This window comes from Zingiber officinale, chromosome 4A, assembly GCF_018446385.1.
Source record: "Zingiber officinale cultivar Zhangliang chromosome 4A, Zo_v1.1, whole genome shotgun sequence".
In the NCBI taxonomy this organism is placed as follows: Eukaryota; Viridiplantae; Streptophyta; class Magnoliopsida; order Zingiberales; family Zingiberaceae; genus Zingiber; species Zingiber officinale.
This window is the reverse complement of record NC_055992.1, coordinates 110,320,271-110,391,493: the sequence shown is the minus strand read 5'-3', so window position 1 is coordinate 110,391,493 and position 71,223 is coordinate 110,320,271. Positions and strand designations below refer to the sequence as shown.

The 71,223-nt window shown below is 39.3% G+C and overlaps 5 protein-coding genes across 17 annotated transcripts; 1 reads left to right on the top strand and 4 right to left on the bottom strand.

The window, feature by feature from the left end:
- Positions 1-12,381: 12,381 nt before the first annotated feature.
- On the bottom strand, positions 12,382-15,327 carry LOC121970568 (probable protein phosphatase 2C 8). The gene is made up of 3 exons (XM_042521361.1): positions 14,545-15,327; positions 13,264-13,369; positions 12,382-12,889 (listed from the first exon to the last, which is right to left on the bottom strand). The coding sequence occupies exons 1-3, from the start codon at positions 15,241-15,243 to the stop codon at positions 12,576-12,578; spliced, it is 1,119 nt and encodes a 372-aa protein (XP_042377295.1). The 5' UTR covers positions 15,244-15,327; the 3' UTR covers positions 12,382-12,575.
- A 5,798-nt stretch (positions 15,328-21,125) lies between these two features.
- Positions 21,126-24,199, bottom strand: LOC121972613. Its single transcript, XM_042524268.1, has 2 exons — positions 24,081-24,199; positions 21,126-21,501 (listed from the first exon to the last, which is right to left on the bottom strand). The coding sequence occupies exons 1-2, from the start codon at positions 24,197-24,199 to the stop codon at positions 21,126-21,128; spliced, it is 495 nt and encodes a 164-aa protein (XP_042380202.1).
- Positions 24,200-25,968: 1,769 nt separating this feature from the next.
- On the top strand, positions 25,969-48,499 carry LOC121970566 (probable protein phosphatase 2C 52). 13 transcript variants are annotated; one of them, XR_006108955.1, is made up of 17 exons: positions 25,969-26,156; positions 26,415-26,672; positions 27,140-27,267; positions 27,341-27,439; positions 27,540-27,698; positions 28,255-28,341; positions 28,597-28,688; positions 29,334-29,408; positions 29,810-30,078; positions 33,355-33,881; positions 34,481-34,722; positions 34,818-34,874; positions 44,716-44,842; positions 44,954-45,362; positions 45,490-45,891; positions 45,998-46,033; positions 48,264-48,499. XR_006108955.1 is itself a non-coding variant. In XM_042521359.1 (9 exons), the coding sequence occupies exons 2-9, from the start codon at positions 26,566-26,568 to the stop codon at positions 30,011-30,013; spliced, it is 951 nt and encodes a 316-aa protein (XP_042377293.1). In that variant the 5' UTR covers positions 25,969-26,156; positions 26,415-26,565; the 3' UTR covers positions 30,014-30,201. The 13 variants fall into 13 exon arrangements, 1 of the variants encoding a protein (XP_042377293.1); XR_006108954.1 differs by having other exon boundaries at positions 44,716-45,194; positions 45,261-45,362; XR_006108956.1 differs by having other exon boundaries at positions 44,716-45,362; positions 45,490-45,870.
- LOC121970565 (RNA polymerase sigma factor sigE, chloroplastic/mitochondrial-like) lies at positions 30,393-32,891 on the bottom strand. The gene is made up of 5 exons (XM_042521357.1): positions 32,124-32,891; positions 31,679-31,825; positions 31,177-31,413; positions 30,842-31,102; positions 30,393-30,766 (listed from the first exon to the last, which is right to left on the bottom strand). Exons 1-5 carry the CDS (start codon positions 32,751-32,753, stop codon positions 30,572-30,574), a joined length of 1,470 nt encoding a protein of 489 aa, XP_042377291.1. The 5' UTR covers positions 32,754-32,891; the 3' UTR covers positions 30,393-30,571.
- A 1,624-nt stretch (positions 48,500-50,123) lies between the features above and the next one.
- Positions 50,124-56,027, bottom strand: LOC121970564 (COP1-interactive protein 1-like). The gene is made up of 3 exons (XM_042521356.1): positions 55,914-56,027; positions 53,722-53,891; positions 50,124-53,041 (listed from the first exon to the last, which is right to left on the bottom strand). The coding sequence occupies exons 2-3, from the start codon at positions 53,807-53,809 to the stop codon at positions 50,310-50,312; spliced, it is 2,820 nt and encodes a 939-aa protein (XP_042377290.1). The 5' UTR covers positions 53,810-53,891; positions 55,914-56,027; the 3' UTR covers positions 50,124-50,309.
- Between the last annotated feature and the right edge of the window lie 15,196 nt (positions 56,028-71,223).

The window sequence follows — 71,223 nt, the reverse complement described above, 5'->3', positions numbered from 1 at the left end:
ATATTCCTAAAACAAAGACTATCATGCACCTAAAGTGCAAAACTATAACTATGCAAAATAAAAACTACTAATGAAATTCAAAATTTATTTATGCAATAAAATTCTAAATGAAACTGTAACTTTACCTAAACAAATAAGAAAAACTACTAAAGTCTAAAATTTATTCATTTGCAAAGAAACAAAAGATAAAGTGAAACTCCCCTCTAACTCGGGTAGATAGCATCGACATGTTCTATTTCCTCCACCACCAAGTCCTTCACTTCTTTATGAAACTTTTTAAGCCTTTGTCCATTAACTTTAAAAATCCGGCCAGTAGACATATCCTGGATCTCAACCACTCCATAAAAGAAGACATTAGTAACACAATAAGGTCCTTCCCATCTAGATCTCAACTTACCTTTGATCAATTTGAGACGAGATCGATATAGAAGTACTTTGTCACCAATTTGGAATTCTTTCACCTCAATTTGTTTGTCATGAAATTTCTTGGCCTTTTCTTTATAAATCCGTGAGTTTTCATAGGCTTCCAATCTAATCTCTTCAAGTTCTTGAAGTTGCAACTTTCTTTCTTCTCCAACCGTGTCACTATCAAGGTTGCATGCTTTAACCGCCCAATACGCCCTATGTTCAATCTCCACAGGCAAATGACATGCTTTTCCATACACAATCCTGTGTGGGGACATTCCAATAGGGGTTTTGAAAGCTGTCCTATACGCCCAAAGTGCATCTTCAAGTCTTTTGCTCCAATCCTTTCTATCCGGTCTCACAGTCTTCTCAAGAATTGATTTCATCTCCCTGTTAGACACTTCCACTTGCCCATTCGTTTGAGGGTGATAGGATGTAGAAACCTTGTGTGTAACCCCATACTTATGTAGCAAAGTCTTCATGTGTCTGTTACAAAAATGAGACCCTTGATCACTTATGATCGCCCTGGGTACTCCAAACCTGCAAAATATATGAGACCTGACAAAACTAACAACAATAGAAGAGTCATCAGTCCAAGTGGGAATGACCTCCACCCATTTGGAAACATAATCAACTGCCAATAAAATGTATGCAAATCCAAAAGAGACAGGAAATGGACCCATAAAGTCAATACCCCAAACATAAAAAATCTCACAAAATAATATGAATTGTTGGGGCATTTCATTTCTAAGTCCTATGTTTACAGTTCGTTGACACCTATCACATGATCGATAAAAAGCATAAGCATCACGAAAAAGGGTAGGCCAGTACAAACCACATTCTAATACTTTCCTAGCAGTTCTTTGTGGTCCAAAATGTCCTCCACACTCAAAAGAATGACAAAAAGTAAGTACAGACTAAAACTCAGAATCAGGTATGCATCTCCTAATGATTTGATCACTACAAAACTTTCACAAATAAGGATCATCCCAAACATAAAATTTTGAATCACTTTTCAATTTATCTTTTTGAGCTTTTGAAAATTGTTTGGGATAAACATGTCCAACTAAGAAATTCACTAGATCCGCATACCATGGAGACTCACCTTGCAGCTGTAGAAGCTGCTCATCTCTGAAATCATAATCAATGGCTGAATAGTCCAAGTTTCCTTCAATCCTGCTCAAGTGATCAGCAACCAAGTTCTCCTTCCCGCTCCTATCACGTATCTTTACGTCGAATTCTTGAAGCAGAAGCATCCATCTGATTAATCTAGGCTTTGCATCAGGCTTCTTGAGGAGATACTTTAAAGTTGTATGATCAGAAAAAATAATCACATGAGAACAAAGAAGATATGATCTAAATTTGTCTAAAGCAAAAACAATGGAAAGAAGCTCTTTTTCTGTTGTTGTGTAGTTCGCTTGAGCTGAATCTAATGTCTTGAATGCATAGCAAATAACATGTGGTGCTCCATCCACTCTCTGTGCCAGTACAGCTCCCACTGTATAATCTGAAGCGTCACACATCAACTCAAAAGGTAAAGACCAGTCTGGGGGTCTGATGATAGGTGCTGACGTAAGAGCCTCCTTCAATCTGTCAAAAGCCTCTCTGCACCTCTGATCAAAATCAAACATAATATCCTTCTGAAGTAGCTGAGATAATGGCAGAGCAATCTTACTGAAGTCCCTAATAAATCTCCTGTAGAATTCTGCATGGCCCAGAAAAGCTCGAACCTCCCGCACGCATACGGGGTAAGATAAAGAATTTTAGCAGGATCTACTTCAATACCCTTACTAGAGACTATATGGCCTAAAACAATTCCATGCTCTACCATAAAGTGACACTTTTCAAAATTCAAAGCCAAATCCGTTTCGATACATCTACTCAAAACTCGAGATAAGTTTTCCAAACATGCATCAAATGAAGAGCCATAAACAGAAAAGTCATCCATGAATACTTCCATGCAATGCTCTAATAAATCACCAAAAATACTCACCATGCATCGTTGAAAAGTCCCTGGAGCATTGCACAGTCCAAATGGCATCCTACGATATGCGAATGTCCCAAAAGGGCAAGTGAAGGTAGTCTTCTCCTGGTCCTCTGGGTCGATGCAGATCTGAAAATAACTAGTATAACCGTCAAGAAAACAATAATGAGATTTACCTGCCAGCCTCTCCAACATCTGATCAATAAAAGGAAGTGGATAATGATCCTTCCTGCTTGCTTGATTAAGCTTCCTGTAATCCACACATATCCTCCAAGAATTCTTCACTCTCGTGGGAACTAACTCGTTCTCTTCATTCGCTACCACTGTCACCCCTGACTTCTTAGGAACCACATGGATGGGACTTACCCATTTGCGGTCAGATATTGGATAAATAATGCCTACCTGTAAGAGTCTGGTCACCTCTTTCTTTACCACATCTAAGATCAAAGGGTTCAGTCGCCTCTGTGGCTGTCTCACTGTCTTCACATCCTCCTCCAAATAGATTCTATGCATACAAATGGAAGGACTAATCCCAGGAATGTCTGCCAGAGTCCATCCAATGGCCTTTTTATGCTGTCTCAGAATCTCTAACAATTTTTTCTCCTGATCTGGTTCCAAATTCTGAGCTATAATGACAGGTAACTGCTGATTTTCTCCCAAATATGCATACTTCAAATGCTGAGGTAATGGTTTCAATTCCTCCTGTGTCTGGTCAGTAGTAGGTGATTCTAGGGGTAGTGCTGCTGAGCAATCCCCTACACTTACCTCTTCCTCTCTGAACGATCCTAGGGGTAATGCTTCTCCCAAGCAATCCCCTACGCATTCACTTGAGTTAACATCAGATTCCACATCTAAAACATCTTCCAATAATGCAACAAATTCATTCTCTATACCAAAATCAGAATCCTTTAAGTCTAAATCAATATCTGACACAAACTCCATGCCATCCAACTCTTCCGAGATATCCATGCTAAGTATAGAATGATCCTCTCTAGGATGCTTCATAGCCTCAAAAATGCTGAAACGAACCACTGTGTCTCCTATCTCCATAGAAAGAGTTCCTGCATGTACATCTATCTTGGTTCTAGCAGTCTTCAAGAATGGACGTCCAAGAATAAGCGGAGCCCTGTTTGCAAGCACATCACCCTCCGTATCTAAGATGTAAAAATCTGCAGGAAAAATTAACTCCCTCACTTTTACCAATACATCCTCAATACTCCTGCTGGGTGTGCTTGACTTCGGTTGGCCAACTGAATCACTACACCTGTAGGCTGCAAAGGTCAAATTCTTAATGACTGAAAAACTGATTTAGACATCACATTAATAGAAGCTCCAAGATCTAACATCACATCCTCAAAGATACAATCTCCTATCACACAAGGCACGGTGAAAACTCCTGGATCTTCACACTTCTGAGGAACTGGCTGAAGTAATGCTGAAACATTCTTTCCCATACTTATCAATTCATTCCCCTTTAATTTCTTTTTGTGCACACAAAGATCCTTGAGGAATTTGGCATATTTAGGAATTTGCTTGATCATTGTAAGCAATGGCACATTCACTTCAACCTTGCTAAATAATCTCACCAATTCTTGATATTCTCTAGCCTTTTCTTCCTCCATCTCTTTTCTTGGTTGTACATTTCTTTGAGGGAAAGGTAATGGAGTGGAATGCTCGGCTCCTTGCTGGTTAAAAGTTCTGTCCAGATTCTGCCCAGAATTTCCCAGGTTCTGTGCTGAATTTTGAGCTGAATTTGGAGCTACTGTTGGAGTAAAATTCACGCCAAAATCTGCTCCATCAAGTTGATCAGATCCTGAAGCTGTCGGTTGATTGAAATGTTGCTGATCAGCTCCGTTAATCCCATGCTGTGCAGAATCCGGTTGCTCTGGATTTGCTGGAAAATTCTGGAAACTTTGTGGAGTAAAATCTGAAGCTGTCCTGGATATGCCTTGCTGTGATCTAGCTGAAAAATTCGAATTTGGGTCTGAAATTGTTTTACCACTTCGAAGAGTTAATGCACTCACATTTCCTTTAGGATTTGAAGTCGGTTGTGAAGATAATTGCCCAGATCCTTGATTTTGCATCTGATTAATGTTGCTAGCAAGCTACCCAATCTGCCTTTCAATGTTTTGCAATGTTGTATCAGTCCTCTGCTGATGTTGCTGCTGTTGCATCATCTGCTGTTGTTGTTGAAGCACTTGCTGCATCAAATCCTCAATTTTTGAGCTGCTAAAGTTCTGATGAGGTTGCATTGATCTTGGGCTTGTAGAAGAAGGCAGTGCAAGCTGAGATTGGTGCTGATTTGCATTACTTGGCTGCTGGAAATTCTGCAAAGGTTGCCGAACGTGCTGGAAATGTGTGTGCTGATTCTGTGAATTCTGAAACTGTGGCTGACTTGCAATATTTGAATGTTGGAAATTCTGGAATGGTTGAAATTACTGATTTTGGCTAAAGTTTTGTTGAAATTGAGGCTGCTGTTGTTGAAATTACTGGATGATTCGGGTAATGATGCTGATAATATGGTTGATGAATCTGTCCTTGTGGTTGTTGCTGATAAAATGCATTCACATACCTCAAATTAGGATGATCTCTCCATCCCGGATTGTAAGTTGAAGAGTTAGGATCATATTTGTGTTGCTGAAATTGAGGTCTTGAAATGACTGCAACGGATTCATCTTGATGTAGATTAGGACAATGATCCGAAGAGTGATCTTGGCTTGAACAAATTCCACACAACTTCATCATTGGTAAAGGAAAATTTGAAACATGACTCGAATTTTGCAACGCCATTTGCTTCACTAGAGAGGTCAATTCTTGCAAATTGTTTCTAATTTCTTGTTGCTCAATCAAAATCAAATGAGTTTCATTAACCACTCTAGTCCCAAGAGCTCTACTCCCAAATTGCTGTGAGTTTTCTGTCATATTTGAAATTAGCTCTCTTGCTTGATTTGGAGTCTTATTCACCAAAGCTCCTCCAGCTGCTGCATCTATCATGCTTCTATCCATGGGAAGTAAACCCTCATAAAAATATTGAACAAGGAGCTGGTCACTAATTTGATGTTGTGAACAACTCGAACACGGCTTCTTGAATCTCTCCCAATAATCATAAAGAGTCTCTCCCACTACTTGTTGAATACCACAAATGCTCTTCCTAATTGTTGCAGTCCTAGAAGCGGGGAAAAATTTCTCCAAAAATGCTCTCTTCATATGAATCCAACTTGTAATGTATCCAGCTGGAAGACAATATAACCAGTCTTTAGCTGCTCCCGTCAAAGAAAATGGAAAAGCCCTCAACTTAATGTCTTCTTCTGATATCCCTTGTGGCTTCATGGTTGAACAAATCACATGGAATTCATGTAGATGGCGGTTGGGATCCTCTCCTGATAAGCCTTGAAATTTGGGAAGCAGATGAATAAGTCCTGATCTGAGTTCAAAATCTCCTGCCAAATCTGGATAAGTGATGCATGAGTACTTATAAGCCACATCTGGTGCTGCAAGCTCTTTCATAGTTCGGTCCCCTTCTGTTATCTGATTATCCATCTCTGAAAGTCTGCTCTCACAAGTTGCTGCTGACCTAGCTTGTCTCCTTAAAACCCAAAAGGTTCTCTCAATCTCCGAGTCAAGTTCAAGCAATGTTACAAAGGAAGACCTAGTCATGCAAGCAATTCTACAATCAAAATTCAGTAGATATTCAATGAAATCAGAAAAATCAGCAAACTAAAGCTGAGAGAATTATTCACAATCCAAAACAAACAAACAAATCTAGCAAAGTTTAAAGTTCCCGGCAACGGCGCCAAAATTTGATAAGCTCTCTAAATAGATGTCACAAATAAACTCCCAAATTAATGTTCAGATCGAAAACCCACAACTACACAAAGCAATGTTTTAGTATAAGGCCTGAGTCGAATTTTCCGAGGATCACGCTAGACGTGTTTGTCTTGGATTAAGAACACTCTTTTTGGGTTTTCTAAATATGAAATGGAGGTTTGGTGTTAAAATGCAACAGAGAGCAGAATTAAACTTGTTGACAAAAACCATTACCTACTGCAGACTTTACTTAAACGTACTAAAATTCAAACACTTAACACATACTTGCACTAAATGGAATTCAACCTAATTACTACAATCAAACCTTGTTTATTCTACACGTGCACAAAGCAAACTAGAACTCTAATTCTTGACTACCAGCACTAAATGTAAAACCAACTCTACTTAGCTAATTTAATTCATCTATAGAAACAAAATTCAGAATTCCAGCTTCATTCACTGCAGATTTAAAACAGAGCACTTGCTTTACACTGAACAGAACTAATCAATATAGAAATTAGCTACTCTATTATACGAACTAAATTATCAGCTAACAAGTGGTTTTAATAGAAATTTCAGTCACAACCAAAGAACTGGTTTGCAGCAGCACTGCTGCAAACAACAGAACCAAAACAGAACAGCCAAGTTTAGAAATGAAAAGAGCAGATTCGTGCATAAAAATTAAACTAAAAACGAATCTAAGCTATCTTCAAACAATTTCAGAAACAAAATTTGCAGGAACAAGAAATCTAAACTAAGAAACAACTGCAAGAAAAACTAAACATCCCTACACCCAAATCTCGGACCAAATTCGTCTTCTCCTTGTCGTCACACAAGGATCTGCAGAGAACACTCCAACAGAAGTCAGATGGTGTCCTTGAACTCAAGACAACTCAGATTAACTTGTATCAACTCACAAAAATACAGCGAGATCAGTTTCTGAAGTGTCTCTCTGCTGCACGCTGCTGGGTTCGCTGGCACTGGAGTCACGAACTGGATGAAGGCTTGAAATGGATGGAAAACTGTCAGAAAAGGCTCAGAATCACCGGAGGACCACCGCCGATAATCCTGTGATGGAATGGAAACTCATACCAGAATAACGCCGCTGATCTGGGCTGAAAATCGCAGCCCACAGCTACAGTACCATGCTCGCCAAATCCACTCGCTGATGAGAACTGATGGTCGGAATCTGATCGTCGGAGGTTGAGGAACTCCACGCTGGTGAAGACAAGCTGGTTCGAAGCTCTGGAAGAAGGGAGGGAGCAAGCTTCGCGCCGTCGAAAGAGAAACGACACGATGAATAGTAGCAAGCTCACTGTTCACCGTGCCAAAATGTCCTTTAAATACCTAGGGTTTTGGCTCATTGAACCCTAAGTTCATATCCAGCTCATGTAGGACTTGAATCCAAGTTAGTTGAGGTCAAGTAGGGTTTTTGAGTTCATTTGGTTGAATGAACCAACCTTCCACTTCAATCATGAGTCCACGTGTACCCTGCAAGACCAATTCAAATAATGAGAAATAAACATGTATTAAAAGGAAAAATAAAATAAAGCTCATAAAAGACCTTGTTCGAAGAAAATGATTAGAATTGGAAATTAAAATGTGTAATATAAAAAGATCACCACAAATTAATCCACAAATAATGTATCAATTTGTAGCTCATCACTCACCTCGCTCGGAGGATGGGCACGAACTAGTATGGGCGGGGGTCTGCAATGCGGAAGTGGCCGACCAAGAAGAAGCTCCCCCCGGTGCCTCTTGCATCATATCAGAGGTTCACCGGAGGTGGCCGACTTCGAGGGCACCACGATCGATAACATTGAAAGTCGATTAGGAGGAAGGTCAGCCGTGGCAGTCGCGACATCGCTAGTCGCTTTCTGACATGCTCCAGCCTTGTTAGTCAGCGCGTGGATCCCTCCCAACCCGTCGGTTAGATCATTGAATTGCTCGACCGACTACAGGCCACCACTCTGTAGCTCGGCGACACCCACAGTGTTAATCTTTGCATCCACAAGCCTACTCTTGCTTCAAAGATAAGGATCAAACAGAGCATACCTAAGGTCATGGACAGTAGCATGCAGATCAGGCTCAACCCGAACACGTAAAGACACTCTCCAATAACAGCCTGTAGATGTGATGCTTTTGACCGACCAAACTGGAGGCTGCTTAGAGATAGTCGGACCCAAGCAATGAAGGCTTCATTACTTCCATTTGCCAGTCGATCGGGAAGTTTGGCCGAGCGAGAAAGCGAACGAAAAAAATAGTACTCTCTCCAGTGCTTATTGGAGGTCAGTATTTTTTTTCAAAAAAGACAGAGCCTACTCGAGCTTGGAACAGAAAAGTCACTGGCTCAGACAATTTGGGATAGTAAAAGTAGAATACTCGGGGAACTAAGGGGATGTCATGCAGATGGAATAATACGACCACCCTGCACAGTAACCTAAAGAAATTAAGCACCAATTGGTACATGGATATATGGAAGTATTTACCGAAGACTGGACAAAAATGATCCTTGAAAAAGGGTAAAAAACCATCGGGAGGCAAATGAGGCCGATTAAAGGCTGAAGGTATAACGATTTGATAATCGGAAGGGAAACAATAAGCTTCATCTGGTCAACTTCATCACCATTAAACTTGGACTCGGTCAAGGTATACCATAACCCAGGGACAGGTGGAGGAGGTTGAGGGGAGACATCCATAAGAAATCAAGAAAGAACCAAAGTGCGAATTCAACGAAGGAAAGAAAAGAGAGACTTACTGAGAAAGGTCACCGACGAAGATGAGGAGGAGGAGAAGTGTCACAGAACGTGCTCGAGATTGAAAACGCGAGGAAGTGTGAAGATGATGACGAGTAAATAAGGGCTTATAAATCCCAGCAAGCGATAACTATGAGCTATCAGATCAAGGGATATGAAAAATAAGGATAAGATCTGACCATAAAATTTGAAAAAGGCGCCTATCATATCATCAACGGATATCCACCTGTCACATCAAGCGCACGACAATACAGAGTAGGACACATGGTGGTCGGGTATAGGAACACATAAATGGGGTGTAATTAAAAGGCATGGGCAACATGCTCGGTCATAATGATCAAAGATTTACATAGTCTTCTAGAAATTGAGATGACATCAATAACTATTACGAGCCGCTCATCCAAGAAAGCGACGAGACATGAAAAAATCATTAAGTGTTGCTGTCAACCATCCCGATCGGCACAGATCTCTGACTATATGATAGCCAAGCGACGGCTCAAAACCAAACTTGTGAAGTCAAATCTGAGCAGCATCTACACACTTAGGTCGATAAAATAATGCAGAACGGCGACTATGAAGACTATATAAGCTGATCGGAGGCTCAAGAAAAGGGGAATGCCCAATCAAGAGGTCATCAGAAACACTACCTGTCCAGTCGGTCGGACTTACAGTCTCCTTCAACTGGACTTGAGGGGAAGGCTTGTGATGCGGTGATAAAGGGGGGGCCCACTGATCGCGGATCAAGTGCTGAGATAGCAACCAACATGGAGATCAAAGTCAAGACGGTCAATGCCAGAGAACCAATGAGCTCACGAAAGGTGGCCGAGCTGAGGTCTATTGCAGTTGCTGATCGGGCAAGTGGCTTGTCCGAGCAGAACGCCCAAACAGCCAAGAGCACTAAGGCAAGAACATCGTATGCTCATTTCGAAGTGAAGGAACGCTAAGGCAATTAGAGTGCTGGTATGCTCGGGCAGAAACAATCAGCTGGGCTAAAGGATGATGGAGAAGATCGGCTAAGGTCGACCGGGCGGGATCCCCGGTTAAGCGGCTCCCCCCGCTCGGCCAAACAGTGGAACCCCTTTTATATTTCTTTAGGAGATAATGCCGTCTACAACAAGGCATAGTTAACAGGCGAATCATACAACGGAAGCTTCTACTGTCGCATTAGGGATTTGCATACCCTGTTAAGGTATAGTGTCAGAGACACTTTCCTGATAGGTCCTTTCATACGATGGTTAGGGAAGTGTGTCTGTACCTTGAGGTGCATGTATGCCAACCATTGGGACGCTATATAAAGACATGATCAATAATATTTTGAGATTATCATATTTTAACGGATGTGAAAGATATTTGATTGGTTATCTGCTTTTTCCCATATAGAAGATTGCTATGCTAAAACAAGTAGTTCCATTTTTTACTTCGAACTTAAAGAAACTGCTCAGGTAAAATTAGAGAATCCATAATAAAAACTCCTTCTCTCTAACTTCAATGTGACATTAGGATGGAAGAGAGCTCCCTCAATTTAGGTATGGAGTAGCTCCTTATTTAGGAAGCTGCTTCTTCATTTATTTTTTTATTAAAATAATTTTTTTTTCAGTTTTTGTTTAAAAAAGTAGAATGTAAACATATAATTTAGTTTTTAATATTATTCCATATTATAGATTTAAATTTTATAAAAAATTAATTATATATATGGTAAAATATAAAAATGAAATAAGAAATATATTTAATCAAAAGTGTGAAATTATAAAGGAAATATTGAGAGGATTTTGTGGAGTTGACATAGAACTGGAGAGCCGAGAATTTAATGACACAGAGAAATATATGCTTTCTCAACGCCGACCATTTATGAGCCGAGCAATAATATCTGAGGTGCTATTTAATGACACTGAAAAAAAATGTGTGTGTAGATATTAATGTCACGAGCTGAATTCATCGTATGATTGATTAATACAGTTGGAAAGGGAGTGGTGTGAATTAATAATTTAAGTTTAGTCAGCTTTGACATCAATTTTGAGCCCAGTGGATCAAATGTGGGCCGAGATTCGTTATATGGGCTATAATATTGGGCCCGACAATTTGAATGAAACTTTTCGTATTTGCAATCTCATTTCTTTTAAAAAAAATTATTTTGATTTGATAACATTAAGTATAACGCCAGGTCTCTAAATGGACGTTCATGAAGCTCTTGATATTTTACTTAGTAAAAATTTATTAAGATCATTCAATATATATATATATAATTAAATAAATAAATAATTTTAAAAAATTCATTAAATTAAATGAATAAGTTTGAACATATATATATTCCGCTTGTCAATGTTCACACACAACGAATAATATACATGAATAATATTAATAAACAACTTTTGTGAATAATATTTATAGATTTGTTCATCAATAAAATTTTTATCAACATATTAAATAAATATTTTTTTAAAAAAAATAATAAGTTTGTATTATTAAATCCAATAATCAAGTAAATCAATTTAAAATATAAAAATTTCAAACAATAAAATAAATTTGTCAAGTTTCAACTAAATTTAAATAAACTCAAGTTCATTAAAAAAAAAATCTAAGTTAAATTTGAATAATTATTTAACTATTTGGTTCATTTTAAGATTGACTACCTTATTAAATAAATTTAAACATCATATAATTTGACTTCACTTGATTTTTAAATCTTATATATCGATTGCGATATGTTGATAGGAGTTGAATCGTCTATGATTGAGTACTCACTTATCGGATCAACTTCTATCAAATCAATAGTACTGGGTCAATAAGTCATCGGGACTGCTTTTGGGTCAAGCAACCTAGGACAGAGAGGGACGCCCCCGGAGCTTCATCGGGCTCCTACGAAGACCAGGGAAAGGGAGATTATCGGACAAGCAAGGAGGTTAGAAGCACCAAGTAGAGTTAGAAGAGGGCCAATGTGGACTTTGGTGAAATAGTCAAGTGACTCCGCCTTTAGGTCCGCCAGCCTGACCCTAAACCCGATATTAGGTCTAACCTATATAGGTGGTCCGCGTTGATCGAATCCTGTCTGCCATTTGTCGCCCCTGTTTTCTTCAACTAGTCATGGAAGGAGATATCTGTTTTCTACAACTAGTCATGGAAGGAGATATAATAGACAGTATTATAAACAAAACGAACAGTTGAATTGAATATTTTACGTGATTCAATGAAGATTAAAACAATGCGGCAAAATACGATTTACTAGGAATGATCCATCATCAGACTAACACAAAAAAATATAAATCACTAATATCTACTAACCATTAATACAATGATCAAAATAGGAGAAAAACATACTCGAAATCGCCGAATTTTGACTCCATAATCTCATGCTAATACTCATCTCAACCACCACATCTTACCACACCGTTCCAAGAGGACTTTGCTACGCAAGTTTATCTAAAACAGAGAGAGACGAACTGTTATCTTTTCCATAAGAGAAATATGGCTGTACATCGTAGTCCGTATAAACAAAAACATCGTACTGAATAATCACATGAGTTAGATCTCCACCTCAATCATTACATACATCATTCCGCACCCATCCGTAGTTGGCGCCAAGAGATCCAAACACAAGACACGATTAATTCGAGTTTCTCTAATCACTAATGTGGCACCTTGATGCGGAGTTGTTTGAGCTGCACGACCACCACGCTGATGTTGTCTTCGCTCCCTCGCAAGATGGCGAGCTTAGTCAGTAGAGCTGCGGCCTCAGTAGGGGTCGATCCACCGACTGCATCAGGAAACATCTTCGCCGTCCTCCCATTGAGGCATTGCCTCGCAATCCTACATGCGGACTCGTTGGAGACCACATCCCATAAACCGTCGCTGGCTAGGATGAGGAACTCATCCTTGTCGGTCCTTTCGGTCACAGTCACATCTGGTTTTGGTATCACAAATGGCTTCAGGTAATAGTCCCCTGTAAATGCAATGGACAACCATCCATAAACTTCAGAGGATTATAATTATTTCTACCCTTCGTGAACGAGGGGGAGCATCCTTGTAAAATTTCACTGGAATAATGACTATATTTTGCAGATCTTGAATTCTGATAATTATGTTGGAGCAATCAATATCTCCATTAACGTTTGATGTACAGCTGACAGCTTATACTCTATCTATAATACACTTTGATATCAATCACGAGTAGTTTTTTTTTAAAAAAAAAATACCTAGATCAAACATTTCGATTCACACGCATATTAAATACTAGTATCCTATTCCAAGTAAAATTGAGTATGAAACTAATACTTTAATATAAGACCAACACGCGATTGGTCCAAAGAAACATACCGATAGATCTGGATGTGGCAAGGACACCAGAAACACGATAGCCTTCCCAATTGATCACCCTACCTCCAGCTGCCTCAATTCTTTCGATCTCATCTGGTCTATCAGCCTGTGCATGATAAGAAATTAAAAAACATAAGACCAACTAAAGGAAACACTCGGATTCTTTGAATGACCCAAATTTTATCAGGCATTTAGGTTTTCATAAAAGACTAGAAGATACTGCCATGTTTACCATGCAAGATATTAAACATTCATCTAGCATGGTGGCACCTTAAATGAGTTCTAGATTGATGGACTACACACTGCAACCGTCCATCTTGTGAATTTACTCATACCATATGACTGCCAGTCCCTCAAGGCATCTCCAATGCAAGATTTATGAGAGGTTTGTAAAATCTAAAAAGCTGAATAAAAAGCCTTGAAGTATTGTAGATGTGAATAAAAAGCCTTGAAGTATTGTAGATGTGAAGTTTGAGGTTTGTAGTTTAAAAGCAGTAATGAAAACTCAAAGCTGTTCATGTGTCATGAAATTAATGCAATATGCATGAAACCATCCAACTCATACTATGAATTGGATAAAAAAAAAACTTATTTAGAGCTCTAACCATTGGAGATGTTTCAATAATATTATTGATGTGACATATTAAGATTATAAAAAAAAACTCATTTAAAACTCTAACGTGGGAGATGCCCTCATATTGAACTTTTTCTCTCCCCCAACAATAATTTTGAAATCATTCCTGATATGATAGAATAGAAACAGCAACCACATGAGCCATTATTTCTCTGGTAATATAGAAAGAAATTACTTCTATGCTAGAAAACAACAAAAATGCTTCATCTTTATGAGTTCGAAAGAAAGCCAGTGGCTAAGAACATGAGTCATTTGTTGAGTGGATTACAGTATTCATTTCCCAAATTACCGAATGCAATCAACATGGTTCCTCATTGCCATTGGGACCAATATCATCACAACCCAAAACCAAATTCAATTATGAGTAGATCTAAATCATGCAAGAAGAACAGTACATTTTTTACAAAAAAAAAAAAGTGTGAAGAACAGTCAGGAAACTCATCCATCAAGAGCATGCGATGCATTTAGTTAAGAAAATTGCAGTAAAAAAAATTACTTTGAACACTAATCTGATGGAGAAAAAGAAGCCATTTTTTCTTCTTCGTACATTACCATCTCCCATGAGAAACACATGCATAATTGTTAAAATATAATATGAGGACATTTTAAAAAAACAAAAAAAAGAAGACAGCGCGTAGAAGCTTTACCTTATGGTCGAAGGAGAGGGGCACCGCGGCACCGCCGCGGCAGAGCACGGCCCTTGAGTCGCCGCAGTTGGCCACCACGATCCGGTTCGTCCCCACCACGGCCACCACCGCTGTCGATCCCATCGTCCTCTCTGACGACTCGCCCCATGTCATCGCCTCCACCTCCTCATCCAACCTCGAGAAACTCGCCGACATGACTTCCCTCCACCGCCCCTCCACCCGCGGCCACCCCCCGTCCGCCGCCTCTTCTGACAGCACGACGTGGAGCCGCTCTCGGCACAGATGCGCCACCCCTGCGCCTCCATGGCCGTCGTACACCCCGAAGAAGTCGTGCCGAGAGGGCGCTGCGAACTCCGGCGCCACAGAGACTGCGTCCTCCATCTCCCGCCTCCCCCCAATTACAGAAACGGCCCCGTGAGAATGGACCGCGACCGGAGGCGGCCCCGAACCCTTCGGCCTCTCAGCAACACCGATCCCGACGAGCCCGTCGTCAGCATCGCGATCTGGAGGAGACGATGAAATCGAACCGCCTTCTGACGGATCCTTGAGGCGCTTGTTTCCTGAGAACCCGGCGCGACAGAGCTCGATCCGCCGTCGGCGAGCGGATACCGGCTTCTTGAGTACGGCCTGGGTCTCGTTTTCTAGAAGGATGCTACCTTCCTCCACGCCCTTCGAAAGGGGCTCGTCGTCGCCCACCATTGTTTAGCCACAATGGTACAATGTATTCGAACGCTTTAAAAGAAGCAAAGAAGGAGAAGGAGAAGGAGAAGGAGAAAGGAAAGAGGTAAAGGTTCGACACGAATTAGTTAAGAAGAAAAGAAAAAGGGGGCAGTCGAGAAATGTCCACCGTCAGATTCTCCATCGAGACGCCGATGAGCACCACCTTCACATCGCCGTTTGAGAGGACCACCCGCGACGTGGACCATGGCCGAAGGAGAGGTGGACGGCCGAGATGGGATTCGGGACGGCGTGTGGCGCGATCGTTGGCGGAGATAGAGATTTCGGGGTGGCGTCCAGGGCGGGCTGTTATTGCTACCCAGTTTTTTAACTAGTTTGAGTTGGATCCAGGCGTCGCAGTCCGAAGCAGCCATGAGGCGGTGGGCTCGGAATGGTGGTGCGGGTGAGAATAGGAGGAGGTTGCGTCGGCGACGTGTAGATACGACGGAAGCGGGGCGATCGGTAAAAAGGAAGGCTGACGATGTGGGAGAGACGCGTTGCGGATCAGGATTGCGTTGAATAAGTTATGGATCAAACGATTTGTTTTCCCCTGCGCTTCTATTATTTCTTTTATCAATTTTATTTTGATTTATTTCTGATTATTTTTGGGGTTTCATTATGGTACTTATTCGATTTACATGATTTTTTATTAAAAATATATGCCACAGATACTTAAATTGCGTAGCTAAGATACGGATTAATAATGATTCATGATTTGTATTTGATCATATCCGAAGGCGTGAAATTTAAAAGTCGGAAAAATAACAGTTCTACTGATACTGATAATATGAAGACATCGCTCCTTTTTATAAAACAAACCTAAAATTAAAAAATGAGTCTTTGATATTGACCTTCCAATATTCAGATAAAAAATAAAGAGAGAAAAAATATTAGAAATATATTCTTATCTTTCTTCGTACTTAGCATATCTTTTTATATCTTTCTCGATGATCTTCATCTTCCCCTATTTAATAATAATATTAATTACCGACGGAAGATATCTTTGTCTTGACTTCTTCTCATTTAAAGATAAATAAAAATATTTTCTTTTATTTTCTCTTTCCCTTATTAATTATCTATCTTTTCCTCTTTTATTATTTTACCAGTCCATTATGTACACAATGTCAACGCCCTACCTTAAGCCGGACGGGTGTCCCGCTCGACTCAAGCTCCTGGTCCGCTCGACTTGGGCTCTCGACCCGCTCAGTTTGCTCTCCTGTCAACTAGGTTGACCAGATACTGGTTTTACCCATATGGGCGACCGGACAATGATCCCTCCGATTAGCCGATGAACTGCTTCCCGCTCGAGTGCGACCGAGCCTTATTTAATCCCTGGCATTGACCACCTTGACTTTGACCTACACCGTCGCAATTGACTCGTGCCAGGTAGGCTCCTCATTATCGCTGCATCACAAGTCTTCCCTTCAAGTCTAATTAAAGGAGGCTGCAAGTCCGACTGACTGGATAAGATGTGCCTTTGGCTACTCTGAGGCTCGTTCGACCCAAATACTACAGCATCCGATCAGACTGTGCTCGATCTGTAATCACTGATCGGCCCACAAGCCAATGCCACTCAACTTCATTTTGTCGTTGCCAGGTTTAGCCCCGTGACCCGTTCTTTGCGTCGATCGGGACACTGAGCAGCAACACTTGCCACATGTTTTCCTTTTCCTTACGAGTCCTTGGGTGAGTTCGGTCTTGGCTGACGTCATTTAGATTTCTTAAAGACCGTGTAAATCCCTGATAGTTATGGTCGAGCACGCGACTATATCTTTTTAATTAAGCTCAATATATGTTATCCGATGACTGAAGGACATGTGTCCCTCACTGCCGCCACACGCTCGATGTGACAGACGAATATTCTCTTGCAACGAGGCGTGCGCCTTTTCAAAATCAATGATGGGATCTTCTTCTAGGTTTTCGTAGCTTTAGATTGGACGACTGAGGTCGATCGATCGCGAGGTTTATAAACCTCGCGTGCGTCGTCATCTTCCTCATTCTGTGTCTCCGTCTTCGAACTTTCCAGTGACACTACGCTATTCCGGCGCTCGTAGCGATCTCTCTAGGAAGCTCTCTATACCCTTCCTCTAGTAAGCTCTCTGTACCCTTCAATCGGATCTGTTTGTTTTTCTTATTGTCTTTTCTTTCAATCGAACTTCTTCATTGTTTCTCGTCGACATTCATTTCCAATGGCAAGCTTTTCTCAACCTCCTGTCTCCGTCCCTGACTCCCTAGGCTCTGGTACACATCTATTGAGTCCAGGTTCGACGGAGGTGATGCTGAGAGTTTGAGAACTACCTTTGAAATTCCCTCCGATTATCAAATCTGTCTTCCTACAGCTTTTGACTGCCCGAACGAGTCACCTTCGGGTTTTGTATGCTTCTTTAAGGACAAATTTACCGCTGGTCTGCAGTTCCCGATCCACCCTTTCTTCTCTGTCATTTGTAAATATTTTCGTATTTTCTCTCCATCAACTAGTGTCGAAATCCTTTCGGCTGCTATGTGTGGTCGTCGTTTTGTTTCGCCTGCACGGCATTCCCCTTACTCCTCGGCTATTTCACCATTTCTATTATTCTAAATTGTCCTAGTTGGGGACTTTTCTCTTCCAAGCTCGAGTGGGTCTAGTCTTTTTTGACAAGATGTCGTCTTCTAACAAGTATTGGAATGACTACTACTTCTTTATTCACTTAACAAAGCGGCAAGACTTCCCGACTAGGTGACAATTAGAGGTGCTGAACCCTCTAAAGCTCAAGAAATACAAGAGCTGCTTGGACTTCTTTCATGCAGCTTCCAACTTGGCCGGTCAGAAATACCATATACACATGTTGTTGCTAGAGGATGTTTTCTACGTGTTCAGCCTGAGCCCGATCCGCACATGACTTCCGTCCAGCCTAGGTATGCTCCTTCTTTGTCTAACTTTTGAATCTAACTGATTTCTCTTTTTCTTTTGCAGCTCAAGTCATGTTGCACGCACGTCTGGCAGGCAAAGTCAAACTCGCGGACGCAGAGATCAATGTTGCGGCCAAGGCTAAGTTGGAGAACCGCGGCTTGCAGCCGGTCAGCTCTCATGAGGATTCGCTCGAAGAGAGCACAGGAGCCCCAGCTCAAGAGAGCGACAGAGTAGCCAGTTGTACGGTTGGAGGTGAAGTGATTGTCCTGCTCGAGCGTCTCCTGGTAATTCTAGTCATCAAGGCCTCGGAATCACTTCTTCCAGGGAGTCATTGATAAGCCGAAAGAGGCGTCGCACGGAGATTGCCGCCCTATCTACTACCTCTGCTACATAAACTCCAACCAGGACCAGTCCACATCTTTCATCCGAGCGGGGCAAAACTTCCACCCCTGCGCCTTAGTAAGCGACGATCATCCCACATACTTCGCTTTCATCTGATTGGATGTCGTCTCTGTCCGAATTGCCGCAAGGAACTATCTATGCATTGCCAGTCACTTTCATACCGCCTCCATCGCCGAAGACTCAAAAGTCTAGTATCCGCCCGACGTCAACGTCTTGGTCGGTTGGCAGAGTAACCTCAACATCGTCTGCCCAGCATGGCCAGCGCCACATAACGACGGTCATCCATCTACCTACGGACGAGTGGCGTGACTCTGAAAACACTGAATCCTGAGCCCGAAGCACCAAATAATTATCCAGGGACTGCTAGCACAGATATGGACCGACGCACGAGCCCATGCGGCAGTCACGCCTCTAGGGGCGCTTGTCGATAGTCATACCCAGATGTCTACTGGGGTAAGTATTTTACAAGTTACTATTCATCACCGCTTGCCCCTAATAAAAAATTTCTTACTTCCTCACAATATTGGGTAGAGAGCCTCTCCATATGCCAAAGGTTCACATTTTTGGAGCAAGAAGTCAAGCAGTTGCCGGCACCGAGCGACCAATCATCTGCTTCCCAGGCGTAGCTGGAGCAGATGAGTGCTGAGATGACTCATTTAAGAGTCGATTTGAGTAAGAGCTCTGAGTAGCTGGAGGCGGAGAAGAGCAAAGGCGCTAAGCTGGCTGCACAATTGGCTTGGCTTGATAAACAGGTCAGATCCTTCGAGTCCAATCTCAATTTGGCCAACACCAGGAAGCTCTGGCTATCGAGAACTTGGAGATAAAAAATAAGGAGTTTCGAGTGTTGACCCAAAACCTAAAGGAGGCTAAGACCACATTGAAGGCCGAGCGGGATGGACGATCGGCCGAGTAGACCATCGCGAAGACCCAGCTTGACGCCAAAGATGAAGAGCTGGTCAAGTTGAAGGCATAGCTAAAGGCATACCTAGCAGCCTTAGAGACTTATCAGGGAGTAGAGTCGAGTAGGTTTAACCTCATGAAGCAAGCCTACATTCGCTCGAACATTTTTGATGACAAGGTCGCCGATCGGACACTCCGTCTATTCAACTTTGCTATCGACGGGACTCTCGATCAACTAAAGGAAGGCGGTTACCTCCCACCGCTCTGACAAGAAAGATTATTAGCCGGGACAAGCTGACTGAGTCGCTGCCCGATGATGTATTAGATTATCTTGAGTGAGTCTACTCGTGCGAGTTTTCCTTCTGTAATTTTTTTAAGTATCAACGAATGATCGTTCATCTGGCAAACCATTTTTCTTTGTCCTTTTCTTGCAATTCGACATTTTCAGTTTCGACTTGTATTCAGTTCACGCGCTGCCGCACAAACCAGAGTGAAACTGAGTCGTTTATGCCCCCAAGTGCGGTTTCATGATTTTTTGATTGGCAATGGGTTATTTGATGTCATAACCGATCGATCAGTTCCAAATTGAAGGTCACTGCTCGACTTCTGATGGTGACAAGGGTTTAAGGTTATCGCTCAACCTTTGATGAAGATTGGGATTTAAGGTCGTCGCTCGATCGTTGGTGCAGATTATGATTTAAGGTCACCGCTTGACCATTGATGAAGACTGGGGTTTAAGGTCGTCGCTCAACCATTGACGGAGACAAGGGTTTAAGGTCATCGTTCGACCGTTGACGGAGACAAGGTCGTTGTTCGACCGCTGACGGAGACAAGGTCGCCGCTCGACCGCTGACATAGACAAGGGTTTAAGGTCGTAGCTCGACCGCTGACGGAGATAAGGGTTTAAGGTCACCGCTCGGCCACTGACGAAGACAAGGATTTTAGGTCGCTGCTCGACCGTTGACAAAGACTGGGGTTTAAGGTTGTCGTTCAACCATTGATGGAGACAAGGGTTTAATGTCGCCGCTCGACCGTTGATGAAGACAAGGGTTTAAGGTCGCCACTTGACCGTTGACAGAGATAAGAGTTTAAGGTCGTCGCTCAACCATTGACGGAGACAAGAGTTTAAGGTTGTAGCTCGACCGTTGACAAAGATAAGGGTTTAAGGTCGCCACTCGATCATTGATGAAGACTGGGGTTTAGGGTCGCCGCTCGACCATTGATGGAGACAAGAGTTTAAGGTTGCCGCTCGATCGTTGATGAAGACTGGGTTTAAGGTCACCACTAGACCATTGACGGAGATAAGGGTTAAAGGTCGCCCCTCAACCATTGACGGAAACAAGGGTTTAAGGTCACCACTCGACCATTGACGGAAACAAAGGTTTAAGGTCGTCTCTCGATCGTTAATGGTGACAAGGGTTTATAGTCGTCGCTCGACTTTTAACTTGGCCAATCAGCTCAATAATCTGGAAAACTTATTTTTTATTCATGTCTATCCTGAATCCAGAAGTCGTATGCACAAATACATCTATATTTACTTATGCATCTCTCATTTGGCCCTATAGGGTTGGAGATGATTCACACTCCATGGCTGCTCGAGTCACCTTTCGTCTTTGTCCTCTAAGTAGTAGGGCCCTGAGCGTAGTTTCTGTACGACCTTGTAAGGTCCTTGCTATGACGTCTCGAGTTTGGTGATGTCGTTGACCGATTTGATTCTCTTCCACAACATATCTTCGACCTGGAAAGAACTCGGGATCACCCTTCGGTTGTAATTCTGCCTTATCCGCTGTCGGTATGTCATTAGCAAGATAGTGACTTTATCCCGCGATTCATCCACCAAGTCGAGCTCCATTAACCTCCGTTTGGTATTTCCCTTGTCGTAGAGTTGCATCCGGTCGGATTCTACTCCAACCTCCACAGGGACCACTGTTTCCCCACTATACACCAGCTGGAATGGTGTTACGTCGGTCGCTTCTTTTGGAGTCATGCGAAGTGCCCATAAGACACTTGGGAGCTTGTCGACCCAGGTACCTTCTGCATGGTCGAGCCTGTTGGAACCCCAAGGGAGTTTTTTGTGTGATCAACTAAGTTAGGTTAGGTCCTGTTATGATTTGATCCCTGTGTCTAAGTGTGCAGCAGCTTAGGAGCACAGGAAGTCGAGCGGAAGAAGCAGCTAATGAGAAGGACAACATGGGAGAGAGATGGGCTCGGTGCGTTCGAGGGACGAGAAGCTGTGGAAGAGTACACAGGTGGACAAGAAGGACGAGCGCGACGTTCGAGGGATGAGAAGCCGGAGCGAAAGCCTGCTCAAGGAGAAGGCCGAAAATTGGGTTCGGGTGAGCCCTATTTTGGTTGACCAAAATCACTCGGGCGATCGGAGCAGTGGAAGAACTAAAGTGGAGCTATGGAGCAGCTAAAGGCGCCTTCAATAGGAGTTGAAGGCGCCTCCGCGACCTTCAGGCAGAAGACGCCTTCAATGGCTGAAGGCGCCTTCAACTAGCCATGGAAGGTGCCTTCGACCAAGCAATTTGGTCGTTGCGGAAAATATAAAGTTTTATCCTTTGGCCTCGCTGGAGGCGCCTTCAACCTGCAGACAAGTTTTTCAAGGTCTATAAAACGACCCCTGGATCTAGGAAAGATGTAACAACTTCTGTACTCAGTTTCCTAATCATTTCTGAGTTTTCACTGTGTGTAAAAGGTTTCTCCGGTTTCAACGAATGAGACTTTTAGTGAGCTTTCATCTATCTTGGATTAACAACCATCTAGGTTGTAACCAAGTAAACAGTGGTCTTTTACTCATTTCTTTTAAGTTGTTAATTTTGTTTTAATTGCTATATTAATCTGAGTTGAAAGTCGAGAAAGGTGTTTTGTTTTAGTGTTTCAGACAACTCAACCCTCTACAGGCGGCCTACTCGGACCAACAGAGCCGAGCTCGTAAGCCTCTAAGGATCTCCTGATTTGTAACTTCTGCCTGGCTGTTGCTCTGGGGGTAGGCTACCGAGGTGAAGGCCTACTGGATGTCATAGCCTTTGCACCACTTCCTAAGCCTCTATCCCGCGAATTGCCTCCCGTTATCCAAGACGAGCCGGTGGAGGATGCCGAACCGACACAAGATGTTTTGGCAGATGAATTTAGTGACCATTTTCTCACTTATCCTTGCTAGCGGCTCAACCTCCACACACTTTGAGAAATAGTCCACCGCGACAAGCAGGAACCTTTACTGACCGATCGCTATGAGAAACAGTTCCATGATGTTCATGCCCCATTGGTCAATCGGGCAAGACACTATGGATGTCTCCATATCCTCGGCTAGTCGATGCGAGGTGTTGTGATACATTTGGCAGGATAGGTAGGTGGCTACTGTCCAAATGGCATCCTCTTGGAGAGTTGGCCAAAAGTATCCGACCAAAAGAATCTTTCGAGCCAACGAACTACCACCTAGATGGGTTCCATAGGAGGTTTGGTGCACTTCCTGCATGATGTACTTTGAGTCCTCCGATCCAACGCACTTGAGTAGGGGCCTAGAGAAGACTCTCTTATATAGTTGATCTCTGACCAACGTGAATCGTCCAACCCTCTTTCTTAATAGTCGCGCTGCCTCCTGTCGACAAGTGTGCTACCCGATCGGAGGAACTTAATCAGCGGTGTTCTCCAGTCGATCGAGAAGACCACTCTCTCCGTCCGGTCAATGTACGCAACCAATGAGACCTGTTCGATTGGCTGGCTGATCGTAACTGGTGATAATGAACTAGCTAACTTAGACAGTTCATCCGCCGCTTGATTGTCCGATCGGGGGATCTTCTGTATAGTGACCTCTTGAAAATTTGCCTTCAGTTTCTCGAAAGCTTCTGTATATAACTTGAGTCGGGAGTTGTCAATCTCGAACGTCCCTGATAGCTGTTGGGCGGCCAGCTGAGAGTCCGAGTGAATGAGGGCTTTTGTTGCTCCGACATGCCGTGCTGCCTGTAAGCCGGCTATCAAGGCTTCATACTCAGCTTCGTTATTGGTGGCTCGATAATCCAGTCGAACGGAAAGTTACATCCGGTCTTCCCATGGTGAAATGAGCAGAATGCCGATCCCGCTGGCTTGTTGAGTGGACGAACCATCGACATATATTCTCTAAGTTGCTGCTGGTTCGACATTTTGGACTTTTGTGACGAAATCGACCAAGGCTTGAGCTTTCATCACCGTTCAGGGTTAATACTGAATATCAAACTCGCTTAGTTCGCTTGCCCATTTGATTAGTCGCTCAGACGCCTCTAAGTTGAGGAGGACTCTTCCCAAGGTATTGTTGGTTATGACGATGATCGGATGAGCGACGAAGTATGAGTGGAGCCTCTGAACGATAATTTACCTGCTCGGGCGAATTATCCTCTTTGGGTAGCTTCCTTTTCCTTGTATCTCGAGCGAGTGCCTCATCCGAGGAAGATTCTCGGTCTCTGTCCTCTTGGGCCCTTTCTTTTACCGGAGTCCATAACGACGCTCGATGTAAGGGGACCGGCGCATGAGGTGCTTCCCCATAGGTGTCGATTGGCCTCTTGCTCGGCTCCCAATGGAAAGCTGCTCCGTTCGGTCCCCTCGCTCAGCCTAACGACCTGCCGCGGAAGCTGTGGGCTCCTGTGCTTACCGATCAGCCAGCGCCTGTGGTTGCTGTTGCTCCAATATCTTTGTCACTCGAGCCTGTATTAGTGCATCGAGATCCTCTTGCGGCAGCGTCACTGTTGTGAGTCGTCTAGTGTCTTCCATCTTCTCGTTCGGATGCAGGCTATGTTCCCACAGACACCGCCAAAATGATCATGTCCGAAGACGTGAAGCTAAAAAGCTGGGGAGATGGCAGTACCACTGACAGGATGAAGACCTTGCTCCTCTTTACAAAACAAAATCAAAACCAGGGAAGGGGTCCATGACGTTGACCCTCTAACGCTCAAGTCAGAAGAAGAAGAGAGTGAAAGTATTAGGGATAGAGATTCATCTTGACTTTCTTCATACCTGACATACTCTTTTATACCTTTCTCAGTGACCCTTCATCTTCCCCTGTTTAATGATGATATTAATTACCGACGGAAGACATCTTTGTCTTGACTTCTTCTCATTTAATGATAGATGGAATGTTCTTTTTTGTTTTCTCTCCCTTATTAATTATCTGTCTTTTCCTTTTTCATTATTTTATTGGTTCATTATGTGTATAATGTCAACGCCCTACCTCGAGTCAGATGGGTGGCCTGCTCGGCTCGGGCTCCTGGCCTACTTAGTTTGCTCTCCTGTCAATCGGGTTGACTAGATACTGGTTTTACTCAGATGATCGATCGGACAATGATCCCTTCGATCGGCCGATGAACCGCTTCCTGCTCAGGTGCGACTGAGCATTATTTAAGTCCTGGCGTTGACCATATTGACTTTGACTTACACCGTTACAATTGACTTATGCTAGGTAAGCTCCTCCTTATCGCCGCATCCTTATTAATTAATCAGAGAAAAAATAGAACTCTCTAAAGTATGTTTAGTACTAATAGAGTATATCTTCTTACAATTAAAATAGATTTTAGTGATAAATTGATATAAAGATGGCATGCTGACTAGATGATGTTGAGATTGACTATGAGAAAAAAAAAATAATTCTAGTTAGTATTATTGATTATTCCTTTAGTGATTGGTTCGGTCTTATAAAAGTTTTCCACAAGTCATCAGGATAAAATATCAAATAGAAGAGTTAGAAGAAGAAAATGTTAATAACCGGGTCAGGGAAGAGTTTCCGAAATATGTACTCCGACATTCAAGTTAGAAAGAAGACGGAGGAATAAATGAAGAGCTTTGATAGTGGAGCTTACTTGTACTTATAGGTAGAGACCCTTTATATATTGTTATTTTCTCTCCACATAAATATTAATGTATTTTCGAAATAAAACCAACCAATTTGCATAGTCTTTCTTAAAATATACCTATTATTTCTATATTTTGTTGGGTAAAATTTCCACCGTATAGATTGTCCTAGATATACTTTCTTGATTCGTACATAAAATGTTAAAAAAAAATATTAAAATGTTGGGCTGATGGATCATTAAGATACTTTGATGATATTCCCGATTAGATCTTATTCTCAAACGGATCAGATTGGCTAAGCAATAATGATAATTTTGAGGACTCAAACTATTCGTCTAGTATATTTAGTCTGATCGAGAGGACTCAATTCTGAAATAAACTGAGATAAATCGGGATTCTATTAAATTAGGGGAACTCGTGGTCTAATAGGATAAAATGTCTTCTTGGCTGCAGTATTTAATGGAGCTATGTAATCGTGCTAGACCTGAGTATTAATCCCTTCGCACTCCCGTATTCACCGTATCAGGACAGAAATGCATTTAAGTCTAGAATTCACGATATTTAATTATTAAGGCGTTCATCGTATAACGGGAAACCGACCGATATACCGGTACGCTACGGTGGCAACTGTCGCCGACTTGCGTTGCCACGTTCTCGGCTTGTCTCGTGCTAACCCACACGAAGCCTATTATTTCGAGCTAAAACTAGAACCGAGGCCAAAAGGAACCACCACCTTCTACCCGATCTCCCCCTTTTCCTCTCTTCCTTCGATTTCGCCGATCGCCGTCACGACGATCTGCTCCCGGCCGCCTCATTCTCCGCTTTCCGATCTACGCGCTCGGCCTCGGATCGAGGAGTTCTTAGCTCGGGAGGTTGTATACAGGTGACTGCTTTTCTGTCCTGTCGTTAGATTTGATTGGTATCTGGCATCCTTTCTATAATTTTTCTCCTATATCTGTAGTTTCGTTGTTTTAAGTTATGATTGAAAAGAACGTGCTCTTTATGATGACGCGAATTGATGTTTTAAAGGTGGAATTTTTGAAGGAAAAAAAGAGTGCTCTCTTCCTTTCCTCTCTCGCTAAACATTGCATTTGTGAATTGTCTCATCCTTGTTTTGTTGCGTGATATCCATGTACGGCAGGTGCTCAGCAAGATAGATGGTATATAATGCTGACTTAAACGGCTTTGTCAATCGCACGAAGAACCCGGAACGTTCGACTTCAAAGGAACAAGGGTGGAAAGAGGGCTTGGGTCCTCCTTGAGATAAGAATTTTGTTTTGAGACTTGCAACGATGATGGTGGATTCAGGTCTAGCTTTGGAGCGTGGAGCTGCTGACAATGTATCACCTGAAAAGGATCACGAAGTAAATAGCAATTATGCAAGTGGAAGATGGAAAAGGTTGACTGTAAATCAATGGATTTTTCTCTCCATTTGATATCTGATTACACATTTAGGAATTAGTGTGTGCAACCTTTATTTTCACAACGATGATTTTGTTTAGGGAGATGGATGTGTGAGGTTCTTCTATCTAGGGATAATTTTGTTTAGTTCAGTGATAGAATGAAAGAAAATATGTTGAAATGGTATAGCATATTTTAAGATAATTTATATTAGACACATTGAAATGATTAGAGTTGAGTTTGAGGAGTTGAGGGAAGACAAGAAAAACTCTAGATAATGTAAGTAGAAATGATTTGAGTATCTAGATATTGCTAGCAGACTTATAGTTCAATTGTGGAATAAAATGCATGTAGTGAAACCCAAATACTTGGGATTCATGGCTTGCTGTCATTACTTTTTATTCATTAGAATAAACATTTTATCTTGATATCTTATTTATATTTCATCTTGAGGATCGTTTGCAGTGTGGATGCTCGTTGGCAGTGTGGATATGCTAGCTTTAAGGGGAAAAGACCAAGCATGGAGGATAACTATGATCATAAATCAGCCGAAATTGATGGAAAATTGATCGGCCTTTTTGGGATATTTGATGGTTTTGTTCATTATATAATTTTTATTTGTAGATTGATCATGGAGTATTGTCATGTAGAGAATTTCTATTTTAGGACACGGTGGTTCACGCGCTTCTGAATATTTGAAGGAACACCTGTTCAACAACCTAACAAAGCATCCGTTATTGATGGTGGATACAAAAATCGCAATAAGTACTAACAATCTTGTCAAGTTGCTTATGCATATTGTAGCATTCTTTACGCAGTTTTCTGTGCAGTCGTTTTCAATTCGTTTTCTTCTGTAAATTTACAGGTGAGACATTTAAAAGAACTGATTCAGAGTTCTTAGCTTCTGAAAGCAATACGACTAGAGATGATGGTTCTACGGCCTCTACTGCAGTTTTGATTGACAAACAATTATATGTAGCTAATGTCGGTGATTCACGTGCCGTAATATGTAAGGCTGGAAAAGGTGACTTATAATCTTGATCCTTCTTTTTTCCTGACTTTTTGTTGGAAGTATGGTTTCAAAAAGATTTGATTTGTTTTGTCAGTCATAAAATGGGATGTCAGATGAACAGACAATCAAGGTTAACCTGTCCCTCTTCAAGTCCTAGAAGGATTGACACTGGTTTTGTTTTTTAATTATTCCTTTGGAACCTGATTAATTGGTACTTTAAAGTAACTTGTCAATTCAGTGGCTGAAACTGGTTCTTTCAGTTATCTCTCGCCCGAAATTTTAATAAGGGATATATCATTATAAGTAGTTGAATTAATTCATTTCATTCTGGGTTGAACTTGTTACTATGTTAGCGTGCTATTGGCTAAAATTATTGTGGGCATGTTCAAAATAATGATATAATGAATTCTATAGTTAACAAAGATGAACCAATTCTATAATTACTATATGCTACAGCATATAATACATTTTATTTTATCCTTCAGTTTCATGTTTCATCTCTCTCTTGACTTTACCATGTAAAATACCAACTTCATAAACTGTTAAAGAAAATAATCCTTGGTTGTAGCAATTCCTCTCTCTGATGATCACAAGCCGAATAGAAGCGACGAGCGCAAGAGAATTGAGGATGCTGGAGGAGTTGTCATGTGGGCTGGTAAGTCTACCAGCATTTGGGAAATATGCCTCTGATATTGTCATTTGTGTTCAGCAGTTCTGTGATTTGGGGGTTAATCACAATCACCTAAAACAGTTCTTTTGAGTATTACCAGAGAGCTTCCTGCTTCTTTATCCTGCAATGTGATATTTCTTCCTTAAATTAGTGAATTAATTGCACAATGGTTATTTTTCAAGGGAAATAGGTTGCACTCAGATTGAGAAATTGTCTTGGGTTGATTGTTTGAATTTGTAGGTACCTGGAGGGTTGGAGGCATATTAGCAATGTCTCGAGCATTTGGCAACCGCCTTCTAAAACAATTTGTTCTAGCAGAGCCTGAGATTCAGGTATTCCATTGTACTACAGCAACTTGGCTGAAACTCTCCCTCATGGTCTATTAGCTCTATATTGGTTCACATATTTTATGGCCCCGATATTGTCTAATATAATAATAACAGACTGATTACGCACACCGAGCATAGGCTGGCAGAGTGGCAACAAGAGTCAGCAAGGGGAGTGTAGAATTGGGCAGACATGACCTTCCATGAGAGAGAGAGAGAAGGGGCAGGGGTGGGAGGTACACGTGGGGTAGGCACAGACAAGCGTCCATGTTGGTGCAGACTAGAGAGATAGAGGGGATGATTTGTGTGCAACTTGGAGGGAAGGCTCTGCAAGGCTCTGCAAGAAGAAAAGAACAAAAAGGGTAATATATGATTGCAAAGACTGAAGCCTATCCAAGTGTGGCATGCTGGAGTTACAAAACAAGATTCACTTTAATGTTTAGTATACTAGTGACAATTTTGATGTTCACAGAATCATAAAATAACCTCCAAGCCGTTTGTATACTATATTACATTGTATGCTTCATAAATCTTTGTTACTTTTCAGAGGCACTATCTAGCTTTAGAACTCGTAGAAATCTATTAGATTCGATGCACTTGCAAAGACAATTTTATCTGACAAGTTTCACAAAGCCTCTGCCCTTCTGTCAGGAACAAGTGGTGGATGAGGACTTGGAATTTCTGGTTTTGGCCAGTGATGGGCTTTGGGATGTCGTGTCAAACGAGGTTAGATCTGCTTTCTCAATAAACATTTACAGAGTATTGTTAGCTATTTTCAGTTCTGCTGCTAAATTCAGGGAGCTTAGTGTTGGCCATGCCTCTTTTCATATTCCAATTCCACTTCTAGTCGATAATTGCTTTGTTAATACTACCTACATTACCTTCTTCTTCTTCTTCTTTTTTTTTTTTTCAAAAGGTTAGCATTAATAAAGCATTTTGTCAAAGAAAAATGCATATTGGAAGATGAATTGTATCCTCTACTGCCTTGTGTTTCATGAAGTCGTCCTCGCCATAGCAAGTTTATATTTTGTTCCAATGTATCAGTGTGGGTTGGTTTACAGTAGGCAATACTAGCGCATTGTTCGTTGCTAATTTCAAAGTTTGTGTATCCTTTTCCATCCCTATAGGATGCAGTTTCCCTTGTGAGAATGGAAGAGGAACCTGAAGTTGCTGCTAGGAAGTTAACAGAGACTGCCTTCGCACGCGGTAGTTCGGACAACATTACATGCGTTGTCGTTCGATTTCTTCACAACAGAATGGATATCGATTATCCTCCATTAGTGGCTCAAGATCAACATGTTCCATGTGGAGGCTCTCAAGCTAACCGTTGAGATGCAAATCAAAGCATGACTAGTTTTGCATATCAGATATTGTGCTGCACCAGCCAAGCATTAAGGTTTTTCTCGAGTCTATTACTCTGTTTTCCTAGCTTCATTCATTAATTAATTTTTCGAGTTAAAAGAAAACCCTGAAACATTTTGATGATTATATGATTGAATGTCTGCTTTTTTCGAGTCTATTAATCTGTTTTCTTACAGTATCAACTCCTTTTCTGAATTATTAAAAAAAATTAAAGAATGAAGGTGAGGGCAAGGAAACTATTACTCTATAAGCAAAATAAAGAGAGAGTAATCAATTTTTCCTATAAAAAGTTTCTCCCAAAAAATATTTGCACACTAATTATATATTTTACTTGAATCGAACATATTCTTAGGTTATAATCCAACTTCTTGTCTTTTTTCTGCACAAATTACAATCTATGTATCAACGATACCTTTTTTCTTTTCGTCTCTGTGAGTATAATACAAAGATTCATCACTTAATATTTAAAAAGTAAACGAGGAAATTGATGATTACAAAAGTAGCTATCTTATATACAGAATTGTTGGTCAAATGTATCGACGAAGGTAGTCGACTCGAGTTGGATGCTTCAACTTAAGGAGTGCCTTCAGTTCATGCTTCCTGACCATCTCTCTTGATATATTAAGATTCCCTGCAATCTCTCCCAAGGTCCTTTCCCCCTTGCCATCCAACCCATATCTCTGCCGCATCACCAAGCTTTCCTTAGGCTTCAGTGAATCTAGCTGAAGAATTGAACGAGTTTGTGATTACTCACCCACGAAGCTGGTGTGGTTTTGAAAGCGATTAAAAAAACTTACTAAATCGTCGAGAGCTAGTCGTAGAAGTGCAGGTTGTTTGTGTTTATCGCCTTCCCTATCTAGATCAGTAATACCATTGATGTATTCTTCTTGTGTTACAATATGCTTTCCATTGAGCGAAAACACTGGTTTTGATGCCTTGACAACATCATTGTATCTTTCCAGTGAGATTCCTGCTCGTTCGGCTATCTCTTTCTCGGTAGGTTGTCTTCCCAGCTCGAAGGACAGTTCCAGTTTGGCCTTTTGGATTTCTTGTCTGACCTGCATGATCGGAAATTAATTCCAAACCTGATTCGTTGCAAATTCAAGTCAGTGATGTAGCAGTGTGATCATACCGACTCAATCCCGAAAGGAACTTTTGTGAAGCTTGCGAGCGTCATCGATCGGATAATGGAATGTCGGATCCAAAAGAGGCCGTATGTGGACAGACGGAAGCCGCGCTTGGGTTCAAACCGATCGATGGCAGTTATGAGACCTGTGACACCCGCTTGACAAAATTCTTGGAATTTATGTCCAGTTGCAATCTCTGGATAATACTTGTTGATAACAAATAAAACCAGTCGAAGGTTGTGCTGCAAAAGTACGAATTAGATGTCGATTATCTGGTCGAAATGCTCAATAACACAGCTAAATATGTAAATTTGAGTGACAATGCTATTCAATCATGCAAAAAAAAAAACTTTAAAAGGTAATAACACAGTTATAATCATGAAGATAATAGTTGCAATGGATAATTATTAGTTTCATGTCATCTGGTTTCTGTTAAGTAAATATAAAAGATCTTACAAAGCAGTAAATTTCTTCAATCTGCAGTTATCTTGAAAATAAAATGGGTACCTTGATTAGCTTGTTCCTTGCTGCTTGGCCAACCTCTAAATGTCTTCTTAATTGTAGAATGCTCATGTTCACTGCATCTGCCAGCTCACCATCGGTTGGTTCCTTGTTCAGATCCTTAGACATGTCCTCCTTCACTTGCATTATTGCCTATTGTAAAGAAACTCAGCAATCTTATTCAATGATCCCCAAAAGAGAAACTTAGCAATCTTAATCAATGTTTATAATAACTATTCTGAATACAATAAATGTTTACAATATTTATTTGCAATTTCTTATTGTTTAATAAAAATAAAATTATATTTTGAAGATTCAAGATGTCTTCAAAATGGATGAACTCAATAAGTATTCTGAAAGTCCAATCAATCACTGATCAAATACACAAAATCTACTAGTATTTTTAAGATGAGGAAATAATTAAACCAAAGAGTCATAGGGAAAGTATTACCTTCATGGGTTGCATCAGCTCGAAAAGCCATTTGTGCTCAGCCGAGCTAAGAACTGGTGGTATCTTCACCCTCTTCCAATCCAAGCTGTAGAAATCGGTGGAAATGGAGTACTCCCTCACTAATGTCTCCGCTTCCCCTTCCAAATCCCTCCTCCGACCTCTCTTCTTCGCCTCGACGCTCTCCTCCTCCTCCTCCTCCTTCCCCTGCCTCAAACGCACTCTTTCTTCAAGACCTAACCTTTTCGCCCTCTTCTTCCTGTTCCTAACCACATTTCCCACCCCGTTCGACTCCCAGTCCAAGACATCAGCCGGGCTTAGCTTGTAGATGTTCTCAAGAGCGGCGGCGACCTCATCGTATCCTGGATCTCTGGCGCAAGCGTCGGCAGAAGGAGCGACAGCGGCGGCGGAGACCACGGCGCCCTTCCCTCTCTTGGACCGTTTCCCGGGACTCTTCTTCGCCTCCTTGATGGGAGGGGAGACGACGGCTTCGGAGCACTTGGGGACGGGTTCGCCTTTGAAGGACAAGACGACGAAAGGTCGCCGTAGAGGCGGCGAGCGGCGGACCGTGAATCCGCCGCCGCTGCCGAACGTCGATCGGGAGGCTGAGCTGGGAACAGCCACAATTCCCATGGAAACGCGCCAATTCGGTGTTGCTTCGACGGCAATGATGTTGCTCTCCGATCAATCTCCGGTGGAATTCTGAGGCGGTGAATCGCTGGGTGAAAAAGCAAAGTCCGTATTATAGACGACCGCTATCGACCGAACGGCCTTTGATCATTCCACGCGGCGAGAAAAGAAGGAAATGGAGCGAGATATGTTTGGGCTTCGTGGTTGGCGGAGTGGACGCGTGGAGGATTTCAATTAGTCAACGGATATTTCCAGCGTAACTAAGTGTCGGTGGGCCCACGGTCCACGTAAAACGGCGCAAGCCATTCGAAATTGAGGTAATTTTTATGGTTTTTAAAAATTTTCAATGATTAATCAATTAAAAATAATAATAGAAAACAAGTTAGAATCAAATAGAATGTTCTAGTATAAAGGCATAATAATAATATATTTAAAAATTTCACAGTTTACAAGTTAGAAATCATTCAATAAACAATTTTTTATGAGTGATTCTCAATTTATTAATATTGTTTCTCCAGTGATTAATAAATTTAAACGCATCAACTCATTTCGAAATATCAGTCTATAATTTCTTGGAGGTTAATTTCGTAGTTCTGCTATCCAGCAATCCATGGTCGTGACTCGTGACGTTCGGCTTTCGGAGCTGTTCAATTTGGACCCACAAGTTTGCTCCAATCCGGACCGAGGGTCGGAGTAGTGGAAGTGTGTCCAGTCTTTTCGTTCTGTATCTTCACTCCCTCTATGATGGGGCCTATAGAAGGATGGCCCGTGCCTTTCTTCTTTCTCAAGCAATGCTATGTGTCCTGCCTTCTATCATCCACAGCCTTCTGCGGAAGAGCAGAGCACTAGCAAAGTAGATCGCCACCGGATGATCCACTTCCCCTGAAGATCGCCGAAAGTCTCGTCGTTCTAACAACGGTTTGAGTTCGGGCTCTGATTGATCCGATGTCGCGGTAGAGTTTGATGGCGTCAGAGGATGTGGTGGGGAAGAGCATTGGGGGAGTCGGCGGTGGTAACTATTGTAAGCCTCGCGGAGGAAGCAAAGTTCGAGCGAGAGTGATTCAAGGCTCCGTCTGCGATCCTTAGCATCTGCAAGTCCCTTGTCGCAAGGGGAGTAGTCGCCGGAGGAGTGTGAGTGTTTTTGGATCTAGTTTCATCAATTTTCACTAGATCTTGTTATTTTCCCTTCCTTGACATAAATGGCAACTATTCGCTACATTTAACGATCTCATATGAGCCATTGTTCTTCTTTCGTAAGTTATTATGCATTTATTCTTTATCTGAAACATCTAATGTTGGTTGCTTTTTCAAACTTTTGTGTCCCTTTATTCAGTGAGTCGCAACGGTTGGTTGCTGTATTCAGCTATGGTGGGTGGTTATGCTTATCTGGCTATATATCTGATCATGCTGCATGCAAAGTTGAAGTTTCATTTAGGGTTTTTTCTCTAATTTACCGTTTCTATTTTCCATTATTATTAGCTAGTTCTTGGCTTTTTGTTTTTTTTGTCTTTTTCTTGGCAATTATTGAAAATTTGTGAGTTCATTTTTTATATAGTATGATTGATATTTCTTCTTTCGAACTTCTTGTGTCCTTTATTCTTTATCTGAAACATCTAATGTTAATTGCCCTTTCAAACTTGTGTATCCCTTTATTTAGTGATTCATAATATATTAGTTGGTGGATTCAGCTATGTTGTTTATGCTTATCATGTTTTGTATCTAATTATTAGGTAAATCAACAGTTAGAAGATCGCGGTACATGCTAATGAAAAATGACTGGCACTGTGAGCATTTATTCATATTCTCTGTTCCTTACATTGGATGATCAGATCCATGGTGAAATATTGGGGGTTAGTTAGTTTGGATAAGCAGGTAAGTGTACAGATAAGGAATATTGTGCTTCCTCATATAGTTCAAAGGTTAGAGTGATGATTGGTTGATGATTCCTGGTCACAGTTCCTCAGGTACTGAGGTAGGTATTATAATAACAGATTTAACTGGGTATTGTTTACAATTTTATACTTGTAACTCAATTGCAAGAAACATGATGTCTAGTTCATCTTTCAGGCTTTTTCTCTGTTAAAAGGGCGATTTGAATTGCTACTTGTTTTGCAAAGCATAAAAGTTAAGTTTATTATTCTTATATTTCTCTATGCATTGTTCATGCCATAATATTGGTTGTATGTTGAATTGTTTAATATGTTTGGTGAACATAATATTAAATTATAAACCTCTTTATTGCTTATAATTTCCCATCTTAGCCTTTGTATTGGAAGCTAGATAACCAACTTATATAGTACTGAGAATGATCATCTTAAGTAGATGTTGGATCTCAAAGACGGTCAGAAATGTAGCTTATGTAAGTTGTAGATGCATGGGATTCCCTTTGCTACTCACTACAAAAAATACAATTTTCTGGGATGAATTTATAAAAAAAATTCGTTGCAAAATTTTTTGAGACGAATTCTGCGATGAAAAAATTTTCGTTCCAAACTTCTTGTTGCCAACTTTTGGAACGAATATTTTTTTGTTACAAATTTGGCAACGAATTTGGGGACGGAATTGGCAACAAATAATATTTTCGTTACCAAATTCGTCGCCAAATTTGCAACAAAAACTCTATTCGTCGCAATATTGTATACAATTTTGGAACGAATATTTGTTTTGTTGCAAACTTAGCAACGAATTTGGAGACGACTTTGGTGACGAATTATTTTTTTGTTGCCAAGTTTGTCCCTAATTTGGCGACAAAATTTGGCAACGAATTAGATTTTCGTTGCTAAATTCGTCGCTAATTTTCATCAAACCTTTGCAACAAATATTATTCTTGTTGCAAAATTTGCGACGAATTTGACAACGAAAATACTAATTTAATTTGCAATAAATAAGTTTTCATCCCATATTTCGTCCCAGAATAATGAAATTTGGAATGAAAATGATTTTGATGCGAAATTATCGATGTACAGTATTTACGATAAGTTGGCGACAAATTATTTTCGTTGCCAAATTCGTCCCAAAATCAAAAAAAAAAAAATTCCAGAAATAATTTATTTCTACAATTCAATCAATACATACATATATACAACAAATTCAAATAACACATTACATACATTCAACACATCCTATTTCACATACATCTATTAATAATTGAAATCAAATCATAATACAACAAATCCAAAGGTCTCAACAAGTTATACAAGATCTTTCTTCTTCAAGCTACTCCAAAATATTATACAAGTTCAACACTCCAAAAGTTATACAAGTCCAACAATCCAAGAAGTTAAACAAGGATTTAAATTTAAAAAAAAACTAAGATACAACTCATCTTCTTTGTCTGCAAAAGTTTTCTTCCACATCAAATCTGCTTTTCCTGCATAAAAACAAACAAATAAACCAGATCATTTGTAACTAGAAAGATAATTACTTAAATTCTAACAGTCTCATAATTAGTATGCTTGCATGGGAGTGTGGCACCACGAACTTGGTTTAAGGCTTGGTGCTTGAGGATGTTGTATAAATTGTATTGTAGGCATAGAAACAGATCCAGCCCTAGTGTTTGAAGATGTCAAACACACGTAGAAGATGTAGAGGGCGATAACAGTATTAATGGGAATTATATTGAGTAGTGAAACAAAAGGCAAATAACTGAACTATAGCTTATATGTACTTAGATTGGTTGCAATAATGGTCCTATTTATGTAGGCAGATTCGTTGCAATAATGGTAAGGACTCACTCTACATAGTAGTAATTTCAGATCCTAAAGTGACAATCTATGATGATAAATAAACTAGAACCACGGGAAACAAAGAGAATCGAGAGAAAAATGTAAGGGCATAATCTACTTAACATTCATAAATTTACCAATATCATGTACTCCCTTTTAAATTGGAAGAAGAAAGTATGGTAGTATTTATAACAACCCATAATGAGACAATAAGATAACTTTGCAATGAGAAAATAAAAATTCTTGTACAATTAATACCAAAATGACTCATAATTATTTAATCAAAAAAATAATGAGAGCATTAATCAGGATTTTATAGCAACGGTAAATTAAATGGTAAGAAGCACCTTGAAGTTGGTATGAACCATCCATTTCATAGTAATGGTAAATTAAATTATAAGAAGTACCTTAAAGCTAACTACAAGTATCCTAAATATGATACAACCTATTTTACCACATCAAATTGTTATGATATAACCTATTTCACCATATCAAACAATAGCTACAAATATCCTATTTCCATTTGACATGGAGAGCATGAGATGTATTCTTAAAATTCCTATCATATGACAATGTCTCAAATGAAGAAAACACAAACTATTCAAGATCAATTAGTTGACACTAGTTTTTTTAGTAGTCATGGTTACTTGGTTGCTAGACAAACTCTAATCATAATTCAAAATTTGAACTAATAATGCAGTAGTAGCAAATTTCAGCAAATTTATAAAAAGAATGATACCCTTATTTAATTTTTCAAATGCAACTGATAAAAAAAAAAAAAAAAATTAAAAGTATAAAATGTTCAACTAAAGGTGTGTTACGTAATACTTTTTTCTCCGACATATATTTCGCCTCACCAACCCTGTTAAAAATAAATTAACAATATTAATTAAAATAAAAATTAGAAAAGTTAAATCCATGGATTAATGTTTAAAACACTAATTATGAGACAAATAATCATCATATATAATTAAAATCATGAACAACCATCACCACCATCATCGCCGCCATCATCATCATCGTCATGCGGAGGAATCTGACTTAGAGCGGAGCTCAACTGAAGGTGTCGCATGATAAAATCTTGTTGTCGGTGCAACTCTCTCATATCTTGCTTGATTTGTGCCCTTTCTAGGTCTCTTTGCGATAATATTTCCTTCAGATTGCTAACCTCTTCAATCAAGTTATTTACTTGGGTCGTAAGTGCTGGTGAGGAGGAAGATGTTCCAACTATTCTTTGGGTTCTGCTTAAGGAACCCATCTCCAATTTCCTTCTCCCTTTTGGTCCTCCACTGACCTCCAACCATAAACTCAAATTATTGCCAATAGAGTCCTCAGACCCCTGACTATCGACACCACTAGCTTGTGAGCATGTTTGGGCTAGCTCGAGTTCATCATATTTTTCCTATATTTTAAAACACATAAGATATTGATTAGATATAATAGAAACACATATAATATTAAGACAACGAAGGTACTTAACTATTAAAATCTAAATCATATGTTAAGATCAAATAAATAATAATTCCAACCTTTACTGCTTTTGCTCGTGCCCCATTCCAAGTCTTATCTCTTTTCCTAAAAGTGCGGGTCAAAGTATCAATGAAAGAGGGCTCCTTCCCCATTTCCTTGGTCTGAAAAGACATGATTACAAATAATGAAATAATTTAATATAGATAAAAAATTATTGTAAGAATTAAAAAATTACCAATCTCCGTCTATGCTTATCTATGTTAATGGAGCATCTTGCATATATAGCAGATGAGTCACAAGAATTGTGAGACTGATTCATTCTATTCAGGTGACTCCTTTGCTTACTCTCCTCCGTTGCCCAAAAGTTGGAGATCCTCTCCCAATTTTCTTCGGTGATGAAGTTTGGCTTTTTTTCCCGATTCTTGGCGTGACTTAATACATGTCTGATGTGATCGCCACATTTCTTTTTAAATATTCTGCGGATCTCTATTTCATCATTCGAGTCCCAATTATTTAACCACTGAAATGGAGAAAAATAATTTATTATATATTCACTTTAAATTTGAATTAAACTCAAGAAAATATACCTTGAACTCGCTCCACCATAGTTGTTTTGTGGCCGGTGGAGTGCTTGAATATGTCATCGATTCTCCTTCCCAATGATTATTCACGATTCTATTAATTTCGTGAACAACTTGTACAGGATTTTCAAATCTGCATTAAATTACAAACAAACGATGTTAAATAATTAAGATAGATAAAAATATAAAATATTTTATAGTACTTACGAATGTTCAATGGGGACTAAAAAAAGCTCTGTAACCTGTAGGAACAAATATGAGATGTCACCTCTAATGACCTGTAGGAACAAATACAGTGTATTAACTAATAAAATAAATAAAATTATAAATGAGACAGTATATAAAAAACTCAGTGAGCTATAAGTTTGGTAAATTTGCATATTAAAGATAAATGTGCTTGTAAAAAAACTAGTACCACAAATGTAAAAAAAATATGGCAAATTCCTTTAAATAAGCTAACAAAACTTACCCATCATCAAAAATCAAAGTCCTCATTGGCATTATTCTCCTCCTCCTCCTCCTCATCATCATCATTATCAATTTCACTTGTATCCACGTTTATCACTACACCGTTGGGATCTCGTAAAATTGGAATAATATATTCCTCAGTCTGAAAGGTGTTTGCAACTTCCTCTTGTTGATATGCAATGTTTTCCAACGTGCCTCAATTTTTTTTCGTGCTTTGGTTTTATAAACATCCCACCAATCAATCTTATCACGTTTTAAACTAGGATACGAAAAATAGAATATTTGAATTGCTTGTTGTACCAACACAAATGGTTCATATTTCTTATAAAATCTCTTATGATTTATTTCAACCAAATTATAATGTGGATGCACCTTCATCCCTCTAACAGGGTCAAACCAGCGACACATAAATAATATAACTTGTATTTGTAGCCCTGGGTATTCTACTTATATAATTTCATCCAACAAACCATAAAAATCATTGTTTGCACCTTCTTCATTGGATGACGATACGCACACCTCACTACTCATGGTATTCTTTCCCATTCCATATTCTTGAGTATGAAAATTATATCCATTTATGAAATATGCTGGCCAAGTGCGTACGAATGATTTTGGACCCCATGACAGATGGATTAGCCATTCTTGCTTAAGGTGAGCTTGATTATCATGAACCTAAGGTCAAAATACCAATTGTTAAAAGTATGTATATGTATCAACCAAATATAGTTTGTTTACTTACATATGATTTGAACCATGCAGCAAATTCTTCTTCGCAAAATCGATCAAACTCTTGTGTCGACAATTCAGAATATAAGTTTAGAAATATCCTACTAAAAAAAACATATTATTACACAAATAATTTATGACATTAAAAAAATAAAATAAAAATATATACTTACTCGTAATATGATGATACTTCTAGACAATTTAGTAAAATATAGGTCTGGACTGCCTGTCATTCTTTACCAGTTAAGTATCTTTGTTTACATGGTCCACTTGGTCGACCAAGGTAGTTAAAAATTGAAAATGAGTTCACATTTGGATCAATAGAACCCTCATCATTTCTACCCGCTCTTCGCCTTTTGCTATGAACATGAGATTCAAAATAATATGGTGTAAAAATTGTTACTTCCTCCACAATGTATGCATTAACAATAGAGGCTTCAACTCGTGCTTTATTTTTTACTTTTTTCTTCAAATGATATAAGAATCTGTTAGTAATTTAACAAATTATATTAAATATTAATATATAATCCAGGATTAGTAATTTTTTTTCATTCAAAGAGTCGAAATATTAAAAAAAAAAATTTACCTTTCAAATGGATACATCCACTGAAAATGGACAGGTTCTCCAACTTTGGCCTTATATGGTAAGTGAACCAAAAGATGTTCTACGAAATCAAAAAAAGAGGGTGGAAATATCCTTTCCAAATTGCACAAAATGATTGAAATGTCTTTCTCTAACTTCTCCATGTGTGAACATCTCAAAACCGTCGAACAAATATCATGTAGGAAAATACTTAACTCCGTAATCGCTCACCGTATAAATTGTGGTAAGAGTTTCTTAAAAGCAATAGGAATCAGTCTTTGCATTATTATATGACAATCATGATTTTTCATATCAATTAACTTGCATTCTTTCATATCGACACATCTTCCAAGATTAGAGACACGTCGCTGATCCTTATTTAATGTATAAACTGTCTTTGGCTTTGGTCCCCTGTTATTTTCATCGACATCAAGAGTGGGTCTTTTACAAATGAATCGCATATCTTTTCTTGCATTGAGATTGTCTTTTGTTTTTCCGTTGATATCCATCACTGTATTTATCAGATTATCAAAAACATTCTTCTCAATATGCATTACATCGAGATTATGATGTATCAAATGACTAAACCAATACGGCAAATCCCAAAATATACTTCGTTTAGTCCATTTATATGTACTCCCATATTCATATGTTGTACTATGTGGCTTTTCAATAATAGATAGAAAGTGAAGCACTCTGTATCAAAATATCTAGACCTGTCAATCTCAATGGCGGAAGTGTTCTTCCAATCCTATTTTTAGTGAATTCATTTTTATCCTTTCTGAAATTATGATTTGTTGGTAAAAATTGTCTATGACAATCAAAATAACCATCTCATCTTCCGATGTTTCAATCTGATTGACTTTGACTTCTTCATACATATGGGGCATTCGAAGATCCCAACAGTACTCCAACCTGATAGCATACCATAAGCTGGAAAGTCATTTATGGTCCAAAGAAAAACAACCTTCATTATAAGCATCTGGTTAGAATGAACATCGTATATAGGAATAAATTAATAGAGATTGTTGTATGTTATATTGGGGAGATGATGTATATGTAGATGTTTGTAAATTCTGTAATCAAGATAGGTATAAGACAACCAGAAGGAGTCAACAGCGACGTAAATCATACAGCCAGTTGTTTTATTTACCTTTAACTCCTAGGATACAAAGACTGTATGCATCAAAGGGAATTGCGGAACACATGACTTGGCATGCAACTCATCAAACAGAAAAGGAGCTAATGTGTCATCCATCAAATGCAGATGTGTGGAAAAATTTTGATAGAACATATCCAGATTTTGCAAAGGAGACTCGAAACATTGGATTATGTCTCTATGATGGATTTGCTCCATTTGGTAAATCAGGAAGAAATTTTTTGAGTCTCCGTCAGCACAGAGACATAATCTAATGTTTCGAGTCTCCTTTGCAAAATCTGGATATGTTCTATCAAAATTTTTCCACACATCTACATCTGATGGATGACACATTAGCCCCTCTTCTATTTAATAAGTTGTATGTCAAGTCATGTATTCCGCAGTTGCCTTTGATGCATACAGTCTTTGTATCCTAGGAGTTAAAGGTAAATAAAACAAGTGGTTGTATGATTTACGTCGCTGTTGACTCCTTCTGGTTGTCTTATACCTATCTTGATTACAGAATGTACAAACATCTACATATGCATCATCTCTCCAATATGACATACAACCATCTCTATTAATTTGTTCCTACATACGATGTTCATTCTAACCAAATGTTTATAATGAAGGTTCTTCTTCTTTGGACCATAAATAATTTTCCAGCTTACAGTATACTATCATATTGGAGTACTGCTGGGTCTTCGGATGCCCCATATGTCTAGAGAGATCAAAGTCAATCAGATTGAAATATGGGAAGATGAGATGGTTATTTTGATTGTCATAGACAATTTTTACCAACAAATCATAATTTCAGAAAGAATAAAGATGAATTCACTAAAAAAAGGATTGAAAGAACACTTCCGCCATTGAGATTGACAGATCTAGATATTTGGTATAGAGTGCTTCACTTTCCATCTGTTATTGAAAAGTCACATGGTACAACATATGAATATGGGAGTACACATAAATGGACTAAACGAAGTATATTTTGGGATTTGCTGAATTGGTTTAGTCATTTGATATATCATAATCTCGATGTAATGCATATTGAGAAGAATAGTTTTGATAATCTGATAAATACAGTGATGGATATCAACGGAAAAATAAAAGACAATCTCAATGCAAGAAAAAATATGCAACTCATTTGTAAAAGACTCACTCTTAATGTCGATGAAAATAGCAGGGGGCCAAAGCCAAAGGCAGTTTATACATTAAATAAGGATCAGCGACGTGTCCTATGTGAATGGTTAAAATATTTAAAATTTCCAGATAGGTATGTCTCTAATTTTGAAAGATGTGTCGATATGAAAGAATGCAAGTTAATTGGTATGAAAAGTCATGATTGTCATATAATAATGCAAAGACTGATTCCTATTGCTTTCAAGGAACTCTTACCACAATTTGTATGGGGAGCAATTACGGAGTTAAGTATTTTCCTGCATGATATTTGCTTAACAGTTTTGAGACGTTCACATTATAGAAGTTAGAGAGAGACATTCCAATCATTTTGTGCAATTTGAAAAGGATATTTCCACCCTCTTTTTTTGATTCTATGGAATATCTTTTTGTTCACTTGCCATATGAGGCCAAAGTTGGAGGACCTGTCCATTTTCGGTGGATGTATCCATTTAAAAGGTAGAATTTCTTTTTTCTATACTTCAACTCATTGAATGCAAAAAAATTTACTAATCTTGAATTATATATTAATATTTAATATAATTTGTTATATTACCAACAGATTCTTATATCATTTGAAGAAAAAAGTGAAAAATAAAGCACGAGTTGAAGCCTCTATGTTAATGGATACATTGTGGAGGAAGTAACAACTTTTGCATTATATTATTTTGAACCTCATGTTCATAGCAAAAGGCGAAGAGCGGGCAAAAATGATGAGGGTCCTATTGATTCGAACGGGAACTCATTTTCAATTTTTAACTACCTTGGTCGACCAAGTGGACCATGTAAACAAAGATACTTAACTGGTAAAGAATGACAGACAACTCAGACCTATATTTTACTATATTGTCCAAAAGTTTCGTCATATTATGAGTAAGTATATATTTTTATTTTATTTTTTTTAATGTCGTAAATTATTTGTGTAATAATATGTTTTTTTAGTAGGATATTTCTAAACTTATATTCTGAATTGTCGACACAAGAGTTTGATCGATTTTGCGAAGAAGAATTTGCTGCATGGTTCAAATCATATGTAAGTAAACAAACTATATTTGGTTGATACATATACATACTTTTAACAATTGGTATTTTGACCTTAGGTTCATGATAATCAAGCTCACCTTGAGCAAGAATGGCTAATCCATCTGTCATGGGGTCCAAAATCATTCGTACGCACTTGGCCAGCATATTTCATAAATGGATATAATTTTCATACTCAAGAATATGGAATGGGAAAGAATACCATGAGTAGTGAGGTGTGCGTATCGTCATCCAATGAAGAAGGTGCAAACAATGATTTTTATGGTTTGTTGGATGAAATTATAGAAGTAGAATACCCAGGGCTACAAATATAAGTTATATTATTTATGTGTCGCTGGTTTGACCCTGTTAGAGGGATGAAGGTGCATCCACATTATAATTTGGTTGAAATAAATCATAAGAGATTTTATAAAAAATATGAACCATTTGTGTTGGTACAACAAGCAATTCAAATATTCTATTTTTCGTATCCTAGTTTAAAACGTGATAAGATTGATTGGTGGGATGTTTATAAAACCAAAGCACGAAAAAAAATTGAGGCACGTTGGAAAACATTGCATATCAACAAGAGGAAGTTGCAAACACCTTTCAGACTGAGGAATATATTATTCCAATTTTACGAAATCCCAACGGTGTAGTGATAAACGTGGATACAAGTGAAATTGATAATGATGATGAGGAGGAGGAGGAGAATAATGACAATGAGGATTTTGATTTTTTGATGATGGGTAAGTTTTGTTAGCTTATTTAAAGGAATTTGTCATATTTTTTTTTACATTTGTGGTACTAGTTTTTTTACAAGCAAATTTATCTTTAATATGCAAATTTACCAAATTTATAGCTCAGTGAGTTTTTTATATACTGTCTTATTTATAATTTTATTTATTTTATCAGTTAATACACTGTATTTGTTCCTACAAGTCAGTAGAGGTGACATCTCATATTTGTTCCTACAAGTTATAGAGCTTTTTTAGTCCCCATTGGACATTCGTAAGTAATATAAAATATTTTATGTTTTTATTTAACATCATTTGTTTGTAATTTAATGCAGATTTGAAAATTCTGTACAAGTTATTCACGAAATTAATAGAATCGTGAATAACCATTGGGGAGGAGAAAAGATGACATATTCAAGCACTCCACCGGCCACAAAACAACTATAGTGGAGCGAGTTCAAGGTATATTTTCTTGAGTTTAATTCAAATTTAAAGTGAATATATAATAAATTATTTTTCTCCATTTCAACGGTTAAATAATTGGAACCCGAATGATGAAATGGAGATCCGCAGAATATTTAAAAAGAAATGTGGCGATCACATCAGACATGTATTAAGTCACGCCAAGAATCGGGGAAAAAAGTCAAACTTCATCACAAAAGAAAATTGGGAGAGAATCTCCAACTTTTTGATAACGGAGGAGAGTAAGCAAAGGAGTAACATGAATAGAATGAATCAGTCTCACAATTCTGGTGACTCATCTACTATATATGCGGGAGGCTCCATTAACATAGATGAGCATAGACGGAGATTGGTAATTTGTTAACTCTTACAATAATTTTTTATCTATATCAAATTATTTGTAATCATGTTTTTTCAGATCAAGGAGATGGGGAAGGAGCCCTCTTTCATTGATACTTTCACCCGCACTTTTAGGAAAAAAGATAAGACTTGGAGTGGGGCGAGAGCAAAAGCAGTAAAGGTTGGAATTATTATTTATTTGATCTTAATATATGATTTGAATTTTAGTAGTTATATACCTTTACTGTCTTAATATTATATGTGTTTCTATTATATCTAATCAATATCTTATGTGTTTTAAAAAATAGGAAAAATTATGATGAACTCGAGCTTGCCCAAACATACTCACAAGCTGGTGGTGTCGATAGTCAGGGGTCTGAGGACTCTGTTGGCAATAATTGGAAGGATATTGGGGATGAGTTCCTTAAGCAAAACCCAAAGAATAGTTGGAACATCTTCCTCACCAGCATTTACAACCTAAGTAAATAACTTGATTGAAGAGGTTAGCAATCTGAAGGAAATATTATCGCAAAGAGACCTAGAAAGGACACAAAGAGACCTAGAAAGGGCAAAAATAGAGCAAGATATGAGAGAGTTGCGCCGACAACAAGATTTTTCAGTTGAGCTCCACTCAAGGCAGATTCCTCCGCATGACGATGATGATAATGGCGGCGATGATGGTGGTGATGGTTGTTCATGATTTTAATTATGTATGATGATTATTTGTCTCATAATTAGTGTTTTAAACATTAATCCATAGCTTGTTAACTTTTCTAATTTTTATTTTAATTAATATTGTTAATTTGTTTTTAACAGGGTTGGTGAGGCGAAATATATGTCAGAGAAAAAAAAGTAAGTATTAAGTAACACACCCTTAGTTGAACATTTTATACTTTTAATTTTATTTTTTTATCAGTTGCATTTGAAAAGTTAAATAAAGGTATCATTTTTTTTATAAATTTGTTGAAATTTGCTACTACTGCATTATTAGTTCAAATTCTGAATTATGATTCGAGTTTGCCTAGTAACCAAGTAACTATGAGTACTAAAAGACTAGTATCAACAAATTGATCTTGATTAGTTTGTGTTTTCTTCATTTGAGATATTTTCATATGATAGGAATTTTAAGAATACATCTCATGCTCTCCATGTCAGATGGAAATACAATATTTGTAGCTATTGTTTGATATGGTGAAATAGGTTGTATCATAATAATTTGATGTGGTAAAATAGGTTGTATCATATTTAGGATACTTGTAATTTAATTAAGGTAGCTTCAAGGTATTTCTTATAATTTAATTTATCATTGTTATGAAATGGATGATTCATACTAACTTCAAGGTGTTTCTTACCATTTAATTTATCGTTGCTATAAAATCCTGATTAATGCTCTCATTATTTTTTTGATTAAATAATTATGAACCATTTTGGTATTAATTGTACAGAATTTTTATTTTCTCATTGTAAAGTTATCTTATTGTCTCATTATGGGTTGTTATAAATATTACCATACTTTCTTCTTCCAATTTAAAAGGGAGTACATGATTTGGGGACGAGTCGAGGATTTGTCCCAAAATTATGGGATGAATTTAGCAACGAAAATATAGTTTGTTGGAAACTTGAAATGAAATTATTTCGTTGGTAATTTGGGTCGATGTTTGTTTTTGTTGCCAAATTTGTTGCGATTTTGGGATGAATATTTTCCATCCCAGATTTTCGTCCCTAAATCATTGTTTTTTTTGTAGCGACTGCTATAATTAGGTGACTTAATGTCATGATAAACAATTTGGAGTCAAAAAAGATTTTAACTGAATGTCATCAGATCGGGCATACTTTTTACTGGTGTTTTTAGTGGCTGTAGGAATTATTTGATGTTTGGGTCACTGACAAATAATACAGTGTCTCAAAAGTTATGATAAGGTGCAGTCATTAACTAACTAAAGTATCATTTTTAATACCATCGTTAGAATACAATTCTAAAAAACTGATAATTTTCAGGTCTTTTCACACCCATTGGTATTAATTACACACGAATCATTCCCAATCTGGTCGCAAATTTCTTCATGTTTTATTTTTATCAATCCTAAAATGTTTATTATTCTACAATAGTTCGTTAATCTACTTAATTAATTATAGTCATTTCCCAAAAATATTGTCAGGCTGCTTTTCTTGAATTTAAAAGTAATCATTTTCAAAAAATTTCAATAGAAACTGTCATCTAATACTCCACTGCATCATTCCCATAACTAATGGCTGCTCGGAAGATAAGTTATCCAGTTTAATTAGAGAGCACATAAGTGCACCTCCTGCTCTAGTATTCAGAGAAACTTGATGATTCTTAGCATGCTGAGTGTTAACCCTAATTTTATAGAGGGACTAAGTGTAACTTTGCATAGGAATATGACTTTTTCATCATACATCATGGTCAGTCAAATGAGTGTGACTGAGGTATTACAGTAAGATAAAAAAAAAGTATTATCCAAAGTACCTCAGTAAGATAAATAAAAAGTATTATCCAAAAATTGGTGCTAGGTTCTTCTCTTTAACATTTATGTATTTTTTAGAAGATTATTTTCTAACACTACTTATACTGATATATATCATTATTTGCTGTCTTATTTGTTCAAGCGATGCCAGAATTCAGATATAACCTCAATCACTGCAATGATCGGTATATTTTTCATAGGAGTTGCAATAATTTATCAAGGAGATTAACACACCATGCCACATCCAATTGTTGTTGCAAAATGATTTTAATCCTAGCTAGTTATGGTAATGTACCAGTACCACAATTTTCGTTTGTGTCATTGGCACACCAATCGCTGGTTAAAAGCTTAAATGCATCATTTATGGGATGTTTTGTATTTTCAATGTTTGAGACTTTGGAACTGGACTTATTAAATGTTGACTAGATGTTTTTTCGTTAAGACAATTTGAATCAACTAGTATTCAGGCATTTTCTCAGCAGGTGTATTCTAAACTTTTTTATCCCTTGGTGTCATGTATGTGTTAACTCTCAATTCATTTGATAAAACAACCCACAGTTGATTAGATCTTTCTGTTTTCATGTGGTAATGAGCAGTTATTTTTCCTAAAGATGGTGGAGCTCGTGTGAATGATCTGTGCATCGAAGAAGACTTTGGACTCTAGTACCCAATTCAGTTAAGGTAAGCTTTTCGCTGTTTGATTTTTATTATTTATTAATTTAATGAGCCTTCGTGTGTGAGGTTGTAAATTACATCCTTGGAGTAGAAATAAGAATATCGAACTGAAGCCGGAATTGAATTGGAGAGACAATATTATAAGTTTTTTGTTTTTTCCTCCCAAAAAAAACCCCACGTATCCAGTGAACGAATTAAGGATATTCATGCAGACAGATGGCTCTTTTGATCTCTGCAAGGAGTATAGCCGTAGAGGTATTCGTATTGCTGAAACCGCTTTTTTTTAGAAGTTCGTAATTTTATTTTGGATGCGATAGATTCTTCACTGTCTTGTGCGCGACCAGAAGGTTTATCTAGTGGAATCCAGGGCCTTAATTACCTAGTTATCGAATGTTCAGTAGATAATGACATATGTACGCATGCCTCTAGGTATCTGTCTATAATTCCATAGGAAGCGTTTGCCTCTATAAGAATTTTTTATGGAGGTTCTTTTTAGTAGTTCGTTTGTTCTTAGTGAATTGGTCGTTGCCAGCTGTGATTATTTTTTTTATCCAACAACTGAAATGAGATCCATGTAATTTATATTCTTTAGTATATAGTTTTATTGTAGTGTATTGCCAGTTCTGATATTACTCGAGAGAATCAGATATATCTTTTGGTAGGTGTAATTATCGCCTCTTTTTTTTAAAATTTTTTTTTTTACTCGAATGTAAATTTAAATTGGTAAAAACAGTTAAACTGAGATTTTGTTTGTTGTTTCTGAAATTGTGTCGACATTATGTTGGAACATGGAAAGTTTTAGTTTACTACATTATTATCCTTTTACTTCTAAGAAAACTTGTTTAAAAAATATAGAATCTCACTAAATACTTTTATTCCTCTTTTGTAAAATAAAATATTTTTACATTTTATTTTATTTTTACTAAAATTTTGGCTACTGTCATGGCAGAATAAATTCAGATCCCTACTGACGCGCTATATAATTTTGATGTCTTTTATTTGGTAAATTCATCTGAAAAATTATCATTGATAAGGTAAAAAAAAATATAATTTAGGTACAGAATTACGATAATTTAAATGTTAATTTTTTTTTGAATGAATTCAATAGATAAAAGGTATTAGGGATTGAAGTCGTATAGTAAATCAGGAATAAAGATCAGGGATCTGAATTGGGACGGAAAGTGCGCGTTCCAATGGAGCAGTGGACAATGTCTGATGTATCCAGTTTTTTAGGCCCACCTCAGTTCAGCTTTTGAGCATAGGTTGCCCGAGTAATTCATGTTGGGCCTAGGCTAACCTAGTTCTCACTCGACTTGGTCTCTTGTTCTATGTACATCAACTCGGTAATTGTTGGGCCCAATATGGCCTAATAAGGAATAAGATGGGCCAAAGATCGGGCCATTAAATCGGCGTTATGCCTAACATCCGGCCTATTAAACCTTAGTGGGCCTAAATTACAAACTAGTTAGGCTGAAAAGAAGTCCATTTAGATTTTTGTTAGGTCTAACCCCGGCCCAATTCAACGTAACAGGCCTGAAAACGTTTCATTTCAATTCGTGTTGCGACTGGGTTGACTCAAGTTTATTACATGGTGGGCCAAGTGCGATCTGTGTAATCCGTTTGGGCAATAGCCCAATACTTGTGTGGCCCGGCCCAGTTGCATAGGTTGAGCACAACCCAAACCAAACATGCTGCTTGAGGCCTCAGCTGCTGAGCAGAGGAGGCACTGGGACAGACCATTAACACCCAGGAAATTCTATGTCAAGCTAATAAAGAAAAAAAAAGAGGAAAAAAGAAAACTCGAGCTTAAAAATACTACAACAAACCGACCGACCCTATAGAAACAAACAACAAAAAAAAAAAAAAGGGAAAAACAGGAGCTATGCAAATACCAGCAATTACGGGACTAAACCCTAAACTACCTTATTTCTACACTTCCATGAATCAATCACGAAGGATAAGCCAATCTATTCAAACCCAACCAAACGCCTTGCGGACTTGAGCGATAGTACGTAATCACTCAGCTGCCGATACTTCTCTTGCTGATAATCGATCATGATGCTCAATTGATTTATTGCCTCCAATTTCTCCATTTTCCTTGACGTTATCTCCTCATCCTTTTCCTTTACGCACCTCTCCAGTTCATCGATCCGCCGATCCAACTCAATACTTTTCGTCACTACATTCCCCATCTCCTTTTCCGTCTCGGCTAACTGAGCCTTCATTTCTTCTGCCTTTCGCTTAAAGGCTGCGATAGTCTCTTCACTGTTCTTCAATCTTTGGGCCATGTCTTGTATCTCCAAGTTCATTTCATGCTTAGCATTCATCAGTTGGCGGACTTGCAACAACAGATTCCTTGCCTCTGATGTCAAGGAAGATAGCTGAGTGAACCTATCGAAGTGCTCCTGCTTCACCTGAGATTCCAACATATTTAGTTCCCGACAAAACTCTGAAACCTCCATCGTGCCTATCTGAACTGCTTTAAAAACTTCATGCCTTGATTCTTTTAGCTGAGTATTCAATATCGCAACCTCATGCCTCAACAGTTGGATGCTGCATTCCAACGACGCTTGTTTCTCAGCGTACTCAGCTTCCATGGTTTTTAGATTCTGATTGAACAGACATTGTTGGCTTTCTACTTGGTTTTTTAGACATGTTATCTCTTTGCTCGTTTCTGACTTTTCTGCTTCAGATAGTTTTAGGTTTTGCAGAAGGTCATCGACCTTGGCAGTCAGTTTGTTTATTTGTATCACCTGCTCTTGGCTGGCAGTTTCTGCAAGATCAAGTTGGATTTTCAGGCATGCCATCTCTCTGCTCGCTGCTTCTTTCTCTACTTCACATAGTTCTAAGGTTTTCTGAAGCTCCTCAATCTTCACCTCCTGTTTGTATATTTCTCTCGCCTGCTCCTGGCTAACAGCTTCTGCATGATCCAACTTCTGGCACGATTCGTGAAACTGATGATTGAGTTGCTTTGACAAAGTATGTAAGCTCTTTAAGCCATCTTTTAGAGTTATCAGATGGTTTTCCTGTTCCAAAAACTTCTGTTTAACTGTATCATCCAGTTTATTTAATAAACTCAGACTTTGTTCAGAGAAATTATTGATACTTTCCGTATTGAAGTTTCTGGACCACGTCAACTGTTTCTTCAGTTCACTTATATGAATATGCAGCGAATATTTCTCATCCAACAGCTTTGTGTTCTTCATCGTCAAATTTGTAATTTGTTTACTATTAGTTTTATGTTTCTTTTTTGCCTCAGTCAATTGGAGATTTGCAGATTTCAGTTCAATTTCTAAATTCTGTGTCTTGACCTCAAAATCGGATACCAAGATCTCACACCTTTTTCGCTGAGCTTTTAGACCCTCAATCAAATTCTCAGATATCTTTACTTTGGCCAATAGTTCTTTATTTTCTTCAACCAGGACAAGCTTTTCGATCGTAGTTGTGTTCGTATCCATCAACAAGTTATGTTCACTCTGCTGTTTAGATTGAAGTTCTAATTTATACGCTCCATATGCATGGGAAATTTCATCCTTCACCTCTTCTATTTCCTTTTGAAGCACCTCGACTTTATCATGTTCTTCTTCAGCACTTGTTGCAGCCTCTCGATGTTTTAATGCCAAATTTTCATTTTCAGCATTTTTGCTTTCCAATTGCCTGTCTAAACTCTCAATGCCACTGAGCAAATGGGCAATATCATTGTTTGAAATTTTAAGTTTTGTTTTCAGATCAATGATCTCAGACTTTGAAGCTTTAATCTCTTCTTCTACACCTTCCAATCTACTGGTTAATTCATGTCCATTCTTGTCAGCTGCATCCAAATCATGATTCAATGTTTTGTTTTCGGACAACAACTGTGTAATCTTAGCGCACAACTCATCATTTGATACTTTCAGATTTTGGATAGCTTCATCTCTTTGGTCAGCCAAGGTTTTATCTTCCTGCATCTTGCTGAGAAGTATGAGAGCTTCTATTTCCTTTTCTAGAACACAATACTCCCGGACATTAGTCATTTCCTTGGATTTTTCTTCAGATTCTTGCTTTAAACGGTTGCCATCAGATTCCATTGTCATTAGCTTGTTTTTCATCTGATTGATTTCACAAATATATCCTTCAATATATTTTTCAGACTCTTGTAGCTTCTGCAATATTTCTGTTTTCTCTGATTCCAGACATTGAATTTGATAATGCATAGTGTTCATTCTTTGATTCAATTCTTGTTTTTGCTCCAAGGAGGCCTCTAACTTCTGCTCAAGGTCTTTGTTCATATCTAGAGCTTTTAACAATTGGGGCTGAAAACCTTCAAACTGCTCGAGCCTCACTGTTGTTAAGGTAAATTCCCTCTTGAGCTCATCATATCTCCTACTCATAGATTCAAGCCTCTCCTTCACTGCACTGTAATCTTCCTGCTCCTCATCACTCTCAATTGAGTTATTTTTAAACCCTACTAATTCTGAATCTGAAGAATCGGAGGATTCTGAGTATGTTGAGAAATTAGATGATATGCCACTGTTGTCTCCTTTCTTGTGAAATTTCTTCTTTAGATACTCAGTCAACTCATCGTAGTGCCCATAGATTGCTTGATAACTTTTGTGAATATCCTCAATAAGAGTAGTTAATTCAGACTTGTTTACTGAATTCATAGAGATTGTACCATTCTCTATGAGCTGAAGTAATCTATCTACTTTGTTCTCAGTTTCTACAAGAAAATGAGAACAAGAAGGATATTACATTAGATAAATTTTTGTCCAACCATATAACAATCACACCCACAAGAAAATTCTAACTTATTTTCTCAAAGAATGTCTTTATGAAGTCCGATCACATGAAATTTGAACTAAAATTAAATTTAGAGAGGAAGACATCATGATATGAAACTTTAGCATCCACATCAACTTCCCTATCCAAAATATATAATTTAGGATAAAAAAATTATTTTATTAAATTTAGATATCTACTTTTTAATACATCATATATCAACTTTCCTATTTCTTGTCTCTCCTCTATAATGTTTAGGGAATGGAATCAATTCCCTAAATTTAGAGAAGTACTGTTCATAAATGCATAATTTAGGGAATGAATAGGATAGTTGATGCAAAGGTTTTTTAACTATCCTATCTAATATTTAGAGTAAAATCTTTGAATAGGATATTTGATGTGGATGCTCGCACCTTTAACTACTATTTCTCAAGTAAACCATGAACTTTAAACCATTATGAATACACAAAGGCAGATCCATAAATGTAAATTCATTGTGCTTATTGATATTAGCAAAACTAGCTTCTGAACTGCAATTAACTAAAACTCTGCATGTGCATGATTCTTCATGAGTATAAAATTCATAGGATGAAAGGAAAACGACCTCTGTGATCATCATACCTTTCTTATTCTCCAGTTTCTCATTGTTCCCATGATGGATATGGGTTTTAATGGAAGAGATAAATTTGCTAAATTTATTTGTCTTCATCGTTTCCCAATTCCTTGTGCAGTCAATTTAAGTTTGGAAAGTCAACATTGCGCAACCTAATACCAATTAGTTGGAAAAATATCTGTAAAGACAATTATATTAGTACGGTAGAGATGCACTCATAAATTAATAATAAGTTTGCCTACAGAAAACGTAAAGAAAAGAATATTCAACTCATCAAAACTGATAAAAGTTTGAGAACAGCTATTAATCCTCTATAAAGAAATAATTTTCCAGCAATAAATATACTAAGCAGTAAGATCTTGAAAGATAGTAAAATGCAGTGGCGGGTAACCATCACGTTCCAAGGTGAAACTGAAAACACAAAAAAGTGAGGATCTTAGTAAAATGGCAGAATCACACGATTAATTGTGTTTTTATTGATAAATGTAAGAACAGTTCACCAACTTAAGAAATTAAAATGCAGTTCAGATGCCTTATAATTGAAAGGAAAAAAATATATCAACCAAATCAGATTGCTAGAATCTGCATGCTCAAAGTCAGAATGAAAAAAAAATTAGAAAAAGTGGGGAAAAATTGGCTATTGTACGGGATAGGAAAGTGCAAAACCATAAGAATGATGATCCCAGTTCAGTAAATACGATGAACAATAAGCTATCCGTGCAGTCAACATACTCAACTGAAGGTCAATCTGACATGAATCCCTTTCTCCCAAGTAGCCTTCTCATTTTTACTTATTGATTTTGGTATAAAAATCCTCAGAAGGAAAAAAAGATTAGAAAAAGTGGGAAAAAATTGGCTATTGCGCGGGATAGGAAAGTGCCAAGCCATAAGAATGATGATCCCAGTTCAGTAAATACCATGAACAATAAGCTAACCGTGCAATCAACATACTCAACTGAAGGTCAATCGGACATGGATCCCTTTCTCCCAAGTAGCCTTCTCATTTTTACTTATTGATTTTGGTATTAAAAATCCATAATATAGATTCCAGTTGTTTTAGTGGAATTGGTGGACCGCACTGCACTGCAAAAGGATATATAGGTTTCCGCTTCTCCATGTTTTGGATGGATTGGCTTAATATTTTATATAATCGAGACATTTTTGCATCTGAACTATTTTGCCTAATGCATGAGACCAAAAAGTCCAAAACCAAACGAATGATCATAGACTTCAGTAAATATCAAGAACACTATATTGACAGACGAACTGTAGAATTTAAGCTGTTCCAACAATCAGCCTGCTCCATTGAAATATTTTTTTATGCTCGGCCTTGAAATTCCAGTAGCCAGAGTGAAACATATCAAGTTAGGGTATAAACAATGATCCTAAAAGTAATACAGTTTTAATTCCGACCTACTTTTTTCATTCCAAAATTCAATCAAGGTTTGACCCAAAACATTAGACTCCAACGTACTACATATGATCAAGTGAAATCATGCAAATATGTAAATATCCAGCAACAGAAGGAGAATAAGAATGTTAACTCTCTACCAACAACAAATTTTTTGCAGTATACCTCCATATCATGCGACAAAATTTTACTACATCACATGAAACACGACTAAATATCCTTTCCGCCAAATGATCCGATCTCACTCTAGATTTCGACAAATTAGGGATCAAAACCATTCAACAAACCAAATCGTTCGAACGCACCTGGAGCTTCATCGTTCGAACTCTTCGAAGCATCGAAAACATATCCAACAAACCAAAACGAGCTCCTGAACGCTTAATCAAGTAAAAGACGACGAAAAACAAATAGATAGAAGAATGCAACAAAAGAAAACGCCTCAATAATCAAACAAGAGTTCAGATCGATAAATAAGGACTTGAAATTTGATGAAATCACCTCCCTCCAACTCGGATTGTCCCAACAATCATAAAATGAACGAAGCAAATTGCACGGTCGTTTCTAAGAATTCACAACAACATCAAATGACACAAAACTCAAGAAAAGGAATCCAAGGGAGATCAAACAAAAGAACCATGCCACGATGACGATGCGAGAAGAACCGCATCTGTATCAATCGCCGAACCGAAGCAAATCATGCACAGCAACGTCAAACGAGAGAAAACTCAAAAAAAAAAAACAAGAGATCAAGAAGAATCATGCAAAGATCACGATGCGAGAAGAACACACCTGAATCAACCTTCATGGATGCTCGAATCAGTCATGAACAGAGAGAGAGACAGGAGAGGGCGATGTGAACCCGCACACTCTGCTCCACTGGAGAAAATGGACTAATATGATTCCACAAAAGCGGAGCAAATTATATTTTTGGAATCTTCCTGATCCGTTACGCCCTTCTCATTTGGTAATATTTACGGGACGCACCAGTCACCACCGCGTGGGGTCCCGCGTCGTGATGCCGACGATGCGCGCCTACGTCCGTCCGATCTGTTCGAGCCCATCCATGGCCGTACGATTTGGTGGCAATCAATTAGGAATCAGTTTCAATATCGGAAGGCGGATGGTACAAACTGGCGGTGAATGTACCGGATTCACAGTTGTACACGTGGGCCAGCTGGTATTCCTCTAGCTCGTTATTCGTTTCCCGCCAAGTGACGGTGCCACGTGCACGGCAGGCGATGCCACCAACCACCAATGTAATCAAAGTTGTTATGGACATTTTCATTATGCTTCCAAAATTTTCCTTTTTTTCACTTCCTAAGGAACAAATTACTCTTTAAAATTATTAAATTTCTGATTTAGCACAATTAATTTCTGTACTATTTTTAAAAACTCTATGAATTTTTTTAGAAAGTGAATAAACCCCTTAAAATATATTCTTAGGTTTTAAAGCTTTTATAATTTTATCCCTAATTAATACGGTCCTAAATTTTTTATAAAATAAATTGAAATATTTGATTAAAAATATACGCATTTAAAGCAAATAAGGTGAGCCAATTAACAATGTGGCATGTGAGCTGATAGATTCTTCATCAATTGATTAATAAGGAGTGATTTGGAATTGCAATAAAGACAATACCCGAAACATGTACAAGGGACTACGAGACAAGAGTGATTCTTGATCAATTGATTTGATCTTGTTCTAATATTTCTTATTTCTGTAACAAAATGTGTATTCATTTGTTCTAATAATTCGTATATAATATACCTAAATCCTTTTCGGAAAAGTTCCTTACACAACACACTGCATCTTTGAGATATTTTACAGTTACACCACACAAACTTTACATCACTCAATTCCTTCTTTAACTTCAGTTCACAAGCAAAACCATCATAGAAGATGAGGCCATGGCGGAGTGGTCCTTGCTTCCTCGATGAGCATCCATATCTCTTCCAAGCTTTGACAATGGCGAAACCTCACTTGCACCTCTCCGGCCATCGCTCTAGGCAACAGCCTCATAACCATGGGCGCCTTCTTATTCCAGCAATTGTTATCCTCTGCAAAATGCAGCACAAGCCCTGGAATCGATAGTAGTTCAGTGCTTCTGAGGTTTACAGAGCTATTAAATTTACCTTTGACGGATCGACGACAAAAATCTTGGATAACAAATCCTTGCAACTCTTAGAAACATGCTCAGGAATCGGATAGGTGCCTGAACGTATGTTCTGCAATACGAGCGAGAGCATCTTGTAACGCAATGATGAATTTTAGCAGCAAAATTATCGCTCGTCGAAACGCAGAGTAGCTGATAGGTATCTCGAATGCTCGATCCGTCGAAGGGAATTTCCCGACCAACATCGCATCCAGAGCGACTCCACACAACTAAATGCCAGCCTTCTGCAGTATATGCCAGATGATCCCGTCCGGAAGCTGAGTCGGATGAAGGCGGGTCTTGTTGTGCAAAAAGTTGACGGAGAGTCGTTGAGATGCCGAATCAGCGAGGTACCCCCTAGAAAGGTTCGCACGGGCGGTCCTACGGAGGGAAACGATCAGGATGATGACGCTATGGCTCTGCACACACGCAGACGAGTCCATCGGTCGTTAGAGACCAGAAACCAGGGAAAAAGTCCCCGGGTCAGGCCCTCCGACGCTCAAGTCAGGTACTTTTTCCTCAGAAATCACAGAGAAAGGACGAAAAGTAAAAGATTGATAAGAAAATGACGAGTGAACGTACCTGCGTAAGGGACAAAGCATCCCTTTTTATACTGCAACTGAGGCTTCTGGAACCTGGCGAATGTCAGGGAATGTCGGATGTCAGACTTTGTCTGGCGGTGGTCGACACGTGGCTTTCTCTTATAAGCTGGCGGAGGAACCAAGAGGAGTATGAGCCTCCCACCGTTAGAATATTCCCTGACATGTGATGATTATTCTCTGACAGGTGGTTACGATTCCTTGCAAGTATATTTGTCATGTAGTGTCTGACCTTCTGACCCACCTTCGTCTGCGTCATCTGAAGCATGTATATCCCGACCTGCACGCTGGATCTAGTTCTTGACCCGCATTCTCTTACCGTACGTCCCGACCTGCACGCTGGGTCTGATTCCCGACCTGTGTTTGCTTATTGCTATCTAAGGCATGTACGTCCCGTCCTGCACGCTGGGTCTGATTCCCGACCCGCATTTGCTTATTGCTATCCAAGGCATGTACGTTCCGACCTGCACGCTGGGTCTGATTCCCGACCGGTGTTTACTTATTGCTATCCAAGGTATGTACGCCCCGACCTGCACGCTGGGTCTGATTTCCGACTCTCATTTGCTTATCGCTATCCAAGGCATGTACGTCCCGACCTGCACGCTAGGTCTGATTCCCGACCCGCATTTGCTTATCGCTATCCAAGGCATGTACGTCCTGACCTGCACGCTGGGTCTGATTCCTGACCCGCATTTGCTTATTGCTATCCAAGGTATGTACGTCCCGACCTGCACGCTGGGTCTGATTCCCGACCCTCATTTGCTTATCGCTATCCAAGGCATGTACGTCCCGACCTGCACGCTGGGTCTGATTCCCGACCCGCATTTGCTTATTGCTATCCAAGGCATGTACGTGCCGACCTGCACGCTGGGTCTGATTCCCGACCCTCATTTGCTTATCGCTATCCAAGGCATGTACGTCCTGACCTGCACGCTGGGTCTGATTCCTGACCCGCATTTGCTTATTGCTATCCAAGACATGTATGTTCTGACCTGCACACTGGGTCTGTAAGCAGACCTGCTGGTAGTTTCCAACTTTAGCTATACTTGACCCACGAGCCCATTTACTACTTACTATCAGGGTTGGGTCTTATAATTCTCTCTTTTGACTTTGGCCACGTAAGCTGAACTTTTGACCTCCCTGCTGTTCATATCAGCCCAACTGCTGACCGGCCACGTTGGCTTGACTTCTAACCTTCTTGACCTCCTCGTCAGCTGGACTGTTGACCGGCCACGTTGGCTTGACTTCTGACCTTCTTGACCTCCTCATCAGTTGGACTGTTGACCGACCACGTTGGCTTGACCTCTGACCTTCCTGACCTACAGATCAGCTTGACTTATGACCCTCTTGCGGCCTTGACTCCAAGCCACATCATCCTATTGACCCCACAAAATATGTACCGTATCACCAGAGATCAATGTTTAGTCGTCTATTTGTCATATACTACTTGGAATTAACTTAAGGTGAGAGATCAAAAATTGACCTTGCCGTCGAACCCTTTCACTTTCATGGTTTCAGGAGCGAGGTGGGATAACAGCGAGGCCTTCCTCCAGGAGTGTTGCGAATCAAATAACTGTTGAAAGGAAGAAGAAGAAGAAGATGACATTTAGCGAGATGGTTGATTGTCTTGGCTACTAATTAGAGCACGGAAGAGAATAAATAGTTACCTTGGCGAATCCAAAGTCGCCAATTTTGATGCGCGGCACCCAGTCGCCGTCAAGCAAGGTGTTCTCCGCTTTGAGATATCGGTGGCAAACACCCTTCAGAGTTTCGGTGCGTTTAGTGATGTTGGAAAAAAAAAGGTCAAATTTTTTACTTTGATCTACTCTAAAGTGATTTTACCTTTGATCCTCTTGAAAAGCGATGGAGATGATATACTGAGTAGGTGACTCTGTCGTTAAATAGAAGAAGACTGTGGAATAGAAAAGAGATGACACCTATACTTCTTCCTCGCACTCCTTCCTGCGTACACCGCAAAGAGAGCAAAAAGGAGTGTTAGAGCAAGAACCAAGGAGGGATTCCTAATGCAAGCACTCCAATGCTCGATCAAGTCAATACTGTAATTGAGTGAAAAGTAGATAAGAAATTGAACAATAGATGCGTGCATGCACGTAATGAAGAGCATATCTGACCTACGGAGAGGACCCATTTTATGTTGTCTCTCATAACCTTCGCAATAATGAGACGACAAGAAATATCTAATGTTAGAATATGTCAGGTAATAGAAGATGTACACAGTTTGGAGGATGTGTAGTCATCCTTCGTGGAATCTTATGTTACATGTACATGAATGTTCTTTTATAACTTTCGCAATAAATGAGACGACTAAGAATGTATGTTGTCAGGTACTGGAAGATGTATAGTCACTCTGATAGGAAGGTTCCATTGCAGGTATAGTGAAATATTCCCTAACGAGTAGTTGTTATTATCTGTCAGGTTGTTACGATTCCTTGACAATATTATCCTGGAGGTAGTCCGACCAGCCTAATAGCCAACCGAGTGTATGATGAGAGGCTGGCAAGAGAACTAGGGTCCTAAGTCTCTTAAGTCCAACTGGCTCTTTGGTTGACTAACCATATGTTGAGAGTTGCCTTAGTGATGAGAAATGAGGAATTGTTCCCTTTAAGTCTGTCCGACCCTGAGTTTGATTGACCATATACTAGGAGTTTTATTATAGAAGCGATGAGCTAGGCCCCATATGCCCGACTGCTGTGGAAGCCGACTAGATTTATTCTATGTGTCTTGACATTCAGTGGAGCGTTAAGTCCCTCAAGTCCAACTGCTATGAGGCCAACCGACAGTATACTGAGAGACTTGTGCTTGAAGAATGGGGGGTTAAACCCCGTAAATCCGATCGATATTTGGGTCGACTAGCTATATATTGAGAGTCTTAGCATTGAGGAGTGAGGAGCTAAGTCCTAGTTGTTAGGATCAAAAATAATTTAGATATCTCCACAATAGCATGATATTGTCCACTTTGGGCCTAGACCCTCATGGCTTTGCTCTTGGGCTCTCCCCAAAAGGCCTCATGCCAATGGAGATATCTTTCTCTTATAAACCCATGATCTTTTCCATGTGTTGTCAATATGGGACTATGTTTGCAACCTTGCAACCCCAACAATCCCCCCCTCAAACAAAGGACCATGGGCTTCCCACGTCCGATCCTTGACCCACCAGGTCTTCCTACCCCTCGGTCTACCCGACCTACTAGGACTTCCTACCCCTCGGTCTACTCGACCTACTAGGACTTCCTACCCCTCGGTCTACCCGACCTACTAGGACTTCCTTGCCTAGCCGCAACTAGGACTTCCTGCCCCTCGGTTCACCCGACCTACTAGGACTTCCTGCCTGGTGTCTGGTCCTCTTGATCCGAACATAGGAGCCCCCACTTTCTTTGTTCGAGGTCAATATTGTACTCACATGGTTCAATCAGACCATAGCTCTTGTGCACAGTTGGCGGTTAAACCTTCTGGCAGTCCGGGCTCTGATACCAATTGTTAGGATCGAAAATAATTTAGATATCTCCACAATAGCATGATATTGTCCACTTTGGGCCTAGACCCTCATGACTTTGCTCTTGGGCTCTCCCCAAAAGGCCTCATGCCAATGGAGATATCTTTCTCTTATAAACCCATGATCTTTTCCATGTGTTGTCAATATGGGACTATGTTTGCAACCTTGCAACCCCAACACTAGTGAGAGTGACCCATTTATCTATATATACTCCGACTCTGACCACCACCTCACCTTGACTTTGACTGCCACATCACCCTAGGTCCGCTTACAACATACTGTATCACTAACCTCTCTTTCAAGTCTAGTAGAAGGAGATTCATGGTCAACTGACTAGATTCGAGTCTTATTTTCACCTAATCGCCCGACTTGTTAGTGCGATCGGCGGGCCACACATCTGATTGCCCATTAATGGTACAACCAATTCTATCTCAGAAAAATGATTGCCCATTAATGGTACAGCTAATTCTATCTTAGAAAAATGCATGTTAGACACTTGATATGCTAAGTTATACGCCGATGATACGCAGGAGGGCACTTTTTATTGAAATGATTTGGTTTTCTTATTCATCATAAATGTCATTATCTGGGTACTCGTCATGTGTCCCACAAACTCTTCATTCTCTACTATGACAGCTAACGCACGCCTTTTTATATGGACAGGCTAATTCCCTCCTCTACGATCCGACGGCTACCACCAATCAAGTTGTTGTGATCGAATGATTGTGCTTAAAGAATCTCATATGACCCACGTTTAAAAACCCTAAGTGCCTTACAAATAAACCACCACCTATGCTCTATCTTCTTCCTTCTATTGGATGGAGTTGCACGTGAGAGAGGGGGGTGAATCACGTGGTTTTGAAATTTTTTTTTTTTAAAAACAATGTGCACAGTGGAAAAACACAGAAATTAAACAGAGTAACTAAGAAAACAGAAACAGGCATAGTCATTTTTATTTGGTTTGGAGTCTTCGGTAACTCCGACTTCAAAATCCAGGTCCCGCGGACCTATCGATGGGTAATGTACTAAAATACCTCTTCTAGTACCTCCGGAAGAGAGAATCGAGTACAAAGAAATTGGGAATAGGTGCAACACACTGCACTTGTCCTTTTGCAGTAATTAAGTACTCAAATGAAAGATTATCAAACACTCTTTCAAAGATGGTCGGCTTAAGTTAAGTGTTTGGGTAGCTTCTTAGTAGTAGACAAGTGTAGCAACGTAGCAGCAGAGTTGTAACAGGAAGCCGGAGTGTTCAATAGTCTGATCGGAAGTGCAGATGTTCATATGAGTGAGTTGTGTGATGGCTTGGGCGAGCACTCCTTATATTGAGCATGGAAGGCACCTTTAAAGACCTTGAAGGGGCCTATAATGTGGCAATTTTCATCCCGAACAGTCTAGTCCTTATCTTTGACAAAATCTTAACTTTATCCTATGGAAGGCACCTTCCATGCACTGAAGGTGCCTTCTATGAATAGTGCCAAGGCGCCTTCCAATGATTGAAGACGTCTTCTATCTCCTGGAAGGTGCCTCGGGTACTGTTCACCCGAGGCTTTTTGTGCTCTTCTTGCCCTGTAAAACATGTTAGTCCAATAAACCAAATAAGAACCTGTAAGACAAGTGTTAGCATAACAATACTGAGTAGTAATTAAACTCTGTCTCCTCGAGACCAGGATCTAGTCAATGTCTCAGTTTAGGGATCTGAAATGGAACTAGACTGGACCGACACATACTGTCCCTCAATCGGGACGCGTCTTCACCGAGTCACTCACATCCAGTGATTTACCTTCACTTACCAACTTGTAGTCAGTTGGCTAGTCTCTTAACCCACCAGTTCTTCATGCCAGTTGTCAAGTCCGCAGACCCAATTGGACATCTGCCGGTTGTCAGGTCTCGCGGACCCAACCAAACTTTCTTCCATATGTCAGGTCAGACCTTTGACCTATTTGGACTTCAGACCAGCTATCCGATCCCACGAATCTAGTTGGATTTTAGCCTGGTGTTAGGTCCTTTAGACCCATCAATTCCTGCACACTTAGTAAAGTACTTAGATTATAAAGACATCTAACTTAACTCACTTGTCATTCATCAAAACTTGAGTTAGACTGTTAGTGCAAATTGTACTAACAATCTTCCCCTTTTTGATGAAATGACAACCTGGGTTAAATTAAGAAAAAATATGCAAAAATTTATAAAATGACTTAAGAGAAGTCTAAAGTAAGGCAGTTTATTTTTATTCTCTTGATCATTTTAAGGGCTAAGTTATCTGATTTTCTTGAATTTCTTTTCTAACTTAAACCCTAACCCTCCTCCTTTGATATTCATCAAAAATTATGTAGAGAGAAAAAATGTAGTAAGTTTTGTATAGTAAGTTTGGAAAGATTTTGGCAAAGTAAATACAAAATGTTTAGGTTTATAAAGGGGAGAAGTACAAAAAAATTGTACTTAGTTTTGAAAGGGATCTACTAAAGTTTTTTAACAAGTTGTGAAAGTTTGACTTTTGCCAAATAACTGTCAAGGTTTTAAAGTCTAAGTACCTTTTCTCATATTTTCAAAGTATTTGTAAAATAATTGTTCAGGTTTTAAAAGTGATCTGAGTTTTTAAAATTATCAAAATTATGTATTTTTTAAGGCAAATAACAAAAAATGCTTTTTTAATAGTCTTAACTTTAAAACATGAATTTTAAGCACAAAATTTGATATATGAAATAATTGTAAAATATTTTTGACTTAGAAAATTTAATTTTAAGTAGGAATTCGTAAATTAGAAATATTTTCAAAAGCTTTAAATAAGAAAAAAAATTAAGTAAAAATTGTAAAGCAGTTTTCAAATATAGTTTTCAATTGTAAAAATGACAGATCAAAAAGGAGGAAATTGTTAGTACCCCATGGTAATTTTGACGTAGTTAACTAAGTTCAATTAGGTCCTATTGTGTTTGATCCTTATGTCAAAGTGTGCATGAACTTAGGAACACAAGAAGTCAAGCGGAAGATGCAGCCAGTGAAAGGGTTGACACGGGAAGGGAGTCGACGGGCTCGATGCATCTGAAGGACGAGATGTTGCTGAAGAGTACACCGGTAGACGAGAAGGACGTGTGAGGCGATCCAAGGGACGAGAAGCCGGGGAGGAAGGCTGCTCGAGGAGAAGGTCAGAGTTGGGTTTGGGTGAGCTCAACTCCGGTTAGCCGGAGCATCACCCATGCGAAGAGATTAGCAAGCTAATCTGCCGTATGGAAGACCCCTCCCATGGCTTGGAAGACGCCTTCAATGAACAGTACGATCGCGCTTTCCAACCTTTGAAGGCGCCTTCGCTAGCCTTTAGCCAGAATAAAGTTGTATCCTCGGCAGATAAACTCTATCTCAGGGAAAGCACCTTGGACCTCTTTGGAGGCGCCTTCAAGCTGCAGATAACTTTTTCCAGGGGCTATAAAAAGATCCCTAGATAAACACTGGCAGACGAGAAGGACATGTGTGGCAGTTAGAGGGACGAGAAATCGGGGAGAAAGGTTGCTCGAGGAGAAGGTCGACGTTGGGTTCGGGTGAGGTCAACTCCAGTTAGCCGAAGCATCACCCACGTGAATATATCAGCAAAGGAGCTAATCTGCTGTATGGAAGGCACCTTCCATGGCTTGGAAGGCGCCTTCGGTGAACAGTATGAAGGTGTCTTCCAGCTTTTAAAGGCACCTTCGCTAGCCGTTAATCGAGGATAAAGTTTTATCCTCGGCAGATAAACTCAATCTGATGGAAGGCGCCTTGGACCTCTTTGGAAGTGCCTTCAAATTTCGAATAAGTTTTTCAAGGAGTTATAAAAAGACCCCTGAACCTAGAAAATAATTAACAACTCTTGTATTTATTTCCTAACAACTTTCTGAGAATTTAATGAGTGTAAGAGACTTCTTTGCTTTCAAAGAAGGAGATTTTTAGTGCTTTCTGTTGGCCCCCGTGCGGCCGGCAAGAGGGGAGGAGTGAATTGCCTGTAATTTAAAAATGAAAAAAAACCATTCTCATTCTTTCAACATAGATTAGTAATACAATAGCAATTATAATAATAATAAATGAACAACTAATAAGATAAAGAATAGGTAAAAGGCCAGAGGTTTACTTGATTACAACATAGATGGTTGTTAATTCAAGGCGTTGAAGAAAACACTAGCAGATCTCCTTCATTGAAGGCGGAGAAGCCTTTTACACACTTTGAATACTCAGAAAGTTGCTAGAAAATGAATACCAAAGCTTTTGCATATTTTCTAGATATAAGAGCCTTTTTATAGCTCTTGGAAAACCCTATCCGCAGCTTGAAGGCGCCTCCAAAGATGTCTAAGGCGTCTTCAATCAGATAAGCTTTATCCACTGAGGATAAAGCTTATCTACGGCTAACGACTATCGGAAGGCGCCTTCAAAGGATGGAAGGCGCCTTCATACTATTTATCGAAGGTGCCTTCCAGCCATGGAAGGCGCCTTCCACAGAGAAGCGTGGGGGCGCCTTCAACTCTGTTGAAGGCGCCTCCTGCAGCTCTTACAGTACTCCCTTTACTCTTTTGCTGCTCCAATAGTCTGGGTGATTTTGCTTATCCGGAATTAGGCTCACCTGTACCCATCTTCCAGCCTTCTCCTGGAGTAAGTTTCCTCCCCGACTTCTCGTCCCTCAAACGTCGCGCACGTCATTCTCGTCCATCAGTGTACTTTTCCGTAGCACCTCGTCTCTCGAACGCACCGAGCTCGTCGGCTCTCCCCCGTGCCATCCTTCTTGTTAGCTGTGTCTTCTGCTCGACTTCTTGTGTTCCTAAGCTCTTGCACACTTAGACACAAGGATCAAATACAGCAGGACCTAACTGAACTTAGTTGACCATATCAAAACTACCTCAGGGTTCTAACAATCTCCTCTTTTTTGATGTGCATCAACCCAAGTTTAAGTTAGGGTTCAAAAAAATACAATAACATAAGTAAATTACAAATAATAATTGCAATACAATGAATTAAAGAATTAAATGTTGGTGCAATATCCCTTAGGTCAAGGTTGACTTGGTTGACCAAGTTTGAGTCTTGGTTTGAGTTTCGATGTTTGACAATATATTGGGTTTAGATGATATGGACAATGCAGGTGCAGTTGTTCATTTGGGGAGATTATTTATACAATTCTCGTTTGGTCAAGATTGACCAGTTGAGATGTGAAGGAGAGTCAAGTAGGCCAACGTTGACCGGATACTTGACTGGAAAGTCCTGGTGAGTGAAGCCAGGCAGAAGGAAAGTCCTGGTGAGTGAAGCCAAGCAGAAGAAAGTCCTGGTGAGTGAAGCCAGTTAGAAGGAAGTCCTGGTGAGTGAAGGCAGGCAGTTGAAAGTCCTGGTGAGTGAAGCTAGGCAGATAAGAAGACCTAGTGAGTGAAGCTAGACAGAAGTGAAAATCCTGGTGAGTGAAGCCAGGTGAAAATCCTAGTGAGTGAAGCAAGGTGAAAGTCCTGGTGAGTGAAGCCAGGCAAGGGAAATCCAAATGGGTCAAGGTTGACCAGACATCTGGTGGAAGTCCAAGTAGGTCAAAGGGATTGACTGGATACTTGGCACAAGGAAATCCAGATGGATCAAGGTTGACCAGACATCTGGTGGAAGTCCAAGTAGGTTAAAGGGATTGACCGGATACTTGGCACGAGGAGAAAAGTCCAAGTGAGTCAAAGGGATTGACCGGACACTTGGTGAGGGAGTCCTAGCAGGTCAAGGGAGACCATATGCTAGACATGATGTACCAACAGGTCAAGGTTGACTGGATGTTGGTTTGGGGGGCTTGGGACTTGGTTTTGGGCAAAAACCAGCAGTTGGATCGATCAGCCGATCGATTGGCTGGAGCCTAATCGATCGGCCGATCAATTGGGGAGTCCCAACGAGAAGCCGTCGTCCCAATCAATCAGTGGATCGATTGGGAGGCAGTCGTGAGCGTACAGAAGCCTGCTGGATCGATCGGCTGATCGATCCAGAGGTCCCAATCGATCAGTGGATCGATTGGGAAGCTGCGATTTGTCGCGATAAGCCCTGGATCGATCCGCCAATCGATCCAGGCTAATTCCCAGAGCACAGAGGCGCTCTGGCTTGATCAGTTGATTGATCCAAAGCCTTCCCGATCGATTGGGAGCAATCCAATCGATCGGGATCCGACCGTTGGCGCAGATAAAGGCCGTTGGCGTGTGTCTTCTTCGGCAAAACTCACACTGTTCACTCCAGATCCTCGACAGCAACTCCACAGCTCTCTCTAAGCTCCAGATCACCAGTTCTTGAAGGCTCTTCCAAGTCAAGAGGCGAATCAAAAGCAAGAAGAAGAAAGCTAGGTTAGGGTTTCTTGTATTCATTGTAAGCTTTGCTTATACTTTTGTTCCCTTTCCTTTCTTTCTGTATTGAGAGTCTTGTAGGGCTTCTTCGCCTTCAGTAGTTATCGAAAAGGAGTGTTTATTAGTGGAGGTGTGTGTGTGTGCGTGGATCCTTGGACTAGTCACCTCTTGTGAGGTGGATACCAAGTAAAATCCATTTGTTAGCGTTGTTGTAATTGTTTCTTGTATTTCCGCTGCATATCTTTGAAGAAACAAGCAACGTCAAGCACCTAGCACGCGCCGAGCTATTCACCCCCCCCTCTAGCTCCACATTTGGTCCTAACATTAAAAAAAACTACAAATATCCAAACTCCCTCTGAACTTGTACTAATTTCTCTTCCTTTGATCACATCAAAAATAAAGTGAGAAAGGCAAAATTAGATAAAGAATTAAAATTTTCTAAGGGTTAAGGAAAAATTTTCTTAAGGGTCAACAGAATTTAAATTTGTCAAAAATAAGTGTCAAGATTTCTCAGTTTTAGAAATGAAGTTTTCGGCAAATAATCCATAGAAAATTCATTATTTATCAAAAGTTTACAAAAATATATTTTTGAGTATTGAAAAAATATTTGAAAATAGGAGTTGAATATATATAAGACAGATATAAAATTTTGCATAAAGGAGTTAACTTAAGCAGAAAATAAAATAAAAAAACTTTAATTTAAAACTATCTTTTTTAAAAAAATTATAATAGTTAACTATTTAACAGTTAGTTTATTAAACACTCATTTCAATAATTAACTTTTAGGCTGTAGCGAGACACTAGACCTTCTTGGATATTGGAACAACAACCACTTCTAAACAAAGCCTTTTAAAGAAATTAAACATTTAATTTTCTTTCTATAAATTGTTACTTTTTTAAAAATAACTTTAATTTACTCTAAGCAGGATTTGGGAATCCAATATAGGTTTCTTCCTACTGGATTGATTAAGTATCTTTTAGGAACATATTTTGGTGATAACTTTCTAATTTATCCCTTATGGTATCTAAAATACCAATTTATACTTTTATCATTTTTCCAGATATTTTGATCAAGACATGCAGAATTTCTAGATTTTTCAATTTGGTCCTTTAATTTTTTATTTTCTTCCTTTAACTTATCATACATTTCTAAAGGGTAGGTTTTTGCTAAGATTGTTTTTAATTCAGTATTTTCTCTTTCTAGTTTTACTAAATCTTTGGAAAGTAATTTAATAAATTGAAATGACTCTTTAGGAGTTAAAGCGCGTACCTTACTTACCTCGTGTTCTGAAATTTCCTCTTCATCACAGCTTTCTTTGATGATCCTCCCCCTTCATTGATGCTCATCTCTGAGCTACTTTCATCTTCTCCTTGGTGGTCAGCCAGTAGGGCTAGTCCGGCATAGGCCTCGATCTCGGATTCAGAGGATGAAGATTCATCCCATATTGCCTTTAAATTCTTGAGTTTTGCTCTTGTTGGTCTTTAGCCTTTGTCTTCCTTCAATTTAGGTCAGTCGTCCTTGATGTGCCCTTCTTCTTGGTAATTGTAATATCGAATCTTCCTTTTGCTTCTTAAGTTCTTTTTTGTCTGCAACTTGAATTTGTTAGATCTAATAAATCTATTAAATTTTCTTACCAATAATACTACTTCATTCGGCGTCGATGGATGCTTTGGAGTCTGAGTCTAGTCCACTTTTCTGGGCTTGTAGTGCTAGGTTCTGACTTGGTTCCTTTTTTTATCTTGCACATTGAGACTCGTGTAATTCGAAAGTGGAAAAAAGGCTTTCTAATGTACTTACCTCGAGGTCTTTAGAGATATAGTAGGAGTCTACTATAGATATCTATTCCGGTGTCCTCGGGAACACATTAAAAGTATACCTTTACGCATCTTGATTAGTTAACCATTTCTTCGTGGTTTGATAATCTGGTGATTAGCTCTTTGATTCTTCCATATAGATATGCAACGGATTCACCTTCTTCCATCCAGAGGTTGCTGATTTAATTCCAGAGCAGATCCCGTCTCGTGAGTTTGGCTTCAGACGTACCTTCATGTAGTTCCAGGAACTTCTCCCAAAGTTCCTTTGCTAAGTCGTAGGTACTGATTCTGTTGATTTCTTGCAGAGGTAGCACGCTCAATAGATGAAATTCAGCTCGTCCATTTGCCACAAATCTTCTTGCTCTTTTTTGGTCCATTGATACTCCTCTTTATCTTTCGGTGCTATAAATCTATATTTTAATATTAACAATAACTCAAAATTGATTTTAAAAAATATCTCCATTTTTCTTTTCCATATTGTGAACTCCCCCTGTAACTTAGGTGGGTAGATGCTAGGTTATCATCTTTGTACTTTAGTTGGTGGTTAGTCCTTCTTAAGTGGTTGGGCTCTACCTACCACTGCTTGTTGGCCCCCGTGAGGCCGGCAAGAGGGAAGGGGTGAATTGCCTGTAATTTAAAAATGAAAAAACCCTTCTCGTTCTTTTAATATAGATTAGCAGCATGATAGTAATTATAATAACAATAAATGAACAACTAATAAGATAAAGAATAGGTAAAAGGCAGAGGTTTACTTGATTACAACCTAGGTAGTTGTTAATCCAAGGCGTTGAAAAAAACACTAGCAGATTGTTGGGACCTTTGTGCCCGCTAGAGGGGGGGGGTGACTAGCGTCTCGTCTCTTCGTCGGTTGCTTCGTCTTGATAATATGCAGCAGAATACTAATACAAACACAACCAACGCTAACTCAAGGATTTACTTGGTATCCACCTCAAGAAGATGTGACTAATCCAAGGATCCACACACCAAGCACACACCTCCACTATGAAACACTCCTTCTCGGTCGTAGCCGAAGGCGGAGAAGCCTTACACAAACACCTCACAACAAGAATCACTCAAACAAGAAGAAAATACACAAGGGTATAAAATAAAACCTCTCCTTGCTTGATCTTGCTGATGTAGGTTGCCTCTTGAACCTTGGAGATGCACCCCAAGAGCCTTCAAGAACTGGCGGTGAAGATCGGAAGAAGCCCGGTGAAGATCGCACGAAAAATCACAGATGAAGCTCGCAAAGAACTGGCGAAGAAAATGCTCCGCCCAGGCTATATACAGTGCTCCCAATCGATCCAAATCAACCTCAATCGATTGCCACGTCAGCACCCAGCAATCCCAGTTGTCCATCTCCTGCAACCTGTGCAACGGTCACTTCCCAATCGATCGATCGATCGATTGGGATTGCCTAAATCGATCGGTCGATTGATTCAGAACCTTTCTGTGCTCTCGCATCCGCGCGAGAGCTTCTGCTGCCCAATCGATCGACCGATCGATTGGCAGCTCCCAATCGATCGCCCGATCAATTGGGAGAGCTTCTGTGCTCGTGATTTCCTGACCCAATCGATCGGTCGATCGATTGGACCATTTCAACAATCGCAGCACACTCCAATCGATCAGCTGATCGATTGGAGCCTGTTCAATCGATCACCCGATCGATTGAACACCCTGGACTTGACTCAAACTCAAGTCCAGCTTC

What these genes read in the sequence shown, in the direction of transcription:
- LOC121970568 (XM_042521361.1), bottom strand. Translation starts at nt 15,243, where the DNA reads ATGGTGGGCGACGACGAGCCCCTTTCGAAGGGCGTGGAGGAAGGTAGC. An exon ending in CCCTCTCCTTCGACCATAAG is followed by an intron (nt 13,370 to 14,544) that starts GTAAAGCTTCTA and finishes TATCATGCACAG; the next exon opens with GCTGATAGACCAGATGAGAT. An exon ending in TGCCACATCCAGATCTATCG is followed by an intron (nt 12,890 to 13,263) that starts GTATGTTTCTTT and finishes TTGCATTTACAG; the next exon opens with GGGACTATTACCTGAAGCCA.
- LOC121972613 (XM_042524268.1), bottom strand. Translation starts at nt 24,199, where the DNA reads ATGGAAGACACTAGACGACTCACAACAGTGACGCTGCCGCAAGAGGAT. An exon ending in CCACAGGCGCTGGCTGATCG is followed by an intron (nt 21,502 to 24,080) that starts GTAAGCACAGGA and finishes GGGTTCCAACAG; the next exon opens with GCTCGACCATGCAGAAGGTA.
- LOC121970566 (XM_042521359.1), top strand. Translation starts at nt 26,566, where the DNA reads ATGATGGTGGATTCAGGTCTAGCTTTGGAGCGTGGAGCTGCTGACAAT. An exon ending in AATATGTAAGGCTGGAAAAG is followed by an intron (nt 27,699 to 28,254) that starts GTGACTTATAAT and finishes CCTTGGTTGTAG; the next exon opens with CAATTCCTCTCTCTGATGAT. An exon ending in TAGCAGAGCCTGAGATTCAG is followed by an intron (nt 28,689 to 29,333) that starts GTATTCCATTGT and finishes CCCTTCTGTCAG; the next exon opens with GAACAAGTGGTGGATGAGGA.
- LOC121970565 (XM_042521357.1), bottom strand. Translation starts at nt 32,753, where the DNA reads ATGGGAATTGTGGCTGTTCCCAGCTCAGCCTCCCGATCGACGTTCGGC. An exon ending in TTCCTTTCGGGATTGAGTCG is followed by an intron (nt 31,103 to 31,176) that starts GTATGATCACAC and finishes CCGATCATGCAG; the next exon opens with GTCAGACAAGAAATCCAAAA. An exon ending in GACTAGCTCTCGACGATTTA is followed by an intron (nt 30,767 to 30,841) that starts GTAAGTTTTTTT and finishes TCAATTCTTCAG; the next exon opens with CTAGATTCACTGAAGCCTAA.
- LOC121970564 (XM_042521356.1), bottom strand. Translation starts at nt 53,809, where the DNA reads ATGAAGACAAATAAATTTAGCAAATTTATCTCTTCCATTAAAACCCAT. An exon ending in GAAACTGGAGAATAAGAAAG is followed by an intron (nt 53,042 to 53,721) that starts GTATGATGATCA and finishes ATTTTCTTGTAG; the next exon opens with AAACTGAGAACAAAGTAGAT.